Source organism: Diceros bicornis, chromosome 24, assembly GCF_020826845.1.
Source record: "Diceros bicornis minor isolate mBicDic1 chromosome 24, mDicBic1.mat.cur, whole genome shotgun sequence".
Classification (NCBI taxonomy): domain Eukaryota; kingdom Metazoa; phylum Chordata; class Mammalia; order Perissodactyla; family Rhinocerotidae; genus Diceros; species Diceros bicornis.
Window position 1 is genome coordinate 39999453 of NC_080763.1, and position 70368 is coordinate 40069820.

General features: G+C 49.0%; 2 protein-coding genes across 5 annotated transcripts; both read right to left on the reverse strand.

Moving 5' to 3' along the window:
- Positions 1-5067: 5067 nt before the first annotated feature.
- On the reverse strand, positions 5068-46778 carry LOC131421069 (alpha-1-antiproteinase 2-like). Of its 4 annotated transcripts, XM_058567627.1 has the most exons (6): positions 45566-46778; positions 44046-44319; positions 9149-9807; positions 7448-7718; positions 6123-6270; positions 5068-5260 (listed from the first exon to the last, which is right to left on the reverse strand). In XM_058567627.1, exons 1-6 carry the CDS (start codon positions 46335-46337, stop codon positions 5072-5074), a joined length of 2313 nt encoding a protein of 770 aa, XP_058423610.1. In that variant the 5' UTR covers positions 46338-46778; the 3' UTR covers positions 5068-5071. The 4 variants fall into 4 exon arrangements, with proteins under 4 accessions (XP_058423610.1, XP_058423611.1, XP_058423612.1 ...); XM_058567628.1 differs by lacking the exons at positions 44046-44319; positions 45566-46778 and adding an exon at positions 16283-16475; XM_058567629.1 differs by lacking the exons at positions 44046-44319; positions 45566-46778 and adding an exon at positions 15784-15849.
- A 15065-nt stretch (positions 46779-61843) lies between these two features.
- LOC131421070 (alpha-1-antiproteinase 2-like) lies at positions 61844-66966 on the reverse strand. Its single transcript, XM_058567631.1, has 4 exons — positions 66273-66966; positions 64555-64825; positions 63225-63372; positions 61844-62364 (listed from the first exon to the last, which is right to left on the reverse strand). Exons 1-4 carry the CDS (start codon positions 66925-66927, stop codon positions 62014-62016), a joined length of 1425 nt encoding a protein of 474 aa, XP_058423614.1. The 5' UTR covers positions 66928-66966; the 3' UTR covers positions 61844-62013.
- Between the last annotated feature and the right edge of the window lie 3402 nt (positions 66967-70368).

Sequence of the window (70368 nt, forward strand, 5' to 3'; positions counted from 1 at the left end):
CTCGAGTTCCAGGGGTCTCGGTCAGGATGGGCGGGGCTGTGCTGCAGTAACAGAGACGCTCAGAACCTCAAGGGCTCCACACAGCGAAGGTGATGTCTCGCTCGCTCCACGTGTCTCCTGTGGGGCGAACGCGGGGCTCTGCCCCTCGTGGTGAAGCAAGGACCAGGCTGAAGGAGTCACGTTCCTGCTCGGATCTTCCGTCTCTAGCTTCTGTGCTCAGTCTTCACATAACGATTTCGACACCCACAGCACCAATCACAAGACGGCTGCTGCCACCCGAGTGCCTGCTCCGGACACCTGTCCAGCTTTATTAAACAGCCCTTCCTCCCCGCCCGAGTGGCAGACCAACTGAGGGAAAGCACAAAACCAGGCCTGCGGGGACACGCAGCGCCTTCGTTTCTGATAAAGCTGGTATTGGAGCCTGGGGCTTAGTTCTGCGGGACAGTGGGCTTCCAGAAACTGGCCCCTGAAGTAGCAGCTTCACTCCCCCCAGCACTGTGAGACCGAGGCTGGGCCTCCCGGTGGCCCGACACCCAGGCCGCAGGAAGACTTCTGGGCTGCCAGGCCCAAGACAGGAGCCGCTGTAGAAACAAGCCATCTCATGGAGTCCACATGGAAACTCCGCAAAGTAGATATTCTGTCTCACTTTTTGCAGATGGGGAAACTGAGGCACAGAGAGGTTGAGGAATCCCCCTGAAGTTGCACAGGCTGCTGTCTCAGAATATCTCTCGTGCTATAACACTGCCAGTCTCCTGCCACCCTGGGCTGCTCCTGTGTCCTGCTGGGGAGGGAGCTGCCTTGGTGAGAGTGCCTAGCTCTGATTTCTCCGTCAGTCCTCCCAGACTTGGCTCAGTTTCATTCAGAAGCTGTCCAGGCAGGGCCTGGCTGTGAGTGCGGCCCGTGCTCTGCCTGCTGCCCCGATTGTGACTACCCAACAAGGAGCAGCAACAGAAAGGCCTCAGCCTCTAAAGGGGCTCCCACGTGGTTCAGCGTGTGGGTGTTTGTGGATCGTTTCTGACGGCTCCGGAAGGGACTGAAGGTGCACACTCCCCACGCGGCAGGGCTCTAAGGATTCTGCACCCGATTCCAGAGCGTGGGGGGTTTCCCACCACCAAGCAATTCTCCAACCCCAGCTGGGTGTCCTAATATTCAACTCAATTCCGACACTGTCCACCTGGAGACAGCACCTGATCCCACAGGTTAAGGGCTCAGTCCCACGAGACTGCCCCCCACACCCCACACTTCAGATGCCAATCGCAAGTCCAGGTTGTCACCTGTGCTTCTGACCCACAGGCTGTAGAATGGAGCTTCCCACAGCCCCCTCACTGAGTCACTTAATTTGCTAGAACTCAGGGAAACATTTTACTTACTGGATTATTGATTTATTGTAAAAAGATTTAACTCAAGAACGGCCAGATGGAAGAGATGCAGAGAGCAGGGTCTGGGGAAAGAGCAAGGAGCTCCTGCGCCCTCTCCCAGCTCATCACTCTCCCAGCACCTTCACGTGATCACCAATTGGAAGGCTCTGGAACTCTGTCCTTTAGGTTTTTATGGAGGCTTCATGACATAGGCATGATTTAGTAAAATATTGGCCACTGGTGATTGATGTCAATCTCCAGCCCTCTACCCTCCCTGCAGGTCTGGGGTTGGTTCCCCTGGCAACCAGTCCCCATTCTTAGACGACCTAGGGGCTTTCACTTAGGAAATTCCAAGGGTTTTAGGATCTCTGTGCCAGAAACACGGATGAAAACTAAATATATATTTCTTATTATAAGTCACAGTATCACAGCATCGTTCATTACCCCTTGTCCACCACCATTGACCACCGTCCATTGACCCCTCCATCAGGAGGGACCTGCTCTCCTTCTCCCTGTGTCCAGGATACCGCAGATACCTTGCAAATATTTGTTTTTCCTTGTGTGTGCCCACCCCATGGTTTGTGGAGAGGATCAAGTGAGCTCATGACATGCAAACCAACATGAGATCTGTGTTCCCCGCCTCTGAATCAGTGCACACGTGTGAGAGCCCAGAAGCACCCCTGACCTTTGTCCTCATTTGATGCATGAGGCTCAGTCAGGACAGAGCTTGCACTTCAACTCAAATGTTCATTTATTTGTGCTTAAATCTCACTGGTGTATCTTTTTCCTGCAAACTGTCAGAGAGGTGTAAATGTCACTACCGCGTCGTCCGCACCTGAGCCGGGGCCTGCTTGTGTGTTTCCCTCTTATGTGTCTCAGGGCAGAGCTGGGTTCCTGCCTGGAGATGGAAACAGATCTAGAACAGCCCAGAATCCCCAGCAGCTGTGATTCCGCTGGGGTTAGGGCAGAGAAGCGGACCCTGTGAGGACTGCGAGGTTGGAATGGTCCATACGGTCTGAATGGACTGGAGAATGTGCACTGTCAGGGCAGCCCAGGCCTCAGAGTGAGGGACCTGCCTTCTGGGCTGTGCTGTCAGGTCTTCCAACCTGCTGGGCCTCCATTTCCCCAGCTGTAAATTGGGGATAATTGTTCCCAGCCTGTGATCTTCAAGGACCGCTTTTGAGGGTGAGACTAGATAGTGAATACATTTAAAAACTCCAAAGAACAGGCGACGCTGAGGTTTAGGCTGTCCTGCCTGATGTGTGGCACACTCCCGTCCTCCTGATGACAAGTTTGCCCCAGCGCTTTGTCTGTCCCATGAATGGACCATGGTGGTTCCCATATGAGCCAAGGAATTCCCCTGGGGGCTTGAAGTTGGTTTGAATTGGGTCTCTGCCAAGGAGAGTCCAAACCAATGCAATGACAGGCCATTCTTGGAGGTAAATGACGATGTCTTAGGTGAGCGTCCTCAGCTCATTCAGCCTTCTTCACGCTCCCTGGACTCAGGAATCCCGCTGGCCTTGCACCTGCCCCTTTCCTCCCGCAGAGCACCAGTGTCGGGGACTGTGAGGTGTGGCCCGGGTTGCTTGCTCCGGGCTGTGAGCTCTTTAAGCTCAGGTGGGAAGAGCTCCAGAAGGTCGGGGGATCCTCTTGTTGCAGAGGCTCCCTGGGCGTGCGCTGCGGGTTCCCAGTGTTCTGCACACTTCGAGGAGGAATCTAGCTCTGTCTGAGTCCAGCATGGCCGTCTGGTAGGTGGCGTGGGTGACGTGGTGAGGTTTGGAGGAACAGGTGGAGTCCCTGCAGCCAGCTCTGCCACTAACCAGCTCCATGACCTTGAGCAAGACAACCAGCCTCTCCGAGCCTCGGTTTCTTCATCGGTACAATGTGCCTATGAGAGGAGAGCAGCTGCACTCACGACATCACAGGGCTGCTGTGATATTAAACAAGAAAACGCTGGATAGCCCCTCCCAGGGAGCCGGGCTTACAGAGGGAGCTCATGGATGCAACAAGCACAGACCCTCGTATTGGCACATGCTCTGCTGTCCTTTAAATGTTGTTTCAACTATCTGAAGTGAACCTCACACCAACCCAAGGTCGGTTTTATAACCACGATGAGGACATGGAGGCTCAGAGAGGGTTGACAAGTCACTAAAGTCACACAGCTGGAAAGTGGCAGAGTCTGGGCTTGATCCAGGGCTCTAGACCCTCGGGTCTGGTGTGATTCTGGGTGCTGACGATGTTGGTGTCAGTAATGGAACTGGTGGAAGGTGGACGTCTCTAGGCAGAGAAAGCTCAAGAGGATATGAGACTCATTTGGGAAACAGTGAATCCTTATCCATTGTATTAAATTATGTTACATGACACATACGTGGCCATTTTGACTTAAAAGGTGTACATTTCACATGACTCAACCTAGGTCTTTAGGACCGCGGCGTCCCCAGTGAGTGGCTCAGGCGGTGACAACTAGATTTGCGAGGGACGGGGCAGCCCTCCCACAGGACACGCACATTCCCCTGGGAGTTCAGGGAGTGGCTCCCTCAGCCTGGGGGTCCAGCAGGGCTCCCTGACAGCTGCGGCCCTTCAGCAAGGCCCTGGAGGGTGGGAAGGAGCCACATGGCCCTTCCTGAAAAGGGCTGCTCCCAGGACGGCCTCTAGCTCTGGTGCAGGAGCTGTGGTTTCCCCCCACAAAGACCCCGGGAGGGTCATGCGGTGAGTTGAAATGTGGCCCCCATCAGAGCTTAGCCAAGAGAAGGCAGGTGGGGCCAGCGAGGGTCAGTGGTCTGCTCCACTTCCTCTCCCACGACCCAGGGGTCGTTAGAATGACTCTCCAGAGCCATCTGGGGCCCCTTGGCCACAGAGTGAGGGAGGAGAAGAGCACACAGGGCAAGAGTCTTGGGGGCCTGACAGTGCTGGGCGAGATTGAGCAGGTGATGCACCTTCACCTGGGTCTCCTCATCTGGGGAGAAGAGTAACGAGGTCGAAGATTCCTGGGGCAGAGGTGAAGTGAGGAGGACAGAAGTGTGTACTCCCAGTCTAGCCCCACTGGGCAGGGCTCCAGGGAAATCAGCCAGAGCCATTTACAGAAAAGACCCGTGAGCTGTCGGAGTCCAAGCCTGGCTCAGGTGACGATGCGGGATGGGAAGGGGACCCGCTCTTCTCCCTCTGCTGCTGCAGATGTGGCAGCTCCATGTCCCTGCAGAGCTGAAGGCTCTGGGGGCAACAGGGAGGCAGCCTCGTGGGTGGCACTGGCAGCCCCGCGGGGTGAGGGGCTCGCACAAGGCAGCGGGGGGTACAGTGAGCACTGGCAGGGGTGGGGGCTTAGTAGGTGGAGCTGGTGGACGCGTGGTGGAGGTGGGGGCCTCGGGCCGGTCTCTGAGGCCAAGGGATTCCCCCTTGGGGATTCCCAGACAAGACTGGGAGGCCTGGAGCTTTCCCATGTCAGTAAGCTGTGGGTTTCGGCCAACATTTCATCGTGGCCTAGCTAGCACAGGGCCCGGATGGTGTCAATGCCTAATCGATATTAATACAGCGGACACAGGAAAGATTGCTATGACCTGGGGTCACACACATCCTGAGGACGTAAAGGGAGACTCAGAGACAAGAGGATGAGGGACTTGCACGTCACACTGAAGCTTGGCCCGGTCAACCATTCTTTAATGTCGTCTAGGGCGAGGGCCTGGCCTGGTTGGGGGGCTGAATCAGAGAGGCAGTTACTATTTGGTGGGATCCACCACCTTTCCCACAAAGAGGGGAGCCTTGGTATCTCTGTCATAGATGATTAAGACGAAAGGCCTGTTGAACTCCACATTTTGGTCTATAAAAATGCGGGTGCCTTCCACCTCCGTGGCCGCGGCAGCTTCGGTCCCTTTCTCGTCGACGGTCAGCACAGCCTTGTGCACTGCCTGGAGGGGAGAGAGCACAGAGGCCTGTCCTGAGAAGGGGAAGGGGGCCGCCCTCCACCCGGGCCTGGGAGCAAGGCCGGTGAGGAGGGCGTGACCGGGAGGGCTCAGTCACTCAGGCCTTTCTCCACCCGGCCTGTCCCTCCCCGTCCTCGTCCACCCTCCCTGCGGGGTCACACAGGCCTTTCTCCACCTCCTCAAGGCTGTTGCCTGACTGCACCAGCGCACCCTCACTTCTCCTCCCTGAGCAACACCCTCAGCCTCCCTGGGAAACAGCCCACAACCTCAGGAGGAGAAGATGTTCTTCACTTCATCCTCATTGGCCCATCTCTTGTTTCTAGTAGCAGATTTTAAGCTCCTTGGGGACGAGGACTGAGACGGGCACCTTCACAGCACCTAGTCCACAACCAGGCGCTCACTTTACTGTCATTGAGCTGCAGTTGTCTCTGATTACCTTGAATTCTCCTGAATAAATGGCACCTCAGCTGAAATCGCTCGTTAACTCTGACTCAGTGATTCGCCAATAGCTCCCAGCATCACAGGACGCCGGGGCCAAAAGTCCTCTGACATCCCCGAGCCAGGGCCTGTCTTTGTGAATATGGGTCTATCGAGGCCCAGAGAAGGGAAGGCCCTGAACGAAGACGAGACAGAGGGAGAGGCTCACCACCTCAGAGGAGGCCCCTACAATGCCCGAAGCCCGTGAGGCGCCTCCTGCACTCAGTCCTCTGACCACACTCCAGTCTGGGTGACTCCAGTGGCGGTCCTCAGAGGACCTCCATCGGCGGGTGTGTTTCTGTGCTCACACTCACCCCTGAGCTGCGGCCCCCGGACACACTCTGACCTACAGACGCAGAAACAAACTCACCTTGGATACCACCAGGCCTGGTTCCTCAGTCATCCCTGAGAGGTCAGCCTGGTTGCTGAAGACCTTGGTGATGCCCAGTTTGCTCAGGATGCTTATCAGATCGTAGGTTCCAGAAATGGACAGTTTAGGCAAACGGATATTGGCCAAACTGTCACAATGGTTAGAAAACAAAGGCGTTTCAGAGTATTGAAAGTGTCTCCTTTCTGGGCGTTTCTCCCACTTAGCGCCCTGTCCGCCTGCCCACACGAGGACGCGAGGTCAGCCTGGGTTTATTCTATTTTTAGCTCCTCCACACCTGTGTCAGAGAATGTTAGGATCACAGGGACCATCCTGTCCTGCAAAGCCTCTCGAATGCCACCTCCTCTGAGAAGTGTCGGGGTCTGAGTGACATCTGCTTGGTGAATGTCCACTGACAGCAGGTCGGTTTCCATGGAAACAAAGTGTGGCCCCAGGAGGGTCTGACAGGTGAGCTGACTGGCACTCGGGGTGTCTGAGCCGTTCTGGATTCAGCCCCTCCTTGTTCTGTTCACTCAGCCTCTGGTGCAGGAACACCGAGGGGGTGGGGAGAGGTACTAAAACTTCCTGTTTCATCCTAACCTCTCCTCTTTTCTATTTTTATTTTCATATATATACGTTTATTATGTATTCTCTTATATATGATTTATTTCATCTATTTTTAATTCATTTGATTATTTATATACGTTTATATTAAGAATATTTATATATTTGTGGATATTTTTATAATGTACATAATGGAATAGTGCAGGGGGCATGGGAATTTTATGAATATGGGGATATGCTCTAATTTGGGGCGCATGCTCTGGTATGACTTCACTACAAAAGCCTCGATCCAGCCACACTGATCTGGTGACGGAGGAACCCCAACATCCTCAAACACGTGCTGCAGGTCCCCACTCCACGCCTTCGCTTTTTCGGCCTCTCTGAGCAGGTTCCCCTGCCCAGCTGTGACCTTCTCTCCTCTAACTCCACATCAACTGCTCCCCTGCCAGGAAGCCCACCTCTTCCCTCTCCGTTCTCCCACGGCATGTGTTGGTGTTGCTCGCCCTGCACTGGGCCCGGGCACTGGGGAGGGGCAGTGTCCATGCTGGGGAGGAAGTCCCTGGGGACAGGATTCTGGCCTCCTCACAAGTGGGCCCTGTCCCTCCCATGGAGCCCGGCTGGTCTCCCTCACCTGACGCTGGCCTCTCTCTGGAAGCGCAAGGTCGTGCACAGGGGCTGTGGCCCACGGGATGTGGGTCCACCCTCCCACCCTCTAGCCAGGCATCGTGTGGCAGCTCCCAGGTGAGCCCTGGTTGGAAAGTCACCTTGAGGATCTGTTTTCCAGGAACCTGGCGAGGATTTCCTTGCTGAGCGTGTCCTCCATGTGCTGCAGTCTCCCCTGGTCAGGCAAAATGAAGAAGGCGGTGGCGTTGCCCACGTAGTCCAGGAGCAGCACCCAGCTGGAGAGCGTGTCACAATGGTGGACGTCAAATAAGCCCTTGCGTTTCATCATGGGCACCTTGACTGTGGTGTTCTCGTCCACATGGAAGTCCTCGTCTGTGGTGAAATTAGCCTCGAAGGGCTTCTCCCATTTACCTGGAGAGAAGGGAAGGTGGGCATCGGCCGGGGTGGGAAGTGGTTTAGAAAAGTGTCGTAGAATAAAGGAGCCCTGAACCTCCGAGGTGAGACGCTTCTCTCTGAGCCTCAGCTTCACCATCTGTAAAATGGGGCTAAAGCAAAGTCAGTCTCCGGAAAGGACTTTTGTGAGGGTAACTCAAGATGGGAGTAGGAATTTCTATATTGGCGTCTGTAAGGGATGCCACTCTGGCTGAGCAAAGTCAGCATTTTTACTTGTATTTCATGTTTATTTATTTGAGGGTGGCTTAGGAGAATCTAAATAAAAATTATTGGCACCAGTCTTGATTGTCGCCTCCTTGCCTGAGGCTCCCTGCCCCTCGTTACCGGGCAGTTCCCATCATTTGGGGAGATCACTCTCGTTCTTACCCTGATGGCCTTTTCGTGGACCAACACGTGATATGTGGACGCCTGGGCAGTTCCCCTCTGCTAGACCAACAGAACGTCACCATCCTGGCAAGTCAGGATGGGCAGAGCCCCAGGGACCCTGAGCCCAATGTTCTCATTGGACGGGAGATGGAGATGGAGGTTGGAGAGGCGATGAGGCCCACCCTAAGCCCACAGCAGAGCTGAGACCTAGATGTGCTGACTCTAGCTCGGCCCTCACCATCGCACTGTTGCCTCAAGAGCAAGGAGCCAACAGTGTGAAGGAAGCAGCCCCCGTCCTTGACTCTCACCACCCCTACCCCCGGCTATTCCTGTGGACTGTTTAAACTGCCTGAGGATGCCCTCTGGGGCCTACAGGTTCCTGACAGTGTCAGCACTCAGAGGGAGGAAAGCTGAGATCAAGTTTAGTTGAGCACCTACTATGTGAGCATGTGGTCCCATGTTCTCTGTAACATGTTCAATTCTTACAGCAACCTGACAACAAGGGAATTGTTATGTCCATGTTACAGAGAGGAAACTAGAACTTTCAGGAGGTAAAATGACCTGCCCATAGTCAAACAGCTAAGAAGCGCTAGAAGGAGGATTTGAACCCTGGTCTTTCTGACGCCAAAGCTGTCACTGTTGCTACTACACTAGAGTTGTTCAAAGTATGTTTCATGAAACACTATTCCCTTCATATACTCTGCTACAATCTGTTTTTATGGGTCTCTATTTTGGGAGATATTGCATATCAAAGGCCCCTCCCTGTAGGGATTTACAATGCACAATTAGACACTAAAGGCTCTGAAAAGCCCCACAGGGAAGACAATGATTTGACTATTGAACCCATCATTCCCTAACCTTATTTGATCGTGGAAAGTTTTTTAGTGGTTGTGTGTGGAAAATCGAATAACACGTCCTGAGATCCTATCCTGCATTGCCAAGGAAAGTTTAAGAACGGAGTGTTTGAGAATATTTTTGGCTGTTTCCATGGGAAAAAGCTCAGGTTGGTCGTGCAACCTTACCTTTAAAGAAAATGTAATTCACCAGAGCAAAAACTGTGTTTGGTCTAAGTTCTTTGACCAAATCCACAATTTTTCCTTGGGTTCCCTTTTCTACATAATCGTTGATCTGTTTCTTGGCTGCTTCGGTGTCCTTGAAGTTGATGAAGAAGGCTTCTGAGTGGTACAGGTTCTTGATATCCTCCAAAAACTTCTGCACTAGCTTCTCACCCTCGTCGATGAACAGACCATTGCCCATGGTCAGCTCCAGCTGGTTATCCGGCCGGTTGAGGGTGAGGAGAAGATGCTGGAAGCCTTCGTGGATCTGAGCCTCTGCTTGCTCAGTGAGGTTGAAATTGAGGCCCTCCAGGATCTGGGTGTGAGTGTCACCCTTGGCCCCCAGGGAGAGCATCGCAAAGGCTGTGGCGATGCTCACTGGGGAGAAGAAGATGTTGGTGGTGTCGGGCTGATGGGCCACATGATGGTACAGGCTGAAGGCAAAGTCAGCCAGGTTCGGGGCAATCTTGTGGCAGGGTAGCTCCTGCTGGTGTTTGTGATCATGCTTGGAGGCATCTGTCTCCTGGACAGCATCTCCCTGGGGATCCTGAGCCAGAGAGCCAGGGACCAGGCAGCACAGGCCTGTCAGCAGGAGGAGGCCCCACGTGATGGAGGAGGGCATTGTCCTGCAAGAGAGAGAAGGGGCACCAAGCCTGAGTCAGGCCACACGATGAGTCCCTCGCCACTGATCAGCACCATGGAGAGAAACCACGGTTTATTAAACAGCTACTATGTGCCAGGCTGGTGCCAAGCACTTTCTACACCGTCATCACTGAAAGACTCAGAACAATAGCAAAGACTTTGACGGTGCTCACCCTATGCCAAGCTCCCTTCTAAGCACTTGACTGTCTTGTCTCATTGCCCTCTTCTAACAATCCCATGGGGCAGGTCACATGACAATTCTCGAATTACAGATGAGGGGACCAAAGGCAAGGGAGGTGTGAGTCACCTGTCCAAGGCCACAGAGCAGAGAAGTAGCAGGACCAGAGTGTACACCCGGGGAGCCCGGGCCTGAAGTCCACGCTGTTGACAGCTCCACTAACATTGGCAATGGCCCCGAGGTGCAAGTGCCGCAGCCCTTAGGTCATAAAAGAGGAAACTGAGGCACAGGAAGCATACTGTACATGCACATGATTACCCAGGAGGCAGGCCAGATCAGGCTCAGGGGTGATTGGGAAAGCCTGCAGAGGGCTGCCGTGGAACTCGGTTATTTAATGGACAGAGGCGATCTTGCCCAGAGGGGAAAAATCTTGCCCAATGACACACAGCCAGAACACAGTGGAGCTTTGAGGAAACTCAGCAGGTGGTGAGGGGGGCCCTGTGCCCACTCAACACCCAGGGTGGTCCTCAGCCCCTAGGAGATGTTCCTGAGCCAGAGGGCTGCCGTCACCATGATTCTGTGGCCTCAGCTACAAGAGCAGGCTGTGGTCCCTGCAGTCAGCTTAGCTGCTCATCCTGGTCACTGCCTGTGTCCCAGCTCTGGGCTCAGCAGTGACGTGGGAGTTAGAGACACTGGTCTCCCCAGTAAAGTGGGGTTTGTGTGTGTTGGGGGGGTAGGGGTTGAAAAAGCATCTCTTTTCTCTTCAGAGAGAGCTGAGTTCTAATCTGGGCTCTGCCACTACCAGCTGTGTGACCTAGGACAAGTCATTTTGTCTCTTTGGCCCTCGTTTAGCCTCATATAGAAAGTGAGGTTGTTGAGAAAATTTAGTGAAAAAAGTCTAGACACCAAACCTTCCACTGAAGGGATCTGAGGGAGCAGCTCTCTGAGGGAGAGGCTGGTGAGGATGGCCAACTTGAAGGCTTCAGAGGATAAGCAGGGGAGGGAGATGTGCTCTACGGCTGGGGGAAGACGATAGGGAGCAGCAAGGCCCGTGGCTCAACCTGCAAGAGCAGGCTCTACCTGGTGATGGTCAAAGTCAGTGTCACCCACAGCAACACGGAGCCCGCCACACCCCACGGACCTCCTCTGCTCCAGACACGCCCCAGCCTCGGGCCACCAGTCTGCAGCCCCCTACGTGAACCTGCTCTCCTCACAGATGGGAAACTGAGGTCCGAGCAGAGGAGAAGTGCCTGCGACCACCTAGCTAGTTATTACTCAGAGAACTAAAACAATCGTTTTAATAAAATACAAAGACAAAGGAGTCCTTGAATTTGGAATATGAAAACCTGGGGGGAAAAGGTGGAAATAAGAAACACGGGGCTGCATCTACCCCCTCGGACTTTCGAAACATTCTTTCCAATAAAGCAACAAAATGAAGCTGGTTTCTCTCCATCACTTTTTTCTGGCCTTCATGCCTCTAAATAATTCAAATGGAGCAGATAACACGTTACATAATACGTGTTTATATTTTTCTTAAACTAGACAGTGGTTTTAGAGCTGACAATGGTGCTAGAATTAGTCCTGAATATTTGCATCTCCGTCAGGTTTCTCTTTGCTTAACCCACTGGATTTTGGTGTGATCCTTCCTGGTTTATGGAAATTTCCTGTCTTTGCAGGGATCAGAGATCCTGAGGGATTTCGGCCTTCAAAGGGTGGGGACATTAAATATGCCGTGGGGTCTCAGGGCCAGAGGCGGTGGCTTGCAGCCCCGACAGGACCACTACTGCCCTCCTGGCCTTGGCGAGCGCCGTCTGGTCCTGGGCCCTCGCTCTCCCAGCTGTGTCAATCGACGTGGGCAAAGACCTAGATGAGGTCCCTGTGCACTGATGCTGGATTCTTAATTTAAGGGGTACCTGGGTTTGGTGGAGAAAATGGACTGAGACTTCCCACGAGGAGGGCTGTGGTGAGGTGCCCCCCACTCAGGGGGCTGCTGGCCTCCTAGAAGGTGCAAGGCTGGCTGGGGCTGCGAGGGAGAGGGGCTGCAGCTGGGGTGAGCACGTGCCACCCTCCCCCATCCAACTTCCTGGATGGTACGTCACCTACATGCATGGGCCAAGCTTTAAACAAGAAGAAGGAAGGTGTCACAGTGACATGTCCAGAGCCCAGGGCAGGGGAGCATCTTTCCCAGGAGGGAGGGTGAGGTGAGTGTCCCCTTGCCTAATCTCACATTATTTCCTCTCAGGAGCATAAAAGGAGCGACCAAGAGCAACCCAGCGGGGTCCAGGGACATCACTGTGGCACAGGGTCATGACCTGCTGACACCTGGCACTGAACAAGCCCAGGTGTGAGCAGGCCTGCCACTTACGGGCCAGCGGCCTTGGCAAGTGACTTCACTGCTTTGAGCCTCGGCCTCCCGTCTGTGAAGTAGGGAAAAGAATCTCTTGCGGGGCAGACGTGAGGGACAGACAGGTGATGGGTGGGCGGACACCCCAGGTGTGGAGGCCTTCCCCGCACCTGCTCACAGGCGGGGATGACACTTGAGCACTGGTGGATTTCTTCCTGGTCAGTTGCCCCCTCGCCCAGGACCTGAGAAGGGGCCCCTGCTCAGCACTGAACCGCCTCTGAGTTTGGAAATATAAAATTCAGTTCTCCAAGTATTTAGTTACTGCCTCTTAGCTGTGAAGCCCTGTGCCTGGCAAGGTCAGCATCAGCATCACCGTCCTCAGTGTCACACTTGGTCACAATGGGTGTTTCATGTGCACTGTCTCATCTGCTCTCCCCTCTAGCTCACCCTAGGAGGTGGGAATTATTATTAGCCCTGTTGTATAGATGGAGAAACTGAGGCCTACTGAGGTTAAGTCACTTACAGAAAATCACACAGCTAGTTGCTTATGGGACTGAGATTTCATCCTAATCGGCATTTAGATTCCAGACCCTTCTGTGTGTATAAAGCTGAATCCAGAGGGCTTGAAACAGAAAACCTCAAAGGTGGCCTGGCTGAATGAAGAGGGGCAGCATCGCTCTGTGGCTAAGGTCAGAGGCTACGAGGCCAGAATCCCTGAGTTCAATTCACTATCATCTGTGTGACCTTGGAAGAGTTACTTAACCTCTCTGAACCTGAGTTTCCTGGAGACGATAAGGGTGCGCTTGCTCACGGAGCTATTGTGCAAACTAAATATTCACAAAGCGCCAAGGAATGCCTGGCACACAGCCAGCTCCCAGGCAGCATCAGCCACCACAGATGTTCTTGTGGATCTTTCGGAGCGCTGGGTGGTGGTCTGGCCATGGTCATCTTTGTAGGCCCCATCTCCAAAACCAACGACAGAAAAATCACATCCTTCCAACCCTCCAGAGACCAAGGCTGGTGGAGGTGGGGCGAGGGGAAAGAGGGCAAAGGTCATCCACGTTTTGCCAAAGAGGACAGAGAGGTTGAGCGACCGTCCAGGGTCACCCAGCACCAGAGAAGCCTGGAGGCCAGCCCCGGCTTCCCGTTCCCCAACTGGCGCCTGACACCCGAGAGGATTACGCTGACAGTAGCAACGGGATCGGGAGCGCGGGTTCTAGAACTAGGCGGCCTGAGTTTGAATCCCGGATGGTGTGTGGTTTGGGGCAAGTATGAGCCCCTCTGTCCCCAGTTTCCTCACCTGTAGACGGGAATACCCGCGGTAACCACCTCAGGAGGTTGCTGTGGGCCTTAAACGCGCGACTGCAGGCAAGGAGCTGAGAAGCCGCCTGGCCGGAGCGAGGGCCCAGGAACCCAGCTCGAAGCCCCGACGGCAGTGTCCCTCTCAGGGCTTCCCGTGTCCCCAACTCCCAGAGGCCCCCCGTGCACAGGGAGGCCCGCTCTGCCCCCTCCAGGCTGAGGCCTGGCACGGTTCTGTTCGGGGCAGGTCTGCAGAGGATGGAGGCCCGGTGCGCGGCTGGCACCCTGGGCCTCTGTTCCGGCCTGGCCTCCCCACCAGGTCCCTGCTTGAGCCTGGGCTCCTCACTGTCCCTCTCTGGGCCCGTCTTTCCCGTCTGTTGAAGGGGAGGAAGAGACGCACCCAAGCAGTGGGGGAGGTGCTGAGGCTGCGGGGGACACTCTACAAAAAGGCAGGAGCTGTGGCATCAGAAACGCGCCCTCTCCTGGGTCCCAGGTCACCAGAGCCCGACACCCACTCCCGCTTCTGCATACAGAGGCCAGCTCATTCACCAGCAGGTGCTGGGGAGGCCCCGGGGCAGGCTGGGGGATCAGGAAGGGACCTCCAGGGCTGCTGTTACCATGACGACAGGACCCAACCCACCCCGCTCCATCCCCTGCACCCCGGGGCCTGCCCGAGCAGCACAGGGACGCGGAGGCCTCTCTGGGGCTCTGGCCAGCGGAAGGCGGACTTACGATTCTCTGTCCCAGGCCAGGGCTGGTGACCAAGGCTGAGGAGACAGACCCCTGTCCTCATCGGTATTTAACCAGTGGCCCCAGAGGGACAACGGGGGAGGGGGTTGGTGAATATTAACCAGGGTCACCCCAGTTATCGGAAGAGCAAACAAGGACTAAGTCCATTGGCCGGACACTGAGCTGCCTGCCCACGCTGCCCGTAGGTGCTCTGCCGGGGCAGCAGGCAGCCCTCTGCTCCGTATCCCAAAGGAGGTCATTGTGTCCGGCTCATAAACCGCTGCGTCCTGTGTCCAAGGTGGGGGGGCATGACTCAGGCCCTCTTTGGGACAGCATTACTTCGCTGGCCTACTCTCCCGCTGGGGAATTCTCAGTGCCCGCCCCACTGGGAGCAAGAGCTACCATTTACTGGGCCACCTTGAAATGCCTACTGCTGAAGATGCTGCCCTGGTGGAGTCGGAGTAGCTTATGAGCCCATTTGCCAGATGGGGAAATTGAGGCTGGGAGTGGAGAGGCTGCTCATCCCAAGTCACCAAGCCAGCCTCAAATATGATAACTCTCTCAACTTCCCGAGGAGGAAACGGGGCATGACTGATGCTGACACGGCCACTTTAGGCTGGCGTGGTGGCCGTGGCACAGGCCGGGAGTCAGAGAGTAAATCTATAAGGAAGCACTGTGCTGCCTCTGGCAAGCTGCTTCCCCTCTCTGAACCAGGAGGTGTTTTCATCTGCATTGTAGGGATCTGGAAGTCCCACTTCCTAGCGTGGTTTTCAGGGTTGTACAAAATAACTTTTGTACAGCGCCTGGCACACAGCAGGCTCTTTATTTTGGGTCTGCACACCCTCGGCTCAGCCCTGTTCCCCAGGTTTCTCTGGGCAGGAGGAGGCTCAGTTCCCGGCCACCCTTGGCCTGTTTCTGTTTTCACTGGATGAGGCTCCTGGCAGACTAATGGGATAGTCTTTACTAAGACCAATCCACACACTGTTGGAATTTTCCGCTGGAACATGGCCCCGATCTGGGATTGTTGCCGGCCCTTCGGGGCACTGGTGGGGGTTGGGGTGGTGGCATAGGGTTGAGGCCAGTAGGTCCCTGCTTGACTGTGATCCCTTTGAAAACCTAAGGCAGGCCACATCACACTCTGTGCACCCCCCGTGCCTGCTTGGCTCAGTGTGTCCTCCAGAGGCATCTGCGGAATGAGCGGATTTGTGCATTTCTGTCCCTTCTCTCATGCCCCCAGTCCCCGCTGTGGGACTCTGCCAGGTGGGTGACCTGCAGCTTCCTCTGGCACACAGGGTCAGGACAGGGAACCCCCCTCTCCCGTTCATTGGCTGTGAGATCTCAGGAGAGCTGTTTAAGCTCCTGGTGCCTCAGTCTACCCACCTGTGAAATGGGGACGGTGACAGTACCTACCTCATTGGGCTGCTGCAGGGAATAAACACAGTGGTTCAACGTAAGCTCAACGCCCAGTGTCAGGTGCACACAGTCAGCCCTTTATAATGGTGCTCTCCCTGTGCCGGTGGGTCTCCCTGGTGTCAGTCCCAGTGGGTGTGTGAGGGGAGCATTCCAGGAGCTTCCTCCAGGCTTCTCCCATTCCGTACCCCCAGCCACCCTGTGAGGGGAGAATGCACCACCCCCCACACGGGAGCAGAAGGAGCTCAAAGAGGGGAGGGCTCTCCCTTCCACTCCCTCCCGACTCCCCAGTTATACAGTCTGGCTTCGGGGTCCCAGCTCTTTCCCCTGAGCTGGTTGAATGGGCATTTCCCCCTGGTGCGCTACATCCATTCACAGCTTGGAGAGCTAGGCTGTGGTGGAGGTGAGGCCTGCCCTGCATGCCTCCTGGGCTTTTCTTCCTCACCCTGTGCCTCAGTTTCCCCATCTGTGCGTTGGCCTCCCTCCCTGCCCCATCTACCTCCAATTCCAGGCTCTGCAGTGGTGGCCACACCTCCTGCTGCAGCCCAACCTCCTCCTCCTCCTTCGGTGGGCCTCCGACTGCTCTGAAGGGCTCTGAGGGCTACAGTGTGGAAGTCTCATGCGCCCTGACACAACGCCCAGTCTCTGCCTGCCCCGCCCAGGAGGGAGGTAGGAGGGAGGGAGGAAGGAGGCAGGGAGGAAGAAGGCTCCTGGTGGTGGAGGCAGCAGGTCTGGGAGGGGAGGGGAACTGGAGCAGGAAGCTGCCTCACACAAAGCTGCCAGCAACCAGGCAGATGTCAGACGGCCCTTCCTGGCCCAGTCTGTCCTCGTGTCACCTGCTGTTCCTGCTGAATTCCAGCCAGTGTGACCCAGGTCGAGCCAGTTCCTCTGAGCCTCTGTAAGAGGGATGGTCACAGCCAGCTCGGAGGATTAATGGAGATGACAGGCATCGCCCTCCTGGCCTGTGGCCTGGCACCAGCATCTTGGCAGGTTTCCAGGGCCAGCTGTAGAGGGAAGAGGGCTGGGCCACCTCTGAAATCCCCAACGGGAGCCCCGCGGGGTCTGGGAAGGGTCTGTGTGTATGGGAGAGGCGTGTGTCACAGACCCTGGCTGGGTGCAGAAAGGACACAAGACATCACTTGGTGGACTTGGGCATTAGTAGGAGAAATGAAGACAGCGCACCCAGCAGGCGGAGTTGGAGGAAGTAAGTGGCTCTGCCTCTTCTGGGGCCCTGCCCCTTTCGAGTCAAGGGCTTCCCTTGTCTCCTTATCTTAGCTTTCCATATCTCCTCATCCATTAGTATTTCTGACTCCCCACTCCACTAGTATTTCATGCTGCAGAGAGCTCCTCTGGACATGCATCCTGGGGAGAAAGGGTGGAATGATCTGGGAAAATGAGCAAGGGCAGAATTCCCGGGATGGGGGCATCCAGCGGCCATTCTCGAGGGCGCTGTGTCCCATGAACCACAAGCCATGGTGGGGGACGTCTTGTCCACTTGATTACTTCTGGAATTGTCAATTGCAGATTGAATCTGGGCTGATTCCCTGGGAATTAATGCATCATAGGAAGATCCTGTGGGCTGGTTGTAAATAAGCGGCATTGGGGGAGACCCTGCCCCTCCATGTGCCCTGCCTGGAGACGGCAGTGGGATGGAAAGAAGCATGAGAGCTGAGGTGTGGGATCTGCCAGAAGGGAGTGAGGGAGAGGGGTGTGCAGGGGGCTCTGTGCCAAGTAGACCGAGGACCAGAGGCCTAGACTGGTCAGGAGAGTGATGGTGGGCTTCAGGGCACTGCACGCGTTGGCAGAGTTCCCCAGAGAGTGTGGGTACCAGCCTACCAACTGCCCCACGCACACACACACAGAGACACCACACACACCCCCACTGTCAGATTACCCCAGACTCATCATGGGATCCCTCTCCAGGCACCAGCTCCCTTCCTCAGGGGGCAGTGTGGGTCAGCAGTTAAGGCCTGGGCTCGGGAGCTAAGTGTCTGGGTTCCAGCCTTAACTCCATCACTCTCTTTCCGTGAGATCTTAGCCACTTAACCTCTCTGTGCCTCAGTTTCCTCATCTGTGAGATGGAGGATGAGGATGGTCACTTCCACCAGGAATGTGAAGAGTCAGTGAGGTGATAGCACGTGAGACTTGGGGCAGCCTCGAGCACAGGTGGGCCGTGAGATGAAGCCCACCCCCGAATGATCTTTGGGGATGTGTCCAGGGCCTGGGAAACCTTTCAGACGGGTCTGGGGTCTGAGCAGGAGAAAGACTTGGGGAGCAGTGGTCCTTGTCCAGGGAACCTCTTCAGATTCAAGCTTCGGCTTACCCCAAAAGGCCACGAATGCCCTCTCCCGGGGGCTGTGCTCATTTTGCTTCCTGAGGGCCCAGGGCCAGGTGCAAATAGCATCTTCCTGAGCACCTGTGAGCACAGAGGGCCGAGTCGGGTACGGGGTGGTTGGAGCCCAGCTGACTCGGATTCAGGGGAGGACTTCATCTCACCTCTCTGAGCCTCAATTTCCTCATCTGTAAAATGGGAATAGGGAGAGTGTCTTGCTCATATAGTTGTTGTGAGGCTTAAATGAGGGCATGCTTGTGGGGTGTTTACCACCAGGCCCGCTGTTAGCATAAGTGGCACCCGCGTCTGTCGTCTCATAACTCGTTTAAATTAGTCGATGTTCCAGGTCTGCTCGTCCCAGAGATGAATTGAGTTTGCACCATCAGTTCGCCTCCTCTTGGTGTCTTGCAAATATACCAACTTGCAACATCTTAGCGGATGCTCTTCTCTCCTGCACATGACCTCCAGCGCCACTTCCATTGCGTGGTTGATTCTCGCTTTTTCTGGAACTATCTGGCTTGTTCACAGCTTCTCATTTTCACTCTTCCCTACTCAGAGAAAAAGAAGGCAGATCAATGCTTCGTAAGTGACAATATAGTTGATAGAAGCAAGAAATACTATCTACAGCTTCATCTCCCACTTGTTAAAATTATAAAACCAATGTTGTTATTATAACTTACTATTTCTACACTTTATTTTCACTTTACCCTTTGAATTTATGGACCATTATGGCCGTTACGGACTTTCAGCCTTTAGAAGACTCAGCTTGTGCTGTTGAACTATAATGAGTATTTCCTATTGGATGTCAAATTGTCGCATTTTGGCCGATAGGAGCCCCGTGAAGTTATCTCCTTTCTCCTTTCAGCATCCCTTGCTGACACTCCAGAAGGCACACACTTGCTTTCTAGCAATGACACCGCGGCCCAGGCCTATCTTCACCTTCTCCTGCCCCAAGACACGGCATCACGATCCTCTCTGGGGGAGAAAGAGGGCAGAAGTTGGCACCAGTCCTTCTGGGAACCACAGGCAGTACTGGGAGGGCAGGACTCGCCCCTGCAGGGCAGAGGGAGACCTCACAGCACCTTGGGACTTGTTTTTCAGAAATCCATGCCCTGCGTGGGTGGCTCAGATAACAGAGAGCAATAGGGCGCTCCAAACTTGCCCTCATCGAGCGCAGACCTTGGGTTGAAATGGTTCGATTCACCTTGTCTTTACCATGTTGACTTTAAGCATGTTTGTTTGCTTGGTTTTATGGAGTCTCTCGTATTTCATTTTACAATACAAATCCCCAAACTGCCTCCAGTGCCCGGCCTGTCACCACCTGCATCGTGGCTTGTAATCCTCAAGTGCTCACTGTATGCCAGGCTCTGTCTTAAGGCCGTGTTTTGGGTACCATGGTTGTTACCTTAGTACAGATAAGGAAACTGAGGCACAGAGAGTTACCATGATGCTGACGATGCAGCCAGTCTGCCTCCCTTGTCTCACCCTCCCTCTCTTCCCTTCCTTCCTCTGCCTATAATGAGCTTATGGGGTCATCTTCCTTAATTTCCCCCATCTATTAATATATTTGTTCATTTATTCATTCACACACTAAACATCATGTATTGATCACCTACTAGCTCAGAGTTTGCAAAGGGGAAAAGATGTGGTTCCCACCATCCAGGAACTCACATCATGGTGGGGCCGAGCCTGGGGACCGCAGAGGCCCTTTTGGATGTCCTGGGAGGGAGCATAAGGCAGAGAGATGGAGATGAGGAGTGGATTTGGGGGATAAACAAGAGGCAGGAGCAACAGATGAGGGTTGACTTTGGGGATCAGTGCCAGGCATGGGGCTGACCCTGTGCTCCCTGGAAGCTGTGCTGGAGTCCACATCTCCACACATTCTGTTCAGTTCTCTCTCTGCCAACACACCCACTTCCCTAGATAGAGTGTCTCAATCCTCTTGTGACAGGAGGGAGCAAAGACTCCAAAGGCAGGTCCACAGCCAGCTGGCAAGACTCTGCAGATGATGATATGTCCCTTGTTGGGGGGATTACACAGCGTCTTTCCTATTTGCCTCTCCTTTCCACTCCATCTCAGCTCTGGGGCTCAGGCCTCCATCTCTCATCCAATAGCCCCTCCTCCTCCTGTGTACCAGGCAGGCGGCTGAGACCCAGCTTCCTCAAAGAACTTGTTTGTCCTGAAGGCCTCCCCAGTGGGGGCTGTTTATCCCCCAACATCTCTGACCCTGGGTACCACAAGAAAGTCCGATTCTCCTAGTCTCACTGCTACCTCCAAACCTCTCCTTCCCTAGCATTCACGTGGCCACCTCCCCGGATGGCCCCACGTTCTCCCAGCCTCGTCCCTTACATCCACAGGCCCGTGGATCACATTCTCCATCACAGGAGAAGGGCATCTGGGCCCAGGCTGGTCTTCTCTGTGTCACTAGGCATCCTTGTAGATTCTCTTCTGAGCTCCTCGCCAGATATTTCTGCCCTTACCATTTAATTACAGAAGGTAAGGCAATGGAATTAACTTTCACAATAATAAACATGAGAGGGTTACTTTCCTGAAAGAATTTATCAACTCAAGAGATAATACAAGCTAATGCCATAAATATGATGAAAAAAAATAGAATTATATTAATGGGATTATTAATCTACAGTGGATTATTCTGGAGTACAGCTCCTATCTTGAGCACATGTCACATGAGGAAGTTAGTCTGTCCCATGAAAAATCCATGGTATAATGTTTATTAAACTGAGGTATTTGTATGGGAACCTCTGAGGAAGCTCTACAGAGCTTTGGGCCAAAAATGGAATAGCTTACTCTGGTCGGCTTTTTAAGATGGGAAGTAATTTTATTTAAAATTGATATTTCATGGCATAAATTTTGGAAATTTCATAAATTTCAGCATAAAAATAAAGCTTCAAAGAAATATTATGTTTGCAGTGGATAGCTTTGGGCGTGTGAACATGTGACTGTTCTTTATTACGGCCGCCTGAGTTCCTCCTGTGGAGGAGGGCTGGCCTCTGTCAGAGGCACAATATGGATTGGATGGACCAGTGTTTGATTGAAATAATTTATTTCAGACTAAGGTATTCTGAAAGACAAACACTAAATTGAGGAATACTTTCAGAGCAAAGTCTTTTCTATTGAGAATGTCATAATGATTCAAAAATTTCATGTGGGAGTGAGATTAGCGTCATGGCAGAGTGATCTTTCACGTAAACTCTCCCTGGATAAGACACAACGAATACGACATGCGCATACCAACAAACGACACTCACACAACACAAAAGGGCATCTGAGAGACCATTGCAGCAGCACATCTGAGAGTGGACGTGCTGAAGCCCCTGGAGGAGTGGGGAGAGGTAAGGAGAAATGCTCCCCCACCCCATTCGATCTGTGACTCTGGTTCATGCAGCTCCCAGATGGGGGGGTGTAGGGGCAGCCCTCTGTGGGAAAACCATCACTCTCCAAGTTCTCTCACAGCCTGTGGGAAAATCCCACACAGAGGAGTCTGAACCACAGTGGCGGTGCCGTCAACATCTGAGCACCCCAGGAGAACAGATAGCGAGGGAAGAACCAGAAGATCCCTGGTATCAGGCAGGCAAAAGAGAGACTCCCCTCGCCCCCATACGCCCCGTGCTCCCGCACAACCAATAAGCCGGAGCACTCACAGATGGCAGTGGGCTCAGAATACACCGACCTTGACCCCCACCCAGTGGCAGCATGTGGAAACAGCAAGCAGAATTTGTTAAGATGAGGAGAAACAAGGCGACTTCAGCAGGCATGATGAAAAAATGTGTTAAATCTCCACACCTGAAGGAATGTGACGAGCACCCAGAAATCAACCCTAAAGGCACAGAAATGTATAACCAAAATGACAGAGAACTCAAAATAGCTATCATATAAAAGCTCAATGAATTACAGGAGAACACAGAATTTCTTCACAAAAGAGATTGAAACCATAAAAAAAAAAACAACCAATCAGTATTGTTGGAGATGAAAAACACAATGGAGGAGATAAAGGAAAATCTGGAATCTTTAAAAAACAGAGCTGACAACATGGAGGAAAGAATTAGCATTATTGAGGATAGGAATGCAGATATCCTCCAGATGAAGGAGGATAGAGAACTAAGACTAAAAAGAAATGAAGAAATTCTCCGAGAAATATCTGACTCAATTAGGAAATGTGATATAAGAATTATAGGTATTCCTGAGGGAGAGGAGTGGGAAAAAGGAACAGAGAGCTTATTCAAGGAAACAATAGCTGAGAAATTCCCAAATCTGGGGAAGGAGCTGGAAATACCATTAAACGAAGCCAACAGATCGCCTAAATATATCAACAGGAACAGACCCTTTCCAAGACATATAGTGGTAAAGCTGGCAAAAGTCAATGACAAAGAAACAATATTAAGGGAGGCTAGACAAAAAGAAAAAATAACATACAAAGGAATTCCCGTCAGGCTCTCAGCATATATTTTACAGGCTAGGAGGGACTCGAATGACTTATTCAAAATTCTGTAAGACAAATCTTTCAGCCAAGTATACTCTATCCAGTGAAAATATCCTTCAAATATGATGAAGAAATAATAACTTTCCCAGATAAACAAAAGCTAAAGGAATTCATGGCCACGAGTCCCCCACTATAAGAAGTGCTCAAGAAGGCTCTCATGTCAGAAAAAAAAGAGAAAGGGAATACAAAGCTTCAACCAAGGAGAAAAATAGGTAGACAAAATCAGAAAATTAGTAGCTCTCTATCAGAATAGGTTAGCAAACACTTCAATACCAAAATCAAAGATCAAAGGAAGGAAAACACTGAAAATAAATATAACCTCATCACTTTAGACACACACTCACAACACAAGATGGAATAAGTTGTGACAATAATAACTTAGAAGGGGAAGAGGAAAGGGATGGAAATGACTTAGTCTAAGGAAATAAGAGGTCATCCGATAATGGGCTATCTGATCCATGAGATTTTTTATACAAACCTCAATGAAACCACTAAGCAAATAATCAAAACAGAATCACATATGATAAATAAAAAGAAAACAAAAAGAGTCATCATACAGAACTACCAAACTGAACTGGTCCAAACACACGGGATGAGAAACAATGGAAATGCAAAAGAACAGGAAACTAAGTGATAAAATGGCAACAGTAAACCCTCATATATCAATAATCACTCTAAATGTAAATGGATGGAATTCTCCAATTAGAAGACACAGAGTGGTGGGATGGATTAAAAAGCAAGACCCAACAATATGCTGCCTCCAGGAAACACATCTCAGCTCTAAAGACAAACACAGGCTCAGAGTGAAAGGATGGAAGACAGTACTCCAAGCTAATGGCAAACAAAAGAAAGCAAGTGTTGCCATACTCGTATCAGACAAAGTAGACTTCAAGATAAAACAGGTAATGAGAGACAAAGAGGGGCAATATATAATGATAAAAGGGACACTCCACCAAGAAGACATATCAATTATAAATATATATGCACCCAACATAGGAGCACCAAAGTACATAAAGCAACTATTATCAAAACTAAAAGGAGATATTAACAACAACACAATAACGGTAAGGGATCTTAATACCGCACTTACATCAATGGATAGATCATCCAGACAGAAAGTCAATAAGGAAAGTGTGGACTTAAATGAAAAACTAGATGAGATGGACTTAATAGACATATATAGAGCACTCCATCCAAAAGCAGCTGACTACACATTTTTCTCAAGCACACATTGAACATTCTCAAGGATAGATTCCATGTTGGGAAACAAGGGAAGCCTCTATAAATTTAAGAAGGTTGAAATCATAATAAGCATCTTTTCCAACTATAATGCTATGAAACTAGAAATCAACCACAAGAAAATAACTGGGAAAGTGACAAAGATGCGGAGATTACACAGCATGCTACTGAACAACCAATGGATCATCGATGAAATTAAAGGAGAAATCAAAAAGTATCTGTAGACAAATGAAAATGAAAATATGCCATACCAACTCATATGGGATGCAGCAAAAGCGGTCCTAAGAGGGAAACTCATAGCAATACAGGCCCACCTTACAAACAAGAAAAATCCCAAATAAGCAATCTTAAAGTACGCCTAACAGAACTAGAAAAGGAAGAACAAAGCCCAAAGTCAGTAGAAGGAGAGAAATAGTAAAAATTAGATCAGAAATAAATGAAATTTAAACAAACAAACAAAAAACAATAGAAAAGATCAATGAAATAAAGAGTTGGTTCTTTGAGAAGATAAACAAAATTAACAAACCCTTAGTCAGACTCACTAAGAAAAAAAGAGAAAAGTCTCAAATAAATAAAATTACTAACAAAAGAGGAGAAATTTCAATGGAAACCACGGAAATACAAGGAAGCATAAGAGAATACTATGAAAAACTATATGCCAACAAATTGGACAATTTAGAAGAAATGAATAAATTCTTAGACTTATACAACCTCGCAAAACTGAACCAAGAAGAAATAGAGAATCTGAATAGATCAATCACAAGTAAAGATATTGAAACAGTAATAAAAAACCTCCCAAAAAGTAAAAGTCCAGGACCAGATGGCTTCTCTGGAGAATTTTACCAAACATTCAAAGAAGATTTAATACCTACCCTTCTCAAACTATTCCAAAAAATAGAGGAAGATGGAATGCTTCCTAACACATTCTATGAGGCCAACAGCACCTTGATACCAAAGCCAGATAAGGACAATACAAAGAAGGAAAACTACAGACCAATATCCCTGATGAACGTAGACGCAAAAATCCTCAACAAAATATTGGCAAACTGAATACAGCAATACATTAGAAAGATCATACACCATGATCAAGTGGGATTTATACCAGGGACACAGGGATGGTTCAACATCCACAAATCAATCAGTGTGATAAGCCACATTAACAAAACGAGGAATAAAAACTGTATGATCATCTCAATAGATGCAGAGAAGGCATTAGACAAGATCCAACATCCATTTATGACAAAAACTCTCAACAAATCGAGTACTGAAGGAAAGTACCCAACATAATAAAGGCCATATATGACAAACCAACAGCCAACATCATACTCAATGGGGAAAGTCTGAAAGCCATTCCTCTGAGAACAGGAATAAGACAAATGTGCCCACTCATCACTCTTATTCAACATAGTACTGGAGGTTCTGGCCCGAGCAATTAGGCAAGAAAAAGGAATAAAAGGAATCCAAATTGGCAACGAAGAAGTGAAACTCTCACTAATTGCAGATGATATGATTTTATATGTAGAAAACTCTAAAGAATCCATTATAAAACTATTAGAAATAATCAATAACTACCGCAAAGTCGCAGGGTACAAAATCAGCTTTCAAAAATCAGTCACATTCCTGTATGCCAATAACGAACTAACAGAAAGAGAACTGAAAAAGATAATTCCATTTACAATCACAACAAAAAGAATAAAATATCGAGTTATAAATCTTACAAGGAGGTGAAAGACCTATACAATGAAAACCATAAGACATTATTGAAAGAAATCGATGATGACATAAAGAAATGGAAAGATATCACATGCACAAAGATTGGAAGAATAAACATAGTTAAAATGTCTATATTCCCTAAGGCAGTCTACAGATTCAGTGCAATCCCAATCAGAATCTTAATGACATTCTTCACGGAAATAGAACAAAAAACACTAAAGTTCACATGGGGCATCAGGGTAATGTCGGCTTCATAGAATGAGTTAGGGAACTTCCCCCCCTCCTCAATTTTTGGAAGAGTTTGAGAAGGATAGGTATTAAGTCTTCTTTGAATGTTTGGTAGAATTCACCAGGGAAGCCATCTGGTCCTGGACTTTTATTTTTGGGGAGGTTTGTGATTACTGTTTCGATCTCCTTACTGGTGATTGGTCTATTCAAATTTTCTATTTCTTCTTGACCCAGTTTTGGAAGGTTGTATGATTCTAAGAATTTATCCCTTTCTTCCAGATTGTCGAATTTGTTGGCATGTAGCTTTTCATAGTATTCTCTTATAATCTTTTGTATTTCTGGAGGGTCCGTTGTGATTTCTCCTCTTTCATTTCTGATTTTACTTATTTAGCCTTCTCTCTTTTTTTCTTGGTGAGTCTAGCTAAAGGTTCATCAATTTTGTTTATCTTTTCAAAGAACCAGCTCTTGGTTTTATTATTTTTTTCTATTTTTTTTTTTTTAGTCTCTATTTCATTTATTTCTGATCTGATTTTCATTATTTCCCTTCTTCTAGTGATTTTGGGCTTTGTTTGTTCTTCTTTTTCCAGTTCCTTTAGGTGTATAGCTAGATAGTTTATTTGAGATTTTTCTTGTTTGTTGAGATAGGCCTGTATTGCTATAAACTTCCCTCTTAGAACCGCTTTTGCTGTATCCCATAAATTATGGCATGTCGTATTTTTGTTTTCATTTGTCTCCAGGTATTTTTTGATTTCTCCTTTGATTTCTTCATTGACTCAATCGTTGTTCAGTAGCATTTTCTTTAATCTCCATGTATTTGTGGTTTTTCTGATTTTCTTCCTATAGTTGATTTCTAGTTTCATACCGTTGTGGTCAGAAAAGATGCTTGGTATTATTTCCATCTTCTTATATTTATGTAGACTTGTTTTGTGGCCTAATATGTGATCAATCCTGGAGAATGTCCATATGCATTTGAAAAGAACGTGTATTCTTCGGTTTTTGGATGGAATGTTCTGTATATATCTACTAGGTTCATCTGTTCTAGTGGCCTTCACTTAAGGCCAATATTTCCTTATTTATCTTCTGTTTGGATGATCTATCTGTTGGTGTAAGTGGAGTGTTAAAGTCCCCTATTATTATTGTGTTACTATTTCTCTTTTTATGTCTGTTAATAATTGCTTTATATATGTAGGTGCTCCTACGTTGGTGCGTAGATATTTACAAGTGTTATATCCTCTTGTTGGATTGTTACCTTGATCATTATGTAATGCCCTTCTTTGTCTCTTTTTACAGTTTTTGTTTTAAAGTCTATTTTTTATGATATGAGTATTGCTACCCCAGCTTTCTTTTCAATGTTATTTGCAAGGAGTATCTTTTTCCATCCCTTTACTTTCGGTTTGTGAGTGTCTTTAGGTCTGAAGTGTGTCTCTTGTATGCAGCATATATAGGAGTCTTGTTTTTTTATCCAATCAGCCACCCTATGCCTTTTAATTGGAGCATTTAGTCCATTGACATTTAAAGTATCTATTGATAAGTATGTACTTACAGCCATTTTTTACCTTTTTTTTTTCTCAGTATTTTGGTAGTCCTCTGTTCCTTTCTTCTTCTATACAGACTTGATGGTCTCTTTAGTTTGACATCTGTCTGAAAGCTCTACTCTTTAATTCCCCTCCTCCCTCATTTTATGTTTTTGATATCATATATAACCTCTTTTTTGTGCATTTGTATCCATTACCCTCTTATCATGGAAATAGGTAATTTTTCCTACTTGTAGTCTTCTCTTTTCCCCTTCAATCAGTCCCTTTAACATTTCTTGTAGCACTGGTTTCTTGGTGGCAAACTCCTTTAATTTTTGCTTGTCTGGGAAACTTTTTCTCTCTCCTTCCATTTTGAATGATAACCTTGCCGGGTAGAGTATTCTTGGCTGTAAGTTTTTTCCATTTAGCACATTAAATATATCGTGCCACTCTCTTCTAGCCTGTAAGGTTTCTGCTGAGAAGTCAGCTGATAGCCTTATGGGGTTTCCTTTGTATGTAACTTGTCTTTCTCTTGTGGCTTTTAGGATTCTCTCTTTATCTTTAATTCTGGATATTTTGATTATGATGTGTCTTGGTGTGGGCCTCTTTGGGTTTATCTTGTTTGGTGCTCTCTGTGGTTCCTGTACCTGGATGTCTGTTTTCTTCCTTAGGTTAGGGAAGTTTTCATCTATTATTTCTTCAACTAGATTCTCTGCCCCTTTGTCTAGATCTTCTCCTTCTGGGACACCTATAACATGGATGTTAGTGTACTTGATGTTGTCCCAGAGGTCCCTTAGACTGTCCTCAGTCTTTTTAATTCTTTCCTCTTTTACCTGTTCAGCTTGGGTGATTTCTTCTAGTCTTTCGTTCAGCTCACAGATCCGTTCTGCTGTATCCTCTACTCTGCTTTTGAGTCCCTCTAGTAAATTTTTCATTTCCAGTATTGTATTCTTCATTTCTGATTGGTTCTTTTTTATATCTTCCATTTCTTTGTTGACATCCTCACTGAGTTCATTTATTCTTCTTCCCACATCAGTCAGCATCCTTAACACTCTTTGTTTGAACTCTCTGTTGGGTAGGTTGCTCATTTCTGTTTCACTTAGTTCCTTTTCTGGGGTTTTCTCCTGTTCCCTTACTTGGAATGTATTCCTTTGCCTCCTCATTTTGCCTCTTTCCCTGTGCTTGTGTCTATGTATTAGGTAGGTCAGCTACGTCTCCTGCTCTTGGATAGGTGACCTTATATAGGTGATGCCTTAGGAGGCCTGCAGTGTGCTTCCCTCAGTTCTCAATGTTCCAGGAGTGACCCCTATGTGGGCTACGTGTGTCCTTCTGTTGTGGCATGTTTGTCCTCTCTGTAGGTGCCCAGGGAGGCTGAGTTATGCTCCTGGCCAGCTGTTGTAATGCTCAGCTGCTTGTAGTTGTTGTGGGCCCTTCAGTCTCTTTATCGGGTGTGGGGAGCCCCAGCACAGCTGGCTGCAAGTTCTAATACCACATTTGTGTTGCAGTATTTCTTTGAAGTGAGTAGGCCCCCAGCATGGCAGGTTGTTAAGCTCAGGGGCTTACAATTGCTATAAGCCTCCAGGCTTTATGTCTCTTGTCAGCTCTCTGAGGAGTGCAGCTGGGTGGGGCTGGCCTCAGGCACAGGAGCACTCAATTGTTTCAGGCTTTGGAAGGTGGGCCAAACCCCCTATGTGAGTCTTTGAGAAGCACAAGTCTTCTACAGCTGACAAGCCCCCCTGCCCACAGGACCACACACACAGTCAACACAGTCCTGCCTGTGTGCGCACCCTGACCTCCTGAAGTGGACCCAGTCTCTCCATGGTGGGAACCCCATACACTGCACCACTGCCCCACACTCTCCACCCACTCCTTGTGCACGCCCTGCCCCACTGAAGTGGGCTCAGTCACCAGGCTGCAGAGAATCCAGTCCCCAATCTATGCAGGCCCACAAGTTGCCTGAGGGCTTATTGTTGGGTGGGGCCCATCCCTAGAGTGGGCTGCCTGCCCTGGCTGAGCTGGATTAAATTGGTGCTCTAGTGGGTGGGGCAGACCCTGGGCTAGCAGGCCCCAGGGAGAACTCCAATGTGTCTGCTTCAGCACGCCCACACCAGGCCACAACAACGGCCCCTGCCAATGTCCCAGTCCCTGGAGAGGTCTAACCTCTCACTGCGATGCCCTCAGAGCCTACCAGGTGAGTCTCTTTTCACCAAAGCACTGTGCACCTTTCTTTCTGGTGATTTTAGGTTGCTTTCTGAAATGAGTGAGTTTCTGTGTGGGCCCTTTAAGAGCCGGTTTTAATTTCTTTGTGAACCAGCTTTTTTGGGGGTACTCCCCAATGTTTTAGTAGCAGGCAGAGTCAGATATTATGCCACTTGTCTCAATTGTGATGGGTCCACAAAATGCCTACAGTGGGTGCGCTCCCCGGCTCAGGGCCCCGCTCCTCCAGGGAGGGCTATGGACCTGTGGGTTGCTCCCAGGCAGCCGTGAAGCTGGCGTTTTTTCTCTCCAGAAGGGAATTTTTGCCTCTTCCACCTCGATTAGGACTGTTGTTTGTTGCAGTAGTTTCTCTTATCCAGTTTTCAGTTCTCTCTCAGGGGTAATTTTTCCATGATTGTAAATTGGCTGTGTCCGCAGGAAGAGGTGAGTTCAGAGTCTGCCTACATCACCATCGTGACTTCTCCATTTGGTTCTTTTTTATGCAGTCCAATTCTATGTGAAACTTTTTATCTTGTTGTCTGTTTTCTCCGTCTTTTTCTTTATTTTTATCTGCACTTGACAAGAGTGTGTGTTCTCCAGTTGCTGAGTGTAGTGTTCTGTACATGCCAGTTATGCCAAGTTTGTTCAGAACTTGATGTGTCTATTGATTTTCTCACCTACTTGTTGTGTTGGGATGAAGGACTCATGAGTTTTGGTAACATTTTGTTTCTTGATTTGGGAGCTGGTTATATAGATGTGTTCATTTTGGGAAAATTCAAGGAGCTGTGCACTTATAATTTATGCACTTTCTGTATGTACATTATACTTCAATAAAACATTTAAAAAATATTCAAAAGACCATTTTCTTTTCTGTCAGTCTTTTTAAAGAAAAAATATTATTTTGCCAGTGACAGTTCAGAAACGGAAATGACCAATAGTATCAAATATTTTGCTGCTGAGAATTGGTAAATACCTTCTAGAAATTAAAGGCTCATTACAACAATGTTACTAAACTCATTGTTTTAGCTTGACAAACCCCCAAGGGCACAATTATATGAATGTTAAAAGGACACAAATCTGAAAGAACTTTGACTACTTTAGACACTAATTTGGGGGAAAATACTTCTTTTAGGCATTTTTGTGAACTATATTTGTATCTGTCAAGCTTACAGTAGTTTCTCATTAGAACAATTTTCTGTCTATTTATGCTTACCTTTAATGCTAAGATACTCTTTTAATAATAGGAACGATTAGAGAAAGAGAAGCAACAGAATGATGGAAAGCCCATGAGTGATAAAACCTTTGAAAAGAAACGTACATAGTTTTCCTGTGTCTTCACCGCTAAGTCACACAAGTGTTGTTGCATCCTGGCATTCTGAAAGACCATGCTGATTTTTTACTTTGATCTGGAAAATTTCTCCACATTCTTTCATTTGTTTTAAAAGTTGATTTCAAAAATTGGCTGCTTAATGTGGTACAGATTTAGGAATACGTGCATAAACGGTGGGGGTCCATGTGGAGGTTCAGGTCCTTCAAGGGAAAGCTTCAAGTTTGATAACAGCAATGCGATTGTGAAATTGATCACTGGCTAATGATCAGTTTGATGATAGCAATAAGATTGTGAACTTGATCACTGAATAACTAAGATTGAAATATCTAAATATATGTAAGAATATTAGGGAAAGAGTGCTGCTAGCAAGGGATAGTGATTCATATTCTCTGTGTTGTCTTGTATGTTTATGGAGATTAATAAGAACTTGGAGGACATTATAGCCCTTAAAAGAGCTTGTTTTAGGTAGAGACACTAAGACACCAACAACTCTGCTCAGGAGCATCCCCATTTCTGTTCCGGGCCCTCTTCTGGCACCCCACCAACAAATAAGAAACAACTGCTTTTTATGTCTCCTTATTTTCCTTTTATAAAAATTAATTATTGGGAAAGTCATCTATTAGGTGAGATATATTCTTCTAAAGCCCTTTTGCCTCTTATAGTTCATTGTTTCGGGAGTTCTTAATGGTCAATAGGGATCAGAGATACTCAGTCAGCTCACACTAAGGAAAGGTAGCTAGACCACGTGTTTTACTGAAAATGCTGGGAGTTGGAGAGGGAATGGGGTTGGGGTAGCTAAGCATGAACTGAACAATCGCCTTTTCCTTCTGTTTATCACTCTAGGCAAAGAAATCAAGAAATCCAAATTGATTTGAAGATTTGATTTAATAATCAAGATTTTCATGCAAAATGGCAACTTAGACAAGTGTGCTAGGTATGATCTGTCAGCTATTAAGTTTTAACTTAATTTTTATTTTATAGTCAAGCATCTTTATGTGAAATATTTACATTATTATTTAAAATCAGAATTAAATTTGAGTTTTTAATAGATCAATAATTTGTAAGTTTTCTTCTGTGAAGATTGTTATCTTAAAAAAATAGTAGTTTACCCATTTCCATAAGAATAGGTATCCTGGCATTCTAGGAAGACTACTGCCATGACACTATATAATATGCCACTCAAGTTCTAGATGGGTGTGGACACGCCCCATTTGCTAAATGGATGTGGACATCCATTTGCTGTTAATATTGTTTATGGCTATAAAGGAGCCACTGGCATGATTCTATGGTAAAGTGATCACAACAGAATTCTCCTGAAAATAGGGGGATGTTTAGTTTCCCCTTGGGCCCCACAGGCAGAATTATAAACAGTTAAGATTAGGAGAAAGTCACCATAAAGTAAACGACCATGAGTTTTTATATATGTTGCACACATATAGTGAATAACAACTGCATATCGCTTGACAAGCAAAGTAATTTTAAGGAAACATAAATGTCTTTAAAATTATTTATCGAGCCAGCCCCGATGGTTCAGTTTCCAGACAGGGAACCACACCACTCGTCTATCAGTAGCCATGCTATGGCGGTGGCTCACACAGAAGAACCAGTAGAACTTACAACTGTACACAACTATGTAGTGGGGCTGTGGGGGAGGAAAGGAAGAAAAAAAGAGGAAGATTGGCATCAGATGTTAGCTTAGGGCAAATGTTCTGCAAAAAAAAGTATCAAGAAAAAAAAGTATCAAGAAAAATAACATGTCATGGAAAAAACCATGTTTTTCTTTCATTAATGATAGACTATTCTCGATTTTCAGCTATATTTTTGGACATTATCTAGAGATCTATTTAGAATTCCAGCCAATAGGATGATCTCAAGATGGACAAAAGAGATTAGAACTAAAGATAAGTTATTTCCAGGAAAACTTTGTCCATATTACCTGTCTTGGCTGAGCATCGAAAGAAAAATTTTTATTCTGATGTAGAAAAAGTTTAAGGAAACACTTTTTTTAAAAAAAATACAGAGTAATTGTTGTGAGGCATGGAATGTAAAAAATAAATGAGGAATAAAAGTCACAAGCATGTTTCATAAGAGGTAGAGGAAAGCATTAAAAAATGATTAGAAAAGACCAAGTGCTGGTTGACTGGGATTGAGAGAAACATGTTCTTGCATTTTAAACTCAATCATGTTCTTTTCTAGTAAAAGTTCTACAGCAGTATATACACCTTCCTTCTCAGTAAAGACTTCTGTGATATCACTAACTGGTAAGTAAAAATCTGAGCTCTTCAAAAATTTGCTCAATTTCATAAAATGTGATTTTCTTTAAATGACCTATTTCTTTATTTCTAGATACAAGGTTTTTCCTAAATTTATATCTTTATCAAATACCTAAAAAATTAAATTTTTTCCTAACAATTGAGAAAATACTTGACTGTACTATTTTGTCTTCACTGTGTCAAGACGCAGAGTTCAATTCTTGTAGAAGAGGAAAAGGACGGTGACAGGATAGGATTTACCGTGTCCGCAGACCTGCTGAGGCACAGACTAAGTGTTTGTGCAGTAATTTTTAAGGAAGTTAAAAACAGTAGGGATCACCGTGGATCATACGCAGCTAAAATTTACAATATTAGAGATTTGAAAGTTTATACCAGGGACTGACAAACTTTTTCTGAAAGGGCCAGATAGTAAATATTTTAGGCTTTGTTGGGCAAAGTGGTTTCTGCCACAATTGCTCAACTCTGCTGTTAAGTGAAAGCAGCCATAGACAATATATAATGAGTAGGTGTGGTTGTGTTCCAATAAAACTTTATTTACAAAAACAGGCAGCAGGCAAGATTTGGCCCACAGCCTGTAGTTTGCTGACCTCTGTGTTATGTAATACAACACAGAATTATACTCTGAATAAGGGAAAATATACTACTAAAAATTGCTAGTGGCTCTAAGTATAAGTTTTAACTTTTTGCCTTGGAAATATTCATTGAAAATTGTAATATTGACCTATGGCAATTTTTTAGTGTAAATAATAGCAAATATACTCAAAGGTCTGAATTTTTTTTTCAGGCTGTTATAACTTCAATCTCTTTTTTTTTATTGAGGTCATAATAGTTTATAACATGATGAAATTTCAGTTGTACACTATTATTTGTCAGTCACCATATAAATGCGCCCCTTCACCCTTTGTGCCCACCCCCAACCGCCTTCCCCCTGGTAACAACAAAACTATTTCCTCGGTCCGTGCATTGGTTTATCTTCCAAATACGAGTGAAATCATGTGGTGTTTGTCTTTCTCTGTCTGGCTTATTTCGCTTAACATAATACCCTCAAGGCCCATCCATGTTGTTGCAAATGGGACGATTTTGTCTTTTCTTATGGCTGAGAAGTATTCCATTGTATATTTATACCACATCTTCTTCATCCAGTCATCAGTCGACAGACACTTGGGTTGCTTTCACTTCTTGGCTATAGTGAATAATGCTGCAATGAACGTAGGGGTGCAAAAGTCTCTTTGGATTGTTGATTTTAAGTTCTTTAGATAAATACCCAGTAGTGCGATAGCTGGATCACATGGTATTTCTATTTTTAATTTTTTGAGAACTCTCCATACTGTCATTTAGTTACATTTCCTTTTTAGATTACCTTTTGAGTATTCTTTCTTCCTCTTACTTCTTATTGTGTTCTTACTACTCTCACGAAGAAAATATATGCACTCATTGGCTCCTCTGTAAACAATGGGTTTTCATTTGCCAGAATAGAACATCTTTCTAATATTAAAGCATTGACATTCATATACAGTATATAGAGCAGTTCTCCAAGGTAGGCAGACTATCAGAAGAAACCTGAAAGAATTTGATAACAGTTGAACTGAAGTTATCAACATTTCTTGAAGTGAGGGCCATAAATAATAAAACCAAACGTTGAATTCTTTAGGGAACATTTCAGGGTTTGAGAATTTTATTTACAATATAGAGTGCCTTTAAAAATTGTAAATGTGTATGGAAAGTCAGTTTGAATTAGCTCAATTTGGAGCTAATGGTACAAATGATTATAGATGTCCGTGAGGGGTTCTTCAAACTTGGATGGGTCCCATTGGCCTCTTGGAGATGACTTCACCCAGCTATAAATGAAGATATTTATTCATGAACTTGTAACGCTTCTTGCCAAGAAATTTCTTTGCCTAAATCATTAAGAATATTGATTCAGAACTGGTTTTTAAAAGTTTTAATTATGTGCATTAATTTCTTTAGTTTTTACTTTGCTACCTCCTGTCACCTTGAAAATCAAGAGAGTGTTTATGACGTACAGATCCTAAAATTTAACATCCAAAGTCTTAAATAAAAGTGTGTATTTTATAGGGGTAAATCTTTTACTAAAATATTTGGAAAATACTCTATCCCCGTCTCTATTTGGGGGACAGAGAATATAGGTTGAATGAAATATCTCCTAGGTTATTATTATTTATTACTTAATGAAGTAGACTGAGGAAAATGTCACTATACAATTCCACATCTGGTCTATGAAGAGAAAATGGGAGCAAAATGTCTCCTAACAATGGATTAGGTGTTCACATGGAGAAGAGCTTTTATTTACTTGTGGGACTTAAGACGGGCATCAAGATGATTGTGTCATTGAGGTGAACCTTCAGGTGTGCTAGGATTTTGAGAGGCAGGGACGAGTGTGGAATAGCATCCCATGCAGAGTATCTGTCATAAACAGGAGTGGGTGGCGGTGTCTTCAGGGAGCACCAGCAGGCCGGTTTGGCTGAGCGTGCGGTGAGTGTAGGAGAGTGGTGCTAAGTGAAACGGAAAGGAAAGATCAGTCATAGCTTGGAAGGTCGAACTGAGTACTTTTCACTTAACGTGAGGCCATCATTTCTGTTTGGTGACCTAGGCCTGTCGTCAGCTACAGCATTCCATCCAAGGCTATGTGGGCTCAGCAGACTGGAGGAAATAGAAAGAGAGTGCTAGGAAGGATTCAGGGAAACGAACTGCAGCGTATCCATTGTTAGTGGGTGTGAAAATCCATGGAACTTTTTAGAAAGCAGTTGGGGAAAGTTTATCAGGAATCTTTTAAAAAATACTCTTTGACTCAAAAAATCTCATTTCTAGTGATCTGTCAGGAAGCAATAAAATAAAATACATAAAATGTGATAAAAATATGTCATAATATGTACCCTTGATATGATGCGATGAAAATAGCACTTTACCTCTGTCATCCTCCCTCAAACACATAACCCTAGTCTAATTGTGGAAAAGCATCTGATAAATTCTAATAGAGGGGCATCCTACAAAGTATTTGACCAGTACCCCTCAAAACTTTTTAGGTCATCAGAAACAAGGAAAGGCTAAGGAACTATCACAGACAGGGAGAGCGTAAGGAGACCTGACAGGTAAATGTAATGTGGTATGCTAGATGGGATCCTGAGACAGAGACAGACATTTAGATAAAAAGTAGGGAAATCTGAACACTATGGACTTGAGTTAATAATAAGGTATCACTCTTGGCTCCTTGATTGTAACAAGTGTGGCGCACTAATGTAGGTGTTAATAATAGGGGAAACTGGGTGAGGGGGTAGATGGAGATTCTTTGTACTATTTTCTCAATTTTTCTATAAACCTGAAGTGTTTTAAAAAATAAAATCTATTTTAACAAATAACATTTACAATAACTTTAAAAACATTAAGTGCTCATGGATAAATTTAACAAAATGTGTGCTATGTGTACACTAAAAAATTCAAAACATTGCTGAATGAAATTAAAGAAGACCGTATATAAATGGAGAAATGTACCACGTTTATGGATAGGAAAACTTAATATTGTTGTGATGTCAATTCTTTTTATTTTTATTTTTTTTATTTTTTTATTTTTTTTAATTTTTTGTTTATTGCAGTAACATTGGTTTATAACATTGTAAAAATTTCAAGTGTACATCATTGTACTTCTATTTCTGCATAGCTTACATCATGTTCACCACCAAACTACTAATTACAACCCATCACCACACACATGTACCGAATTATCCCTTTCACCCTCCTCCCTCCCCCCTTCCCCTCTGGTAACCACCAATCCAATCTCTGTCCCTATGTGTTTGTTTATTGTTGTTATTATCTACTCCTTAATGAAGGAAATCATACGGTATTTGACCTTCTCCCTCTGACTTATTTCACTTTGCATTATACCCTCAATGTCCTTCCATGATGTCACAAATAGCTGGATTTCATCGTTTCTTATGGCTGAGTAGTATTCCATTGTGTATATATACCACAGCTTCTTTATCCATTCGTCCCTTGATGGGCACTTAGGTTGCTTCCAAGTCTTGGCTATTGTGAATAACGCTGCAATGAACACATGGGTGCATGTACCTTTACAAATTGGTGTTTTCAAGTTCTTTGGATAAATACCCAGCAGTGGGATAGCTGGATCATATCGTAGTTCTATCCTTGATTTTTTGAGGAATCTCCATACTGTTTTCCATAGTGGCTGCACCAGTTTGCACTCCCACCAGCAATGTATGATAGTTCCCTTCTCTCCACATCCTCTCCAACACATGTTGTTTCCTGTCTTGTTAATTATAGCCATTCTGACGGGTCTGGTTTTGATATCAGGGTAATGTCAGCTTCGTAGAATGAGTTAGGGAGCTTCCCCCCCTCCTCAATTTTTTGGAAGAGTTTGAGAAGGATAGGTATTAAGTCTTCTTTGAATGTTTGGTAAAATTCACCAGGGAAGCCGTCTGGTCCTGGACTTTTATTTTTGGGGAGGTTTGTGATTACTGTTTCGATCTCCTTACTGGTGATTGGTCTATTCAAATTCTCTACTTCTTCTTGATCCAGTTTTGGAAGGTTGTATGATTCTAAGAATTTATCCATTTCTTCCAGATTGTTGAATTGGTTGGCATATAGCTTTTCATAGTATTCTCTTATAATCTTTTGTATTTCTGAGGTGTCTGTTGTAACCTCTTCTCTTTCACTTCTGATTTTACTTATTTGTGCCTTCTCTCTTTTTTTCTTGGTGAGTCTAGCTAAAGGTTTGTCAATTTTGTTGATCTTTTCAAAGAACCAGCTCTTGGTTTTATTAATTTTTTCTATTGCTTTTTTGGTCTCTATTTCATTTATTTCTGCTCTGATTTTTATTATTTCCCTTCTTCTACTGATTTGGGGCTTTGTTTGTTCTTCTTTTTCCACTTCCTTCAGGTGCATTGTTAGATTGTTTATTTGAGATTTTTCTTGTTTGTTGAGATAGGCCTGTATCGCTATAAACTTCCCTCTTAGAACCGCTTTTGCTGTATCCCATAAATTTTGGCATGTCGTATTTTCATTTTCATTTGTCTCCAGGTATTTTTTGATTTCTTCTTTGATTTCTTCGTTAACCCAGTCGTTGTTCAGTAGCATTTTGTTTAATCTCCACGTATTTGTGGCTTTTCTGATTTTCTTCCTATAGTTGATTTCTAGTTTCATACCGTTGTGGTCAGAAAAGATGCTTGGTATTATTTCAATCTTCTTATATTTATGTAGACTTGTTTTGTGGCCTAATATGTGATCAATCCTGGAGAATGTTCCATGTGCCTTTGAAAAGAACGTGTATTCTTCGATTTTTGGATGGAATGCTCTGTATATATCTACTAGGTCCATCTGTTGTAGTGTGTCGTTTAAGGCCAATGTTTCCTTATTGATCTTCTGTTTGGATGATCTATCCGTTGGTGTAAGTGGAGTGTTAAAGTCCCCTACTATTATTGTGTTACTGTCTATTTCTGTTTTTATGTCTGTTAATAATTGCTTTATATATTTAGGTGCACCTACATTGGGTGCGTAGATATTTACAAGTGTTATATCGTCTTGTTGGATTGTTCCCTTGATCATTATGTAATGTCCTTCTTTTTCTCTTTTTACAGTTTTTGTTTTAAAGTCTATTTTGTCTGATATGAGTACTGCTACCCCAGCTTTCTTTTCATTGCCATTTGCGTGGAGTATGTTTTTCCATCCCTTCACTTTCAGTTTGTGAGTGTCTTTAGGTCTGAAGTGTGTCTCTTGTATGCAGCATATATATGGGTCTTGTTTTTTTATCCAGTCAGCCACCCTATGCCTTTTAATTGGAGCATTTAGTCCATTGACGTTTAAAGTAGCTATTGATAAGTATGTACTTACTGCCATTTTTTAACGTTTTTTTTCTCAGTGTTTTAGTAGTCCTTCTCTGTTCCTTTCTTCTTCTATACAGAATTGATGGTCACTTTAGTCTGACCTCTGTCTGAAAGCTGTACTCTTTAACTCCCCTCCTCCCTCATGTTTTTGATATCATATCTAACCTCTTTGTTGTGCATTTGTATCCATTACGTTCTAATCATGGAAATAGATAATTTTTCCTATTTGTGGTCTTCTCTTTTCCCCTTAAATCTGTCCCTTTAACATTTCTTGTAGCACTGGTTTCTTGGTGACAAACTCCTTTAATTTTTGCTTATCTGGGAAAATTTTGATCTCTCCTTCCATTTTGAATGATAACCTTGCTGGGTAGAGTATTCTTGGCTGTAAGTTTTTTCCTTTTAGCACTTTAAATATATCATGCCATTCTCTTCTAGCCTGTAATGTTTCTGCTGAGAAGTCAGCCGATAGCCTTATGGGGTTTCCTTTGTACGTAACTTGACATTCTCTTGCGGCTTTTAGGATTCTCTCTTTATCTTTAATTCTGGACATTTTGATTATGATGTATCTTGGTGTGGGCCTCTTTGGGTTTTTCTTGTTTGGGGCTCTCTGTGATTCCTGTACCTGGATGTCTGTTTCTTTCCTTAGGTTAGGGAAGTTTTCATCTATTATTTCTTCAACTAGATTCTCTGACCCCTTTTCTCGCTCTTCTCCTTCCGGGACACCTATAACACGGATGTTCGTGCGCTTGATGTTGTCCCAGAGGTCCCTTAGACTGTCCTCAGTCTTTTTAATTCTTTTCTCTTTTACCTGTTCACCTTGGGTAATTTCTTCTAGTCTTTTGTCCAGCTCACAGATGCGTTCTTCTGTATCCTCTACTCTGATTTTGAGTCCCTCTAATGAATTTTTCATTTCCAGTATTGTATTCTTCATTTCTGATTGGTTCTTTTTTATATCTTCCATTTCTTTGTTGACTTTCTCACTGAGTTCATCTATTCTTCTCCCCAGATCAGTGAGCATCCTTAACACTCTTAGTTTGAACTCTCTGTCAGGTAGGTTGCTCATTTCTGTTTCACTTAGTTCCTTTTCTGGGGTTTTGTCCTGTTCCCTCACTTGGAATGTATTCTTTTGCCTCTTCATTTTGCCTCTTTCCCTGTGCTTGTGTCTACGTATTAGGTAGGTCAGCTATGTCTCCTGCTCTTGGATAGGTGACCTTATGTAAGTGATGCCTTAGGAGGCTTCCAGTGTGCTTCCCTCAGTTCTCAATGTCCCAGGGGTGACCCCTATGTGGCCTACGTGTATCCTTCTGCTGTGGCCTGTTTGCTCTCTCTGTAGGCGCCCAGGGAGGCTGAGTTATGCTCCTGGCCAGCTGTTGTAATGCTCAGCTGCTTGTAGTTGTTGTGGGCCCTTCAGTCTCTTTATCAGGTGTGGGGAGCCCCAGCACAGTTGGCTGCAAGTTCTAATACCACATTTGTCTTGCAGTATTTCTTTCAAGCGAGTAGGCCCCCAGCGTGGCAGGTTGTTAAGCTCAGGGCCTTACAATTGCTGTAAGCCTCTAGCCTATTAGGTCTCTTGTCAGCTCTCTGAGGATTACAGCTCGGTGGGGCTGGCCTCAGGCACAGGAGCACCCAATTGTTTCAGGTTTTGGAAGGTGGAGCAAACCTCCTATGTGGGTCTTTGAGAAGCACAAGTCTTCTGCAGCTGACAAGCCCTGTTGCCCACAGGTCCACACCACTGCCAACACAGTCCTGCCCCGTGTGAGCGCCCCGACCTCCCTGAGCGGACCCAGTCTCTCTACGGTGGGAGCCCCACACACTCCGCCACCGCCCCACACTCTCCACCCGCTCCTTGTGCACACCCTGCCCGCTCAAGTCGGCTCAGTTGCCAGGCTGCAGAGAATCCAGTCACCAATCTATGCAGGCCCACAAGTTGCCTGAGGGCTTGTTGTTGGGTGGGGCCAGTCTCTAGGGTGGGCTGCCTGCCCTGGCTGAGCTGGATTAAATCGGTGCTCTAGCGGGTGGAGCAGACCCTGGGCTAGCAGGCCTCAGGGAGAATTCCAATGGCGTCTGTGTCAGCACGCCCACACCAGGCCACAACAATGGCCGCCGCCAATGTCCCAGTCCCTGGAGAGGTCTCACCCCTCACCGAGATGCACTCAGGGCCTATTAGGTGAGTCTCTTGTCACCAAAGCACTGTACACCTTTCTTTCCGGTGATTTTAGGATGCTTTCTGAAACGGGTGAGTTTGCGCACGGGCCCTTTAACAGCCAGTTTTAGCTTCTTTGTGAACCGGGTTTTCTGGGGGTGCTCGCCAACGCTTTAGTAGCAGCAAAGTCAGATATTATGCCGCTGGTCTCGATTGTGCTGGGTCCACAAAATGCCCACAGCGGGGGCGCTCCCCAGCTCAGGACCCCGCGCCTCCAGGGAGGCTGCGTACCTGTGCGCTGCTCCCGGCGGCCGTGAAGCTGGCGGCTTGTGAAGGCGGCGTTTTTCCTCTCCGGAAGGGAGTCTCTGCCTCTTCCACCTCAGCTAGGATTGTCCGTTGTTGAAGGAGTTCCTCTCATCCAGTTTTCAGTTCTGTCTCAGGGGTAATTTTTCCACGAGTAGTTGTAAATTGGCTGTGTCCACGGGAGGAGGTGAGTTCCGAGTCTGCTTACGCCGCCATCTTGACTCCGCCTCTCAATTCTTTTTAAATAGAGCCAGAGATTTAATGCAATCCTGGTCAAAATTCGAGCAGTCATTTTGTAAAAATTTACAAGCTGTTTCTAAAATTTATATTGAAATTTACAGAACTGAGTATAGCCAAAATCGTTTTGAAAAAGAAAAACAAATTTAGAGGACTTAAACTACCTGATCTCAGCACTTCCTAGCAGACTCCAATAATTAAGACCATGTGGCTTACACTGACACATATATTCAGTTGAGTTTCGACAAATGCTCCAAGATAAATCAATGGTGACGGGATAGCGTTTTTAAAAAATGGTGCTGGAACAATTGGATATCCATATTAAAACAACCTGAAAAACTGAACCCCAATTCTTATCTCATACTATACACAAAATTAACTCAAAATGTATTATAAACTTAACCATAAAAGCTAAAACTACGACATTTCTGAGGAAAATATAGAAGGAAGTAAGTCTTTGATTTTGGAATAGACAAAGATTTCTCCAAACCATAAAAGAAAAAATTAACATATTAGACTTTATCAAAATTTAAAACTTGTGCACTTTGATATAGAGGATTAAAAAATAAAAGGCAGAACAGAGACTGGGAGAAAATATTGATATTACACATACGTGACAAGAACTCATATTCAGTGTACACAAAGAAATCTTTAAGCTAATTTTGTTGTTAGTGCTGTGGAGTGGATTCCAACTCCTAGCAACTCTGTGGACAGCAGAGCGGAACCCTGCCCGGTCTTTTTGCACCATCCTCTCACCTTCCAGCACTGTATCAGACAGTGCTCCCTGCTATTCACAGGATTTTCATGGCCAATTTTTTCAGAAGTGGGTGTCCAGTTCCTTCTTCCTAGTCTGTCTTAGTCTGGAAGCTCTGTTTAAACCTGTCCTCCATGGGGGACCCTGCTGGTATTTGAAATACCAGTGGCACAGCTTTCAGCATCACAGCAACACGCAGCTGCCACAGTATGACAACCGACAGATGGGTGGTGTGGTTCTTGACCGGGAAATGAACCCAGGCCATAGCGGCGACAGCCCCATATGTTAACCACTAGACCACCAGGGCTGGGCTGTCTATATGCTGATGACTCCTAAATTTATGTCTACAGCGTGGACTTCACCTCCAGATCCAGCTGCCTTCCTGACATCTCCCCCTGGATGTCCAAGAGGTTTTTTTTTTTTTTTTTTTTTTGCTGAGGAAGACTGGCCCTGGGCTAACATCTGTGCCTATCTTCCTCCACTTTATATGGGACGCTGCCACAGCATGGCTTGCCAAGAGGTGCATTGGTGTGCACCCGGGATCCAAACCGGCGAACCTCGGGCCACTGCAGCGGAGCTCACGCACTTAACCGCTTGTGCCACCGGCAGGCCACCAATAGGTATTTCCGAGCCAAATGTTTCAGACTGAACTTTTGAAGTTGCCACCAGACTTGTTCCTCCCACAGTCTCCCCATTTTGGTAAATGGCAAGTTGTTAAGGCCAAAAACTTTGCAATCATCTTTGCCTCCCCTCTTTCTCTCTCTCCCCCACATCCAGTCCACTAGCAAAGCCTGCTCCCTCTAGCTTCCTAATAGATCCAGGGCAACTGCTCTTCATCACCTCCACTCCACCACACTGCCCGAGCAGCAGCACGCTGGTCTGGATGGTCACAGTGACAACCTGACTGGTCTCCTTGCTTCCTCCCTCGTCCCCCTAGCATCTTTTCCAAGCTCAGGTGCTTGTGCAGCCCTTTAAAACACAGGTCAGACTGTGTGCTCCTCTGCCTGGCTCCTGTGCCTTCTCATCTCCCTCAGGAAAAGCCCAAGTCTTTTCCGGGGCCTGAGACATATGGTCCTAGATGCCTGAGCTGCTGGTTCCTCTGTGAACTCATCTCCAACCGCTGCAGCCTCACCGGCCTCCTTGCTGTTCCTCCAGCTCAGCAAGAACACTCCCATCCCACCACCTTCACACTCGTGCCTGTAACTCTCCTCTCCCCGCAAGACAGCCACACAGTCATCCTCCTTCTTCTGGTGTTTGCTTACCGCTACCTTCTCAGTGAGGCCTTCCCTGGCATCCACCTGTGCCCTGCTGGCACTGTCTGTCCCTACCTGCCCTGTGACTTGTTTGTCTCCCTTCTCGAGAATGTAAGCCCCGTGATATAAGCGTACACGATGTAAGCACTGTGTATTATCACAGTGCCTGGCACGTGGGAGAACATTATTAAACGCTGGCTGAGTGAAAGAACGAGCCAGGCGCTGTGATAGACGCTGGGAAAGAGTGGACACAGGACAGATGCAGCCCCCGCCCTCGGGGAGCCCACAGCTCATGAGGGAGACGGGCATTAGAACCACGCAATTAGACGGGCATAAGTGCTCACTAGGACGGGAAGGCTGAGCTTGGGTCGGGCGAGGGGAAGAGCCGTACCTGGTTTTCATGTTTCTGAGCCACGTGTCCACCAGGTCTGCAGTCAGATAGTCTTCCAGAGTGAGGTGGTCACCTATTTTCTCCATGAGGACCACCAGCATGGTGGCGTTCCCTCGGTAGGGCAGTTTGAGGACGTGGCAATGAAAATTCTTATCAAAGGTGGAGGCAAACATGCCCACCTTGTACATCATGGGCACCTTCACCGCCTTGTACTTGTCCAGGTGGAAAGTGTCCCTCTCAGTAAGGAGAGGGTCAAAAGGGGTCAGCCACTTCCCTGAATGGGTGAGAAAAGAACTCGTTGTGGAAACCGCCCTCCTCGAAAGCATCGTTCCTGCTAAAATAATCGAGCGCCAGGGTTCCATCCCCCTTCCTGCCCCACTAGGAAAGGCATTCCTCTATCGCGTTGGTTTTGACCACGGCTCGGGCAAGCAAAATTAATCCCCCAAAGATCAGCCTTTGCCAGGCCTCTCTCCCAGCTGGTAAAACCCCATCCACCTGCAGGCCCTGTTGGAATCACACACAAAAGCAAAGAGGAGTCTCCTAAGGATCCCTGGCTCCCTCGTTGTTCTGGACCCGAACAGATGCGCTGATTCCAGCCCATGCTCTAAGGACCCAGGGCCTTCTGCACTCGCTCCCTGGCGGTTAGCTCCAGCCAAGAGAAGACTTTGGGCCTCTCCCTCCCGTTTGACCGCCACTCTGTCTAGGGCTCCCCCATGTGCAAACAGTCCACTGTGGCAGAAGTAAGGACGGTCTCGCTGCGTAGGGTGGTTCTGAGGGAAGGGATGGGTCCCTTGCTGACAAATACCACATGATCCACAGGAGGCCACCAGCGTGTGGGCGCAGGACTCTACACAGACGTCTGCCCTGGGTGTGTGGCCTGACTGACTGGAAGCACGTCCTCCTCCTAGACTTTGCAAGTGGCCTAGTGTCACCTTTCTGTTACAGTGGTGGCCACACAAGTCCAGTGCTCCATTAGCCAGGCAGATGGAAAGAACCGGGGATGAGGGTGTCAGGAGCTCCTCCTTTGATTCTGGCCTCTGCCCTTTATCATGTGACCTTGATCAAGCTAACCTTTCTAAGCCTCACTTTCATATGTATGGTAGGAGGGAGTATCCCCATTTTCTATATTAAGAATCTGAGGACAAGACACTGTCACTTGTCCCAGGTCACAAAAGTAGAGAGTGAAGGAGCAAAGATGTACCCCTAAATCTCCCAGAAGGTAGGCCTTTTTTTTTTTTTAATGACCCAGAAGATTTGCTGTGTCAGAATGTCAGAGGGGAGCTGGGTGGAGGTGCTTGGAATACTGTAATGTCTACCAGCACATGGGGTCACCAGTGCTGAATGAAAACTTCGTCTAGCGCTGTGCCTGGAACATCCTACATGTTTCAGTCTGTTTGTGGAACCTGAAAACATGCTCACAGAAAAACATCTGGCATTAAGCATACACGGGCCAAACAGAGGAATGGAAGAGACAGACGCAGAGGCCGTGGCTTTGGGAAAGCAGAACGTTATCGAGGTACCTTTGAGCGAGATGTAATCCACAAGAATTAATTTGGTGTCAGGATGAATCTCATTGAAGATTTTGGGGATCTTCCCCTGAGTCTCCTTGTTAATGTAATCATTCATGAGCCCTGTGGCCTGTGAGGCATTGCGGAAATTCATAGTCACACATTCTGTACCGAAATACCTCTTGGAAAAATTGAGGAAGGTCTCTTTGACATCAAAATCCTTGTGGATGAAGGCAAAGCTCCCCTGGGCGAGGCCCAGCTCCTGGTTGCGGGAGAGGCTCTCTCTGAGCTGCTTCAAGAGGGCAGGCACGCGCAGGGTGCTGGTCTGGTCCGGGACCTGCAGGTGGAGCCCACTCTCCAGCTGCGCTTTGGTCTGCCCTCTGGCCGCCAGCATCAAGGCTGCCACAGTCGAGGACAGGCCGAGCGGGGACAAGACCACGTTGCTGTCATGCCTCATGGAGATCTCGCGCAGCAGGCTGAACCCGAAGTTGGAGGTGGTCTCAGAGAGCTGCTGCCTGCTGGCCGTCAGCCAGGGCTCCTCCTCCTCCTCCTCCTCCTCCTTCCCCACCTCCACCACCAGCACATCCTCCTCCTCCTCCTCCTCCTCCTCCTCCTCCTCCTCCGGAGCCCGCATGCCCTCGCTGGTCTGGTTCTGGGTAGTGGGGGTCTGCGGAGTCTCCAGCCCTGTCTGGGCCTGTGGCGACGGGGGCCGAGGGGCCGAGCCGGACACCAGCCACAGCGGGGCCAGGAGGCAGGGGAGCAGGAGGCTCAGCACGGCCTTCATGTGGGCAGCCGCGGAGGCCACGGGGCGCTTCCCTTCAGCGGCGAGACTCCTCGGGAGGAAAGAGGGCAGAGGTGGTGTTTAGTGCCTGATGCGATGCCTCCCCGCTGTGTCCTGGTACAATTCTGCCAGTGACCCCGCTTCCTTCCTGGGGGGCCGGGGGCTGTCTCCGGACTCACGCAGCCGAGCCCTGCCTCGGGGAGACCCGGAGCGAGGAGCGGAGGCCTTTGTTCCCCGAGGAGGAGGCGCATTAATCCACAGAGCCACACCTCCCCCGGTTCCCACCCCGCCAGACCCTCGGGCGGCTCCTGGTCTCCCCAACTTCTCCACTCGTTCCACTGACTCCCAGAAGGGGAGGGGATTAAAGAGCGTGTGTTCTGGGCCGGCCCTGACTGGGGGCGGGTCAGAGCAGGGCTGGAGTCGGGAGGTCCTCACAGACCTTTCGTTAATCTGCTTCATTCATTGCTCTTGATCATCCGGCCGGACAGCAGCCCGTCCACGCCGGGCTGTGGGGCCTGGGTCTGGGCGCGTGTTTGGCTGGGGATTTGGGGGGTCTGGGTGGCCATCAGAGCAAGGAAAAGGGACAGCGCTGAGACGGCCTGCTGTGCTGATGGAAGTCCCCCCTGCCCCTCTCCTGCAGCACCCACCCCGCCCCGGGGCCCGTTGCAGGCCCCTTCCTTCACTAGACCTGTAGTTGCCTCCATAGATGCAGACGACCAGCCAGTTCATCCTGCCCGACGCCTGGGCTCGGCTACACACAACTGTGTGACCCTGAACAAGCTCCCTAACCTTCTTTGCCTCAGTTTCCTGATCTGTAAAAGGGGGCTCTCAAGGCTGAGCTGTTGGGATGGTTGTGAGGATTCAGTGAGGTAAAGGCTTGGGACCTGGTAGGAAGCGCTGACAGATGGTATTTGTTGTACGATTTTAGAGCCGGAATGAACCTCAGAGGAGACACGGACCCCAGATCCGGGCTTTACAGAGGAGGCAATGCAGGCACGTGCCCATAAGGCCTTTCCTGCCAGCGTTGGAACCAGAAGAGAACCAGGCCAGCTGACTTCCAATTTGCACTCGATTTCAGTTCACCATGTGCCTCCACAGAGACAGATTGGGAAAGATCTGATAGGAAGGGCTCTGGGGATGGCAGTGAACTCAGAGGAGACCGGACAATCCTTCCTGGAACTCCCCTCAGGCCGGAAGCACAGGCTTCCGAAAGCCACCCCGCAGGGCGAGATCAAGGGGCCTCTAAAGCAATATGTCCTGGCACCGAAGGGGCTAAATATCTGAAAACCACCAGGGCGGGTTATTGGCATCATCAGGCTTCAGGGAACAGCGAGAACCCGGTAGTTTGCTCTCCGTGGGTCCGAGCAAGAGGAAAGCTTGGGCAGGGGTGTTAGCATGGAGGTAGGAAAGAAAGGCTTCCTGAGTCCTTGCGACACGCACACGCCTGCGCCAATGTCCCGCTGTTGCTGGGAGCCTCTCTCTCACCCCCTTCCCCGTTGGCCTTTGATCCCCTGCTTCTGCCCCAGACTGTGCTCCACGCTGCCTCACCCGGCGCAGGGACCCTGACACGATTGCAGACTGATCCGCTCTGTCCCCAGTGCTGCAAAGCCGATGGTCCAGGCAAGTCCCTGCGGTGGCCCTGAGAAGCCGTACTCAGGACAGCGGTCAGCGAGGTGGGTAACTTCTGGGTCACAAGGAGCTTGACTGGTTGGCAGCTGCGGTCAGCTGAGCCCTGCAGGCTAAACAGCCGAGCTTTCCTCCAGGCGGCCTTCTTCTCTGGTGGAGTCGAAAGAACCTTCCAATTGGAGGGAAACGGTAAGTTCTCCTCAGAGCGTGTGAAGGAACAGATGCTCAGAGAGGTCAGGCAACTTGTTCAAGAGCACAGAGCCCTGGATTTGAACCAGGTCTGGCTCCCGCAGCAGTGCTGTGTCTCCAAAGCTCCTGACTTCACCAGCACGACCACCCACTATGACACTGGATTTTAACTAAGAAAACGGTCCTTCCACCTGGGAGGGACTCAGGCTGCTCGGGATGACCCTGTGCACGGGCAGAACGTGAACTGGACCTGGAACGGAGGCAGGATCCAGGATGGAGGCAAGGAGAGGGAGAAGGTTCCTTCTCCTCTTGGGGTGTGGTGATCTGGGGGTAGGGGGCAGTAGTGAAACATTGAAGGTTTTGGAGCAGGTGGACATCAGGAATCTGATTCTGGAAGCTCTATTGTTTACTTTTGAGCCCAAAATAATGGATTTTAGGTTATGAATGAAAAAAACAGCTTTTTGATTAGGGATCAGGGTATGGTTGGAGAGGGGAGAGGGATCAGCTGGGGGCTGGAATATGTCCTTCCCCAGAGGCCTCAGCAGCCGTGGAGAGTGACAACCTGCATTCACCAGCCCAGCCTCCACCTGCTCGTGCGGCAGCTCCTGTCCCAGCCGGGTCTCTCACCTGCGGTGTGTCACGTGGGTCTGTGAACAGTCCTTTGTGCTCTGACGTCTGCCCTGGGGCTCCTCTCCTGCTCACCACTCCATCTGCCTTCAGTGAGGTCTCCTGCGGATGGGGACCCGCACACCACAGCAGCTGGGCCACCACAGGAACGAGGATGCCGTAGGTGCCCTCTCCAGGCGCTCCCAAAGTGGCCCGCCCCCAGGTGCCAGGCAGAGCGGGGTCTCTGGAGGCCCTCAGTGATGCTGCTACCCCAAGGTCCAGCTAGGGTGGGGCACCTTTCCCTGCTCCGTGCCCCTTGTCACCTGAGCCTCAACCCCCTTCTCCACCCGGCGCCCCGGAGAGCACCTCACACCGCAAGTGCCCGCGCCCCTCTCTCCTGTGCCAGGAAGGCAGGCAGATGCTGGTAGCCCAGGCTCCTTCACGCTCCTTCTCCTCATGCCTCTTTCCCCAGATCAGCACTCGCCAACCAACGGGAGGTGGGCCTGCCCCACCGTCCTGGCTAAACCCCAGCTCAGGGCCCAGCTTGGACTAAGGCTGAGCTCCCCTCCCGGAATAACTCCTCAGGAATAGAGTTTTGCTTGCATCAGCAAGAACAGGAGTGGGAGTCAGACTGGAGCCAAGCCCAGGATCTTACCAGCTGTGCAACCTCGGGCAAGTCCCTTAACCTCTCTGTGTCTCCGAGACAGTAAAATGTAAAATGGAGACAACAGTACCGATGTCACGGGCAGGTTGTTCAAAGAGTAAACGAGATGTCTGTGACACTCTGTCCCTGCCCTAATGGGGAATGGGGCCTGCTGTCAGCACGATTTATGGCCCCGCCTGAGGCAGAGGGATGGACTGGTTGACTGCCCAGGATTCCAAGTGCTACCTCCAAGGGTGAGGGTGGGGGTAAGGATGGGAGCGAATGGTTGCTTTGTTACCCACAGATCTTGAGGGAGCTCACCTAGCAGAAATTCAGACTCAGGATCTTACCAGCTCCTTCCCAAGGCCGACTGGAAATTCCCCATCCAGCCACGTGGCTTCAGGTCCAGGGACACAGGGACACAGTCCTGGACCCTGGGTGGAGGGAGGAAGGAGCCTTCTGGTCAGTGAGGAACCAGACTGCCTGAAACTAGGACACTGTTCCAGGCGGTGCACTGGGCATCTGGGCCCTCCCCACCACCACTGGCGAGTGCCTGTGCATACACGCACACACGCGAACACACACACACCATGTATGCGTGCACGCACCTGTATAACAGTCTGGTTATGTCCTTTCCCTATTTTTCTTTTGACCTGCTGGTCATTATTTATGTATTTCAGTTCTTAACTTTAAAAATTTTATTTTTAAATAGTTTCAAACTTAAGGTAAAATTGCAAGAATAGTTACAAAGACTCCTATAACCCTTTACCCCAAATCACTAATTTTAAACATTTCCCATGTATGTTTTACAATTCTCTCCTCTTCATAGATCTATATCTGCCCCCCTATTATCTTAATCTGAACCATTTGAAATGCTTAGATATTCTCGAGAACAAGAATATTCTCTTATGTAAATAGTATCAAATTATCAAATCCAAGAAATTTGATATTGTTACTATACCTGAAGCTACAATCATAGTCCAGTCTCACCTGCTGGCCCCGCACTGTTCTTTGTGGCATTTTGATCTTCGGGATGGGATCCCGTCCAGGGCCGTCCACTGCACTTGGTGCCCTGTCTCCCTAGTCTCCTTGAATCGGGGAATGTTCTGCGGCCCTGCCTTTGTCTTTCATTATGTTGACATTTTGACACATCCAGGCCTATTTTCTAGGCTCTCTAGATTTGGGCTGATCTGATGTATCCCCACAATTAGCCTTAGGTTGTAGATTTTGGGCAGGAATACCATAGAAATGATGCTGGGTCCTTCCTAGAGCATCACATCCAGAGACACCTGACATTCATTTGTCCCTAGTTGGTGACGTTGATTTATTTTTATTTATTTACTTTATTTTATTTTATGTATTTTTATTGTGGTAACACTGGTTTATAACATTGTGTAAATTTCAAGTGTACATCATTGTACGTCTATTTCTGCATAGATTACTTCACGTTCACCATGGTGATGTTAATTTTAATGACTTCGTTAAGGTGATGTCCATTTCTCCAACTTATAGCTACCACTTCTCCTTTTGTAATAAGTAACTGGTGAGGAGATACTTTGAAACAAATACAAATATCCTGTTTCTCATCAAATTCTCCACACTCCCAGATTAAGCGTCCATTGAATCTTCTTGCCTGAATCGCTTTTTACTATGATGGTCTAAATCCGTCATTCCCTTCATATTTATTTATCAGCATTATCAGTATGAATAAGAGGACAAGGCTGTGTGGGGACGGAAGCTGAGATAGGAGCACGGGTCTACAAGCCATGGAACGCCAAGGACCACCGGCCGCCACCAGAAGCTGGCAGAGAGCGTGGAAGGACTCCCTCTCAGAGCATCCGGAAGGAACGAATCCTGGAGACATACTCATCTCAGACTTCTGCCTCCCAAACTCGGAAAGAACTTATTTCTGTGCTTTAAGCCACCTACTGTGTGATAATTTGTTACATCAGTCTTAAGATATGAATACATTTTATATTGCCAAATTCCCTTCCACAGAGGACTTTTTGCGTTCCCTCTAGCAGTGTATGAGAACGACTGTTTCCACACAACCAATAGAGTGTTTTGTGAAGCTTTCAAATTTTTGCCACTATGATGGATATGAAATGATCTCAGTGTAGTTTTAATTTGCTTTTTTTATTGTAAGTGAAGTTGAGCATATTTTCAGATGTTGAATCACCGTATATTAGGGATATCATCTCTTTATCAGTGACATAGCTTGCAAATATTTCTCTCAAATTTTCCTTTCTTTTGACTTTGCTTATGAATTTTTTGATGATGCAATTAACACAAATTGTTTTGTGTACAGTCAAATTTGTCAATCCTTTCTTTAATTTCATCTGGACTTTGAGTCACGGTTAGAAAACATCTGAATTATAAAGGAATTTGCCCGTGTTTTCTTCTAGTACTTGTATAGTTTATTTTTTGTCGTTTTTTTCATTTAGATCTCTGATTCTTAGTTTATTTTTGTGTGTGGTGTGAGGAATGGGTCTCATTTCATCCTTTTTCTTTTTTCCAAATGGCTATCCGGTTGTCCCAATACCATTTATTTAAAAATCCTCTATCAAATATTAAATTTTCATTTGTACTTGAGTCTATTTCCAGACTTTCTAACCTGTTTCATCAATCTGCCTATCTATTCATGTAGCAGTCCTACAGATTTAATTAAAGAATCCGTGTGGTATGCTTTAATATCTGGTCGGGCTAGTTCCCTATCCTCCCTCCCATATTGTCTATCTCCAGAAAAATAATTGTTAGTATTTTTATTGGGATACCATTAAATTGCTAAATTAACTAAGGAAAAGCTGATATCTAGATGATGTTGAGGCATCTTATTCAAGGAGGAATATCATTCCATTTGTTCAAGTCCAATTTTGCGTCTTGTAGGAGTATTTTATAATTTTCGCAACATAGGTTTTACACATTTCCTGTTTATTTCTAAGTGTTGTATCTTTTTTGGTTGCTACTCGATTTTCTCTTCCATTATAGGTTTTAAGTGGCTGTTATTTGTGTATATGAAGGCTATTGTTTTTGCATGTTAATTTTCTATTCTTATATCTTGCTGAATTCTTTTACTGTTTGAGTTTATCATTAATTTGCTGCAGTTATGCAGGTATATTACATGTCATCTGCAAACAGAGACAGTTGTACTTCATTTTTTCCAGTTCTATGGGTCTGCTACTCTAATTGCACGTCTAATAGTCCCGGACAATGTGAAATGGTTGTGGATGTAACGAGCAGCCTCGTCTTACTCTTGACCTTAGTGGGAAGGCATTTAGTGTTCTCTCATTAAGATGCTGGCTTTAGGATCCAGGTGTATATGTGTATATATATCTTTGTGTGTGTGTATATTAGAAAGGTATGGATATGTATATTTAAGGAAGTATCTTTCAATTTTTATTTCTCAAGATATATGCCCTATTATCTATCTATCTATCTATATATCTATCTGTCTATCATCTATCATCTTTCTATCATCTATATATCTATCATTTATGTATCTATCATCTATCTATCTATCTATCTATCTATCTATCTATCTATCTATCTATCTATCTATCTATCTTTCTTTCTATCATCTATCTATCATCATCATCATCATCTGTCATCTATCTATCCATTCTTCTATCCATCCGGGGTTCTTTACTTCATTTAATGCTTTTCGTTCTGAACCAGGAGGGTCCAGCCTCTTCCTCCTGAAATGTCTCTCTAACGCCCTCTAGTGACAAATCTTAACACCATGCCCAGGTTGCAAAGTAAAGGTATTTAAAAGGTTCATTTTGCAGAGCAGCAACGAAGGGAGGATTTGGAGTTGAGAAACAATAAGCTGAGAATTGTTTTTGATTTAAACAGTTAATTATATTTTAAAGATATTTTAAAAATATTATAAACTTATCCACATATTTGTCCTTTCCAGTGCTCTTCATTCTTTCGTGGGGGTCCAAGTTTCCATCTAGAATCATCCTGTTTCTGCCTAAAGAACTACTTTAAAAATTTCTTTAGGGAAGGTGATAAACTTTCTCACCTTTGTCTGAAAAAAGTCTTTATTTTGCTTTCATTTTTGTAGGGGTTTTTTGTTCTTTTTTTTTTTTGCTTTTTGAAAGATAATATGACATTTCCCCCCCAGCACCTTAAGGACATCTTTCCGTTGTGTTTTGGCTTGCATGATTTCTCCTTTTTAAACTTATTGCCTAGAAATAATTTCAAACTTACAAAAATAATAGTTTCCATATACCCTTCACCTAGCTTCCACATATTCCATAAGCACAAGGATCAAAACCAGGAAATCAGACTGGTACTAGATTATATTGATATTCTTCAAATTTTGTCAATTGCCCCACCCTTCTCCTTCAACACCCTGTCATCAGTCTCAATGACAGCTACTTCTTACAGGAAGAGGACCTGGGGCAGACTGGGGGAACCTCCCCCTCCCCAGAGCATTTCTGTGGGGTCCCCCGTGTCCAAAGTCAGACGGCTCTGCGGCTCCTGGGGGCGCAGCCTTAGGTCGGATTCACAACCTTGACGAGGAAAAGGCTGCTCCACGTGAAGTGGTCGAAGACCAGGAGGAGGAAGGGCCGGTCGAAGCGGACGGTGAGGGGCTCGGACACCGCGTGGGCGGTGATCGCGGCGGGGGCGTCTGTCCTCGCGCCCTTCTCGTCCAGCTGCAGCCTGGACTGATGCAGCACCTGTTGGGTGGGGACGGGAGGCGGTGGCGGAGCGTCCGCTCTGCGTGGGGAGCCTTCCTCGCCGCCTCGCCCGGGCTCCTCCCACCCTCGGTTTTAGGGACGGGACGGCGAAGCGGAGGCTCAGAGAAGGTCACCTGCTGGCTCCTCGTCTAAGCGGCGGCCCCAGGACTGGAGCCGAGGCCTGTCCGCCTCCAGAACGGGGCTGTTGGGCTGCCTCCCCAGAAAGCCCGCGGGTGGAGCCCCCTCCGCGGAGGTCGGGGGTCTGGCGGCCCGAGCTGGACTTCAGCGTCCGTGTGGGCGCTCCTGACCCGGCCCTGGGCGGGCACAGGGAGACCTTTCCGCTCCGCTAGGTAAACGCCAGGGTTCAGGTCATGCAAAGTGCCCGCGCCTGCTCTGTGTGCAAAGGGTCATCTCTGGCTGCTGAAACGGTTCTTGTGATCACTATCAGAAGGAAGCAGCAGAGCGCTTGAGTAGCTTGTATCGAGTCTCGGATGGATCAGAACTGGCTAATCAAATAACACGCCCTATGGGCCGGGGACTCGCATGCACTGCGCAGCAAGGAACTGCAGGCTCTGAGCGGCTCTGGAAACAGGCACGTGGCTGGGCAGAAGCGGGGATAGGAACCCCTGCGGTGTCTCAGGAATCTGGGGTTTTGAGTCAAATAGAGCCTAGGTCAGATGTCAGACTACTTCCTAGCTCTGTGAGTTATTACCCTCCCCGAGCCAGAGATTCCTCCTCCGAGAAACTGGGAACACCCCCACCCGACACGGAGGTAGCTGTACTCAGTCCCCACACACCGCGCATCTTATCCAGCACATCCCCTGTGCCAGGGAGCACGGGGGTCAGAGCCTGTGCTTGAGGGAGGGGGCTGCCACTACAGCCTCCTCCTGTCCTCCCTGTTTTGTCACCTGTAAGGTCCTGTGCGGGCAGGGCCACATGTGCGCAGTGGAGGCAGACCCAGTGCCTAGCACAGTGTGGGGCCCACAGTAGATGTTCAATAGATGTTTTCTGAATGCGTGACTGAATCCCAGACCACGAAGCTGAAGACGAGGACAATGAACGTAATGGCGGAAGGCTCCTGTGACCTCGTGTAGACATGTCCCCCCTTCCCGGTTCCATTTTGTGGGGGGCCGCTCACAGTGTAGCCACGACGACTGTGTTGTTCACAATGCCCCCTCGGAGTGGCCTGGTAGAACAGGCAGACGTCCAGACTGCAGCCCTCCCTTGTCACCATCTTCCTGTGTGACCTCAGGGACGTCACATTTCCTTCTGAGCCTCCACCGAGCCTGTTGTAGGACTAGGGGCTGGGACAAGCCCTGGGGCTCCCAGCCTGGGGCCTAGAGGCCTCCTCACGAATGGGCTCCATGTTCCTTATTATTATTTGTATTGCGAATTTGGGGAGAAAGATGGGCTCTAGAGACACTTACCTTCAGCCGGGTGGAGACACTAGCCTCTCTGGTGATGCCTGAGAAATCTGCCTGGTTGTCATGCAAGTCTGCAATGCCCAAGTCCCTCAGGATGTCCCCGAGGTCACAGGCTCCGGCGATGGAGACCTTCGGGACGTACAGGTTCAGGTGTCTGCTCGGCGGGGAAGCAGATGGGGTTAGACCTTCCCGGGGCTGGGCCTGGCCAGCCCGACCCTCATTCGCCCTGTGATCCCTCCAGACCCTGCCTCCCAGCAGGACATGCTCTTTGGGGAGGGGGAGGGGCCAGGACAAGAGGCAGGATCGCCTCTCCCCCCACCACACAGGCAGCTTCCTCTTTGGGCCTCTGAATTGCAAACTCTTTTCTTCTCAGATCTTTCTTTGAGCTGACTCCAACTGTGATACAGCTGGACCACTGGACATTGAAGACAAGGGTCCCTAAAGGAGTCCTTGTGGTCCCCCAAGCACCCCCTGGCAGACGCTGAGGAGTCAAGGAAGCACCCGGCTGGGAGCAAGGGTCCTGGCCCCAGTTATGCCACCCATGCTCTGTGGCTTTAGCCAAGTCCTGTCCCTCTCTGTGCTCGTGTCCTCATCAATACAGCAAGGCAGCACAGCACAACAAGGGCCAGTGGATACAGCAGGTTTCTAGAAAGGTAGGTGGAATCAGGCTGGGGCTGGGGTTGGGGTGGGCACCTGCACGTTTTTACCTATCAAGGCAGTAGTTTCATTTAAAAATTTCTTCCTTTTCCTGCTCTCCAAAGGGAGAGAAGATGCCAGAAACCCTGAAGCTGGGGGTATCAGCCAAAGGGCCTGGGCTCTCCAGCAGGAGCAGGGAAGGCACGAGACCTTCTCTTCACTAAGCAACAGCAAAAACTATTCCCTTCATATACTCTACTAAAATTTGTTTTTCTGGATCTCTATTTTGGGAGACATTGCTTATTGTATGTCCCTCCCTGGTAGGGATTTATAACACACATTAAGACACTAAAGGCTCTGAGAAGTCCTGCAGAGAAGATGATGATTTGACTGTTGAACCCATCACTCCCTAACTTCATTTGATCGTGGAAGTATTTTAACGGTTGTGTGTAGAAAACTGAGTAACATGCTGAGATGCACTGTCATGTCCTATCTTACACTACCAAGGAGATTTAAAGACTGTTTGTGAATACTTTTGGATGATTCCATTTGAAACAGCTCAGGCTGGTGGTAAAACCTACCATGAAAGTGACCCCAAATGAGCACATGGTGACGGAAAGGCAGCTTTGACTCATGAGAGGAAATGTCCCCTGCCAGCTCCCCCTGGACCCAGCCCTTCCCTGCGGGACTGACCTGCTGTGGCCCTCTCTCCTGTGACTCAGCCCCACATGCCCCAGGTCTCCCGGCACACGCCCACCACCTCACTGGGCTGACATCCCCCAGCGTGCACTGAGCACTCCTTTTCCGGCACTTTGTAACGTGGCTCCCTCCTGAAGGGTGCCCTCCAGCCTTCCCTGGTCCTCCTCAGACCTCAGTCATCACTCCGGGCTTGCTTCCTCGGTGAAGACGTTGTGAGCGCGTCTCCTCGAGTTCCAGGGGTCTCGGTCAGGATGGGCGGGGCTGTGCTGCAGTAACAGATACGCTCAGAACCTCAAGGGCTCCACACAGCGAAGGTGATGTCTCGCTCGCTCCACGTGTCTGCTGTGGGGCGAACGCGGGGCTCTGCCCGTCGTGGTGAAGCAAGGACCAGGCTGAAGGAGTCACGTTCCTGCTCGGATCTTCCGTCTCTAGCTTCTGTGCTCAGTCCTCACGTAACGATTTCGACACCCACAGCACCAATCACAAGACGGCCGCTGCCACCGAGTGCCTGCTCCGGACACCTGTCCAGCTTTATTAAACAGCCCTTCCTCCCCGCCCGAGTGGCAGACCAACTGAGGGAAAGCACAAAACACGGCCTGCGGGGACACGCAGCGCCTTCGTTTCTGATAAAGCTGGTATTGGAGCCTGGGGCTTAGTTCTGCGGGACAGTGGGCTTCCAGAAACTGGCCCCTGAAGTAGCAGCTTCACTCCCCCCAGCACTGTGAGACCGAGGCTGGGCCTCCCCGTGGCCCGACACTCAGGCCGCAGGAAGACTTCTGGGCTGCCAGGCCCAAGACAGGAGCCGCTGTAGAAACAAGCCATCTCATGGAGTCCACATGGAAACTCCGCAAAGTAGATATTCTGTGTCACCTTTTGCAGATGGGGAAACTGAGGCACAGAGAGGTTGAGGAATCCCCCCAAAGTCGCACAGGCTGCTGTCTCAGAATATCTCTCGTGCTATAACAGAGCCAGTCTCCTGCCACCCTGGGCTGCTCCTGCGTCCTGCTGGGGAGGGAGCCGCCTTGGTGAGAGTGCCTAGCTCTGATTTCTCCGTCAGTCCTCCCAGACTTGGCTCAGTTTCATTCAGAAGCCGTCCAGGCAGGGCCTGGCTGTGAGTGCGGCCCGTGCTCTGCCTGCTGCCCTGATTGTGACTACCCAACAAGGAGCAGCAACAGAAAGGCCCCAGCCTCTAAAGGGGCTCCCACGTGGTTCAGCGTGTGGCTGTTTGTGGATCGTTTCAGACGGCTCCGGAAGGGACTTAAGGTGCACACTCCCCACGCGGCAGGGCTCTAAGGATTCTGCACCCGATTCCAGAGCGTGGGGGGTTTCCCACCACCAAGCAATTCTCCAACCCCAGCTGGGTGTCCTAATATTCAACTCAATTCCGACACTGTCCACCTGGAGACAGCACCTGATCCCACAGGTTAAGGGCTCAGTCCCACGAGACTGTCCCCCACACCCCACACTTCAGATGCCAATCGCAAGACCAGGTTGTCACCTGTGCTTCTGACCCACAGACTATAGAATGGAGCTTCCCACAGGCCCCTCACTGAGTCAGTTAATTTGCTAGAACTCAGGGAAACATTTTACTTACTGGATTATTGATTTATTGTAAAAAGATTTAACTCAAGAACAGCCAGATGGAAGAGATGCAGAGAGCAGGGTCCGGGGAAAGAGCAAGGAGCTCCCGCGCCCTCTCCCAGCTCATCACTCTCCCAGCACCTTCACGTGATCACCAATTGGAAGGCTCTGGAACTCTGTCCTTTAGGTTTTTATGGAGGCTTCATGACATAGGCATGATTTATTAAATCATTGGCCACTGGTGATTGAACTCAATCTCTAGCTCTCTCCTCCGCCTAGGGGTCCGGGGTTGGTTCCCCTGGCAACCAGCCCCCATCCCTAGTCGACATAGTAGCTTCCCTAAATCAACCTCACTAACATAACAATAAAACTTTTATGGTGCACATCACTTAGGAAATTCCCAGGGTTTTAGGATCTCTGTGCCAGAAACAGGGATGAAAACTTAATACATATTTCTTATTATAAGTCAGAGTATCGCAGCCTCGTTCATTACACGTTATCCACCACCACGGACCACCGTTCCAGGAGGGACCTGCTCTCCTTCTCCCTGTGCCCAGGATACTGCAGATACCCTGCAAATATTTGTTCTTCCTTGTGTGTGCCCACCCCATGGTTTGTGGAGAGGATCAAGTGAGCTCATGACACGCAAACCAACATGAGATCTGTGTTCCCCGCCTCTGAATCAGCGCACACGTGTGAGAGCCCAGAAGCACCCCTGACCTTTGTCCTCATTTGATGCTTGAGGCTCAGATGGCCCCACCAGTCAGGACAGAGCTTGCACTTCAACTCAAATGTTCATTTATTTGTGGTTAAATCTCACTAGTGTGTCTTTTTCCTGCAAACTGTCAGAGAGGTGTAAATGTCACTACCGCGTCCTCCGCACCTGAGCCGGGGCCTGCTCGTGTGTCTCCCTCTTATGTGTCTCAGGGCAGAGCTGGGTCCCTGCCTGGAGATGGAAACTGATCTGGAACAGCCCAGAACCCCCAGCAGCTGTGCTTCAGCTGGGGTTATGGCAGAGAAGTAGACCCTGTGAGGACTGCGAGGTTGGAATGGTCCATATGGTCTGAGATGGACTGGAGAATGTGCACTGTCAGGGCAGCCCAGGCCTCAGAGTGAGGGACCTGCCTTCTGGGCTGTGCTGGCAGGTCTTCCAACCCGCTGGGCCTCCATTTCCCCATCTGTAAATAGGGGATAATGGTTCCCAGCCTGTGATCTTCAAGGACCTCTTGTGAGGGTGAGACTAGACAGTGAATACATTTAAAAACTCCAAAGAACAGGCGACGCTGAGGTTTGGGCTGTCCTGCCTGATGTGTGGCACTCTCCCGTCCTCCTGTTGACAAGGTTGCCCCAACGCTTTGCTTGTCCCGTGAATGGACCCTGGTGGTTCCCATATGAGCCAAGGAATTCCCCTCTGAGGGCTTGAAGCTGGTTTGAATTGGGTCTCTGCCAAGCAGAGTCCAGAGTAATATAACGACAGGCCACTCTTCGAGGTAAATGACGGTGTCTTAGGTGAGCGTCCTCGGCTCATTCAGCCTTCTTGGCACTCCCTGGACTCAGGAATTCCGCCAGCCTTGCGCCTGCCTCTTTCCTCCCGCAGAGCACCAGTGTCGGGGACTGCGAGGTGTGCTCTAGGCTGTGAGCTCTTTAAGCTCGGGTGGGAAGAGCTCTAGAAGGTCATGGGATCTTCTTGCAGAGGCTCCCTGGCCGTGTGCTGTGTGAGCGCCCAGCATTCTGCACCCTTCGAGGAGGAATCTAGCTCTGAGTCCAGCGTGGCCATCTGGTAGGTGGCGTGGGTGACGTGGTGAGGTTTGGAGGAACAGGTGGAGCCCCTGCAGCCAGCTCTGCCACTAACCATCTCCGTGACCTTGAGCAAGACAACCAGCCTCTCTGAGCCTCAGTTTCTTCATCGGTAAAATGTGCGTATAAGAGCAGAGGAGCTGAACTCACGACATCACAGGGCTGCCGTGAGATTAGACGAAAAATGCTGAATAGCCCCTCCCAGGGAGCCAGGCTTACAGAGGGAGCTCATGGATGCAACAAGCACAGTCCCTCGTATTGGCACCTGCTCTGCTGTCCTTTAAAACCTGTTTCAACTATCTGAAGTGAACCTCACGCCAACCCAAGGTCGGTTTTATAACCACGATGAGGACATGGAGGCTCAGAGAGGGCTGACTAGTCACTAAAGTCACACAGCTGGAAAGCGGCAGAGTCTGAGCTTGATCCAGGGCTCTAGACCCTCGGGTCTGGTGTGAGTCTAGGTGCTGACGATGTTGGTGTCAGTAATGGAACTGGTGGAAGGTGGAAGTTTCTAGGCAGAGAAAGCTCAAGAGGATATGAGGCTTATTTGGGAAACAGTGAATCCTTATCCATTGTATTAAATTATGTGACATGACACATATGTGGCCATTTTGACTTAAAAGGCGTACATTTCACATGACTCAACCTACGTCTTTAGGTCCGTGTCATCCCCAGTGAGTGGCTCAGGCGGTGATGATTAGATTTGCGAGGGACGGGGCAGCCCTCCCACAGGACACGCACATTCCGCTGGGAGTTCAGGGAGTGGCTCCCTCAGCCTGGGGGGCCAGCAGGGCTCCCTGACGGCTGCGGCCCTTCAGCAGGGCCCTGGAGGGCGGGAAGGAGCCACACGGCCCTTCCTGAAAAGGGCTGCTCCCAGGACGGCCTGTAGCGGTGGCGCAGGAGCTGTGGTTTCCCTCTGAAGACCCCAGGGCGGGTCAGGGGGCAGGTTGAAATGTGGCCCCCATCAGAGCTTAGCCTAGGGAGGGCCGGTGGGGCCAGCGAGGGTCAGTGGTCTGCTCTACTTCCTCTCCCACAACCCATGGATCGTCAGAATGACTCTCCAGAGCCATCCGGGGCCCCTTGGCCAAAGGGTGAGGGAGGAGGAGAGCACACAGGGCAAGAGTCTTTGGGGCCCGACAGTGCTGGGCGAGTTTGAGCAGGTGATGCACCTTCACCTGGGTCTCCTCACCTGGGGAGAAGAGTAACGAGGTCGAGGATTCCTGGGGCAGAGGTGAAGTGACGAGGACAGAAGTGTGTACTCCCAGTCCAGCCCCACTGGACAGGGCTCTAGGGAAATAAGCCAGAGCCATTTACAGAAAAGACCCGTGAGCTGTTGGGGTCCAAGCCTGGCTCAGGTGACGATGCGGGATGGGAAGGGGACCTGCTCTTCTCCCTCTGCTGCTGCAGATGTGGCAGCTCCATGTCCCCGCAGAGCTGAAGGCACCGGGGGCAGCCGGGAGGCAGCCTCGTGGGCGGCACTGGCAGCCCCGCGAGGTGAGGGGCTTGCACAAGGCGGCGGGGGGTACAGTGAGCACTGGCAGGGGTAGGGGCTTAGCAGGTGGAGCTAGTGGACGCGTGGTGGAGGTGAGGGTCTCGGGCTGGTCTCTGAGCCCGAGAGAGTCCCCCTTGGGGATTCCCAGACAAGACTGGGAGGCCTGGAGCTTTCCCATGTCAGTAAGCTGTGGGTTTCGGCCAACATTTCATCGTGGCCTAGCTAGCACAGGGCCTGGATGGTGTCAATGCCTAATTGATATTAATACAGCAGACACAGGAAAGATTGCTATGACCTGGGGTCACACACATCCTGAGGACGTAAAGGGAGACTCAGAGACAAGAGGATGAGGGACTTGCACGTCACACTCAAGCCTGGGCCGGGTCAGCCATTCTTTAATGTCGTCTAGGGCAGGGGCCTGGCCTGGTGTGGGGGCTGAACCAGAGAGGAAGTATGTTTTGGTGGGATCCACCACCTTTCCCACGAAGAGGGGACTCTTGGTGTATCTGTCGTAGATGATTAAGACGAAGGGCCTGTTGAACTCCACATTTTGGGGTGACAACATAGCTGACAACCTGACGATTTCCACCTCCGTGGCCCCGGCAGCTTCAGTCCCTTCCTCGTCGACGGTCAGCACAGCCTTGTGCACTGCCTGGAGGGGAGAGAGCACAGAGGCCTGTCCTGAGCAGGGGCAGGGGGCCGCCCCCGACGCGGGCCTGGGAGCAAAGCCCGATGAGGAGGGGTGACCGGGAGGGCTCAGTCACTCAGGCCTTTCTCCACCTGGCCTGTCCCTCCCCGTCCTCGTCCACCCTCCCTGTGGGGGCACACAGGCCTTTCTCCACCTCCTCAAGGCCGTTGCCTGACAGCACCAGCGCATCCTCACGTCTCCTCCTGAGCAACACCCTCAGCCTCCCTGGGAAACAGCCCACAACCTCAGGAGGAGAAGATGTTCTTCACTTCATCCTCCTTGGCACGTCTCTTGTTTCTAGTAGCAAATTTTAAGCTCCTTGGGGACGAGGACTGAGATGGGGACCTTCACAGCACCTAGTCCACAACCAGGTGCTCACTTCACACTGTCATTGACCCTCAGTTGTCTCTGGTCACCTTGAATTCTCCCGAATAAATGGCGTCTCAGCCAAAATCACATTAACTTGGACTCAGCGATTAGCCAATAGCTCCCAGCGTCACAGGACGCCGGGGCCAAAAGTCCTCTGATAATCCCGAGCCAGGGACTGACTTTGTGAATATGGTCCATCGAGGCCCAGAGAAGGGAAGGCCCTGAACGAAGACGAGACTGAGGGAGAGGCTCACCAACTCAGAGGAGGCCCCTGCAATGCCCGAAGCCCGTGAGGCGCCTCCTGCACTCAGTCCTCTGACCACACTCCAGTCTGGGTGACTCCAGTGGCGGTCCTCAGAGGACCTCCATCGGCGGGTGTGTTTCTGTGCTCACACTCACCCCTGAGCTGCGGCCCCCGGACACACTCTGACCTACAGACGCAGAAACAAACTCACCTTGGATACCACCAGGCCTGGTTCCTCAGTCATCGCTGAGAGGTCAGTCTGGTTGCTGAAGACCTTGGTGATGCCCAGTTTGCTCAGGATGCTTATCAGATCGTAGGTTCCAGAAATGGACAGTTTAGGCAAACGGATATTGGCCAAACTGTCACAATGGTTAGAAAACAAAGGCGTTTCAGAGTATTGAAAGTGTCTCCTTTCTGGGCGTTTCTCCCACTTAGCGCCCTGTCCGCCTGCCCACACGAGGACGCGAGGTCAGCCTGGGTTTATTCTATTTTTAGCTCCTCCACACCTGTGTCAGAGAATGTTAGGATCACAGGGACCATCCTGTCCTGCAAAGCCTCTCGAATGCCACCTCCTCTGAGAAGTGTCGGGGTCTGAGTGACATCTGCTTGGTGAATGATGAGTGACTGCGGGGCTGGTTTTCAGCCCTCGGTTTCCATGGAAACAAAGTGTGGCCTGACAGGTGAGCTGACTGGCACTCGGGGTCTGTCTGAGCCGTTCTGGATTCAGCCCCTCCTTGTTCTGTTCACTCAGCCTCTGGTGCAGGAAGACGGAGGGGGTGGGGAGAGGTACTAAAACTTCCTGTTTCATATTAACCTGTCCTCTTGTCTATTTTTATTTTCATATATATACGTTTATTATGCTTCTTCTATATATGATTTATTTTACCTATTTTAATTCATTTGATTATTTACATGTAATTATATGACATATGTTTATATATTGATGGATATTTTTATGGTGTACATAATGGAATAGTGCAGGGGGCATGGGCATTTTATGAATATGGAGATATGCACTAATTTGGGGCGCATGCTCAGGTATGACTTCACTACAAGAACCTCGATCCAGCCACACCTATCTGGTGACGGAGGAAGCCCAACATCCTCAAACACGTGCAGCAAGTCGCCACTCCAGGCCTTCGCTTTTCCGGCCTCTCCGAACAGGTTCCCCTGCCCAGCCGTGACCTTCCCTCCTCTAACTCCACATCAACTGCTCCCCTGCCAGGAAGCCCACCTCTTCCTTCTCGGTTCTCCCATGGCGTGGGTTGGTGTTGCTCGCCCTGCACTGGGCCCGGGCACCAGGGAGGGGCAGTGTCCATGCTGGGGAGGAAGTCCCCCAGGACAGGACTCTGGCCTCCTCACTCGTGGGCCCTGTCCCCCCCCACGGAGCCCGGCTGGTCTCCCTGAGCTGACGCTGGCCTCTGTCTGGAAGCACAAGGTCGTGCACAGGGGCTGTGGCACGCAGGATGTGTGTCCACCCTCCCACTCTCTGGCCAGGCCTCGTGTGGCAGCTCCCAGGTTAGCCCTGGTTGGAAAGTCACCTTGAGGATCTGTTTTCCAGGAACGTGGCGAGGATTTCCTTGCTGAGCGTGTCCTCCAGGTGCTGCAGTCTCCCCTGGTCAGGCAGGATGAAGAAGGCGGTGGCGTTGCCCTTGTAGTCCAGGAGCAACACCCAGCTGGAGAGAGTGTCAGAGTGGTGGACGTCAAACCAGCCGTGGCCTTTCATCATGGGCACCCTGACTGTGGTGTTCTCGTCCACATGGAAGTCCTCGTCTGTGGTCAACTTAGCCTTGAAGGGCTTCTCCCATTTACCTGGAGAGAAGGGAAGGTGGGCATCAGCCGGGGTGGGAAGAGGTTTAGAAAAGTCTAGTAGAATAAAAGAGCCCTGACGCTCTGAGGTGAGATGCTTCTCTCTGAGCCTCAGCTTTACCATCTGTAAAATGGGGCTAAAGCAAAGTCAGTCTCCGGAAAGGACTTTTGTGAGGATAACGCAAGACGGGAGTAGGATCCAGAATTTCTAGATTGGCGTCTGTAAGGGATGCTGCTCTGGCTGAGCAGAGTAAGCATTTTTACTTGTATTTCATGCTTATTTATTCGAGGGTGGCTTAGGAGATTCTAAATGAAAATTATTGGCACCAGTCTTGATTGGCACCTCTTTGCCTGAGGCTCCCTGCCCCTCGTTACCGGGCGGTTCTCATCATTCAGGGAGATCATTCTTGTTCTTACCCTGATGGCCTTTTCCTGGACCAACACATGAAATATGGACGCCTGGGCAGCTCCCCTCTGCTAGACGAAGAGAACGTCACCATCCTGACAAGTCAGGATGGGCAGAGCCCCAGGGACCCAGAGCCCAATGTTCTCATTGGACGGGAGATGGAGACAGAGGCTGGAGAGGCGATGAGGCCCACCTCAAGCCCACAGCAGAGCTGGGACCTAGATGTGCTGACTCCGGCTCAGCCCTCACCATCGCATTGTTGCCTCAAGAGCAAGAGGCCAACAGTGTGAAGGAAGCAGCCCCCGAGTTTGACTCTCACCTCCCCTACCCCCTGGCTATTCCTGTGGACTGTTTAAACTGCCTGAGGACGCCCTCTGGGGCCTACAGGTTCCTGACAGTGTCAGCACTCAGAGGGAGGAAGGCTGAGACTCAAGTTTAGTTGAGCACCTACTATGTGAGCATGTGGTCCCATGTTCTCTGCAATGTGTTCAATTCTTACAGAAACCTGACAACAAGGGAATTATTATGTCCATGTTACAGAGAGGAAACTAGAACCTCCAGGAGGTAAAATGACTTGCCCATAGTCTTTCAGCTGAGAAGCAGTAGAGGAAGGATTTGAACCCTGGTCTTTCTGACTCCAAAGCTGTCACTGTCTCTACTACACTAGAGTTGTTCAAAGTATGTTTCATGAAACACTATTCCCTTCATACACTCTGCTACAATCTGTTTTTCTGGATCTCTATTTTGGGAGACATTGCATATGGAAGTCCCCTCCCTGGTAGGGATTTACAATGCACAATTGGACACTAAAAGCTATGAAAAGTCCTGCAGGGAAGACGATGATTTGACACATGAAACTGTTGAACGCATCGTTCCCTAAACTTATTTGATTGTGGGAAGTTTTTAGTGGTTGTGTTTAGAAAATCGAATAACACAACCTGAGATCCTATCCTGCACTGCAAAGGAAAGTTTAAGAACTGAGTATTTGAGAATATTTTTGGCTGTTTCCATGGGAACAAGCTCAGGTTGGTTGTGCAACCTTACCTTTAAAGAAAATGTAATTCACCAGAGCTAAAAGTGTGGCTTCGCTAAGTTTTTCCACCAAATCCACAATTTTTCCTTGGGTTCCCTTTTCTACATAATCGTTGATCTGTTTCTTGGCCGCTTCGGTGTCCTTGAAGTTGATGGAGAAGGCTTCTGAGTGGTACAGGTTCTTGACATCCTCCAAAAACTTATTCACTAGATTCGCACTCTCATTGATGAACAGACCATTGCCCGTGGTCAGCTGCAGCTGGTTATCCGACCGGTTGAGGGTGAGGAGAAGATGCTGGAAGCCTTCGTGGATCTGAGCCTCTGCTTGCTCAGTGAGGTTGAAATTGAGGCCCTCCAGGATCTGGGTGTGAGTGTCACCCTTGGCCCCCAGGGAGAGCATCGCAAAGGCTGTGGCGATGCTCACTGGGGAGAAGAAGATGTTGGTGGTGTCGGGCTGATGGGCCACATGATGGTACAGGCTGAAGGCAAAGTCAGCCAGGTTCGGGGCAATCTTGTGGCAGGGTAGCTCCTGCTGGTGTTTGTGATCATGCTTGGAGGCATCTGTCTCCTGGAAAGCATCTCCCTGGGGATCCTGAGCCAGGGAGCCAGGGACCAGGCAGCACAGGCCTGTCAGCAGGAGGAGGCCCCATGTGATGGAGGAGGGCATTGTCCTGCAAGAGAGAGAAGGGCACCAAGCCCAAGTCAGGCCGCACGATGAGTCCTTCAGCCACTGATCAGCACCATGGAGAGCAACCACAGGTTGTTAAACAGCTACTATGTGCCAGGCCTGTGCCAAGCACTTCCTACACCGTCATCACTGAAAGACTCAGAACAATAGCAAAGACTTTGACGGTGCTCACTGTATGCCAAGCTCCCTTCTAAGCACTTGACTGTCTTATCTCCTTGCCCTCTTGTAACAATCCCATGAGGCAGGTCACGTGACAAGTCTCAATTTACAGATGAGGGGACCAAAGGCAAGGGAGGTGTGAGTCACCTGTCCAAGGCCACAGTGAAGTGAAGTAGCAGGACCAGAATGTACATCCGGGGAGCCCGGGCCTGGAGTCCACGATCTTGACTGCTCCAGTAATATCGGCAATGACCCCAAGGTGCAAGTGCAGCAGCCCTTAGTTCACAAAAGAGGAAACTGAGGCACAGGAAGCATACTGTACATGCACATGATTACCCAGGAGGCAGGCCAGATCAGGCTCAGGGGTGATTGGGAAAGCCTGCAGAGGGCTGCCGTGGAACTCAGTTATTTAATGGACAGAGGCGCTGTTGCCCAGAGGGGAAGAATCATGCCCAATGACACACAGCCAGAACACAGTGGAGCTTTGAGGAAATTCAGTTCGGGGGGGCCGTGCCCACTTACCACCCAGGGTGGTCCTCAGCCCCTAGGAGATGTTCCTGAGCCGGAGGGCTGCCCTCACGTGAGTCTGTGGTTTCAGCTACAAGAGCAGGCTGTGGTCCCTTCAGTCAGCTTAGCTGCTCATCCTGGTCACCGCCTATGTCCCAGCTCTGGGCTCAGCAGTGACATGGGAGTTAGAGATGCTGGTCTCTCCAGTAAAGTGGGGTTTGTGTGTGGTGGGGGTAGGGGTTGAAAAAGCATCTCTTTTCTCTTCAGACAGACCTGGGTTCTACTCAGGGCTCTGCCACTACCAGCTGTGTGACCTAGGACAAGTCATTTAGTCTCTGTGGTCCTCATTTTACCTTATACAGAAAGTGAGGTTGTTGAGAAAATTGAGTGAAAAAAGTCTAGACACCAAACCTTCCACTGAAGGGATCTGAGGGAGCAGCTCTCTGAGGGAGAGGCTGGTGAGGATGGCCAACTTGAAGGCTTCAGAGGATAAGGAGGGGAGGGAGATGTGTTCTATGGCTGGGGTGAGACAATAGGGAGCAGCAAGGCCCGTGGCTCAACCTGGAAGAGCAGGCTCTACCTGGCAATGGTCAAAGTCAGCGTCACCCACAGGAACACGGCGCCCGCCCCGCCCCGCAGAGCTCCTCTACTCCAGACACGCCCAGCCTCGGGCCACCAGTCTGCAGCCCCCTACGTGAACCTGCTCTCCTCACAGATGGGAAACTGAGGTCCGAGCAGAGGAGAAGTGCCTGCGACGACCTAGCTAGTTATTACTCAGAGAACTAAAACAATCGTTTTAATAAAATACAAAGACAAAGGACTCCTTGAATTTGGAATATGAAAACCTGGGGGGAAAAGGTGGAAATAAGAAACGCTGGGCTGCATCTACCCCCTCGGACTTTTAAAAATTTCTTTCCAATAAAGCAGCAAAATGAAGCTGGTTTCTCCCCACCAACTTTTATCTGGCTTTCATGCCTCTAAATGAGCCAAATGGAGCAGATCACACATTACATAATACGTGTTTATATTTTTCTTAAACTAGCCAGTGGTTTTAGAGCTGACGGTGGTGCTAGAATTAGTCCTGAATATTTGCATCTCCGTCAGGTTTCTCTTTGCTTAACCCACTGGATTTGGTGTGATCCTTCCTGGTTTATGGAAATTCCCTGTCTTTGCAGGGCTCAGAGATCCTGAGGGATTTCGACCTTCAAAGGGCGGGGACACTAAATATGCCGAGCGGTCTCATGGCCAGAGGCGGCGGCTTCCAGCCCCGACAGGACCACTACTGCCCTCCTGGCCTTGGCGAGCGCCGTCTGGTCCTGGGCCTTCGCTCTCCCAGCTGTGTCAATCGACGTGGGCGAAGACCTAGATGAGGTCCCTGTGCACTGATGCTGGATTCTTAATTAAAGGGGTACCTGGGTTTGGTGGAGAAAATGGACTGAGATTTCCCATGGGGAGGGCTGGGGTGAGGTGCCCCCCACTCAGGGGGCTGCTGGCCTCTAGAAGGTGCAAGGCTGGCTGGGGCTGCAGCTGGGGTGAGCACGTGCCGCCCTCCTCCATCCATCTTCCTGGATGGTACGTCACCTACTCTGGCCTCTCTTTTTACAGTAAAGAGTCTGAGGCCCAGAGGGTCGGGGCCTCGCCAAGGCCACACAGTGAGTCAGTGACAAGGGAGGACCAAGCCTTGGTTTTCCCTCCACTCCAACTGCAGAGGGAGACGGCCATGTCCTCAGGTCTCAGACTCTGTGGATGTCAGAATTGGGCCCTGAGGGACCCTGACGTCAGCCTTGAGCCTCCTGTTGGCTCCATTTTGCCCCCTAATCTGTTCCTTACTACTTCAGGGGCTGGAGTTTTCTGCTCTCTTCTAGCACTTCTGTTAAAGGCAGCACCCAACACTCCCAAAACGTCGTGGGGACGAGCCAACCAGAGATGAGGCAGCAGATGGGGAGGCACCCAGAGGTGCATGGGTGCCTTTAAACCAGAAGAGTGAAGGCGTCACAGTGAATGTCTGGAGCCCGGGGCAGGGGAGCATCTTTGCCAGGAGGGAGGGTGAGGTGAGTGTCCCCTTGCCTAATCTCACACCATTTCCTCCTAGGAGCAGGAAAGGAGCAACCAAGAGCAACCCAGCGGGGTCCAGGGACATCACTGCGGCACAGGGTCACGACCCGCTGACACCTGGCACTGAACAAGCCCAGATATGAGCCAGGCCTGCCACTTACCGACCAGTGGCCTTGGCAAGTGACTTCACTGCTTTGAGCCTCGGCCTCCCGTCTGTGAAGTAGGGAAAAGAATCTCTTGCGGGGCAGACATGAGGGATGGACAGGTGATGGGTGGGCGCACCCCCCAGGTGTGGAGGCCCTCCCCGCACCTGCTCACAGGCGGGGATGACACTTGAGCACTGGTGGATTTCTTCCTGGTTGGTTGCCACCTCACCCAGGACCAGAGAAGGGGCCCCTGCTCAGCACTGAACCGCCTCTGAGTTTGGAAAATTTAAAAATTCAGTTTTCCAAGTATTTAGTTACTGCCTCTTAGCTGTGAAGCCCTGTGCCCGGCCAACGTCAGCATGAGTATCACCGTCCTCAGTGTCACACTTGGTCACAACGGGTATTTCATGTGCACTGTCTCATCTACACTCTCCTCAAAGCTCACCCTAGGAGGTGGGAATTATTATTAGCGCCGTTGTATAGATGGAGAAACTGAGGCCTACTGAGGTTAAGTCACTTACAGAAAATCACAGAGCTAGTTGCTTATGGGACT

Bases quoted from the DNA above. Each gene is read 5' to 3' on its own strand.
- LOC131421070 (XM_058567631.1), bottom strand. From the start codon at position 66,927: ATGCCCTCCTCCATCACATGGGGCCTCCTCCTGCTGACAGGCCTGTGC. The intron at 63,373-64,554 runs GTGACTTTCCAA...CCATTGTGACAG, and splicing joins CTGGAAAACAGATCCTCAAG to TTTGGCCAATATCCGTTTGC. The intron at 62,365-63,224 runs GTGAGTTTGTTT...TCTCCCCTCCAG, and splicing joins CAGGCCTGGTGGTATCCAAG to GCAGTGCACAAGGCTGTGCT.
- LOC131421069 (XM_058567627.1), bottom strand. From the start codon at position 46,337: ATGAAGGCCGTGCTGAGCCTCCTGCTCCCCTGCCTCCTGGCCCCGCTG. The intron at 44,320-45,565 runs GTACCTCGATAA...TCACCCATTCAG, and splicing joins GGATTACATCTCGCTCAAAG to GGAAGTGGCTGACCCCTTTT. The intron at 6,271-7,447 runs GTGACTTTCCAA...CCATTGTGACAG, and splicing joins CTGGAAAACAGATCCTCAAG to TTTGGCCAATATCCGTTTGC.